This window comes from Scomber scombrus, chromosome 7, assembly GCF_963691925.1.
Source record: "Scomber scombrus chromosome 7, fScoSco1.1, whole genome shotgun sequence".
Classification (NCBI taxonomy): Eukaryota; Metazoa; Chordata; class Actinopteri; order Scombriformes; family Scombridae; genus Scomber; species Scomber scombrus.
The window spans coordinates 28,565,346-28,628,767 of NC_084976.1; the positions used below are offsets into that span (position 1 = coordinate 28,565,346).

General features: G+C 40.0%; 1 protein-coding gene across 1 annotated transcript; it reads right to left on the minus strand.

Moving 5' to 3' along the window:
- Positions 1-18,527: 18,527 nt before the first annotated feature.
- si:ch211-113g11.6 (uncharacterized protein LOC559008 homolog) lies at positions 18,528-58,033 on the minus strand. Its single transcript, XM_062423351.1, has 14 exons — positions 57,955-58,033; positions 51,534-51,673; positions 48,171-48,233; positions 42,521-42,616; positions 42,081-42,186; positions 39,568-39,675; positions 39,106-39,245; positions 38,319-38,497; positions 35,912-36,020; positions 35,493-35,700; positions 23,246-23,361; positions 22,359-22,531; positions 21,688-21,743; positions 18,528-18,874 (listed from the first exon to the last, which is right to left on the minus strand). Exons 1-14 carry the CDS (start codon positions 58,031-58,033, stop codon positions 18,528-18,530), a joined length of 1,920 nt encoding a protein of 639 aa, XP_062279335.1.
- Positions 58,034-63,422: the final 5,389 nt, after the last annotated feature.

Sequence of the window (63,422 nt, forward strand, 5' to 3'; positions counted from 1 at the left end):
ATGTAGCCACGCCCTAATGCATACCCTGCTTTATCGTCAAATATAAAATCAGGGAGGCCAAAATGTCCCAAATGAACATCATACTGCATTGAAGAAGGCTTTAAACTAGCGATTGAAACCATAAACACATTTTGAAAACGTTTACTGAGGTTATAAATCAAATGAGAAGTTGGTGAATTCTCCATTGACTTGTATAGAGACGGAAGTCCTTTTGACACCAAAACGGCCGCCCCCTGGTGGCCTTTTGATAGAATGCAGTTTTAAATTACTTCCTCGTTGGCCTCATTTCAGAGGACCGGAACTCCCCGCTTGGTCCAAACCTAACCAGACCATAACCATAGGGTTGTCATAAAACTTAATTATTTTAACAATGATTTTAAACACTTTTGGAAAGCATGGACAAATGATGTTGTTCTGCTGATAAGGGCACCAGATTATAAAATGCTATGCGTTGTTGCAGATGTGCACATGGTCAAACAGCATGTTTGACTGTTTAATTTGGAGGACTTATTGAATCTAAGGCCACTGTTTTAAAACTTGTCAACTTTGATCTGGGACAGTCCAAATATGTACTTTAGTCAAATCACGTCCGAGTCTACAGTTTGATTGATTTTTTTTATCATGTCTGTATAAACATAATCTTTCCAAAAAGCCAACTTTCAGTCATAGATGAGTGCATCAAGTTCTGAACACTACAGGTCAGATGAAGTCCACCCATTCCTTGTAGACTTTCCTCTGTTTACAAAGCATCTGGCCAAGACTCAAGTGAAAAAAATAAAGGCGGCCTCAGTCGAATTCTTCCATTTTACGAGGCGTGGGAGGTCAACGAAACATATCACCTTCTACAGTAACCTACAAATGTTTAGAAAGAGTTTATGACCTCCAGCTGGTTTTGACATTAACCACGCTTGCAGGAAATTCCTTTTCAGGATCTGAGTCATTTTTGTGCAGTTTCCAGTAAAAACCTTCCTGCTGGGAAAGGTAAGTGGACTTATCTATGAGAGGAATCAGAACAAATATGCTGACAATGCTGCAGGCTGTTCTCTGTGTCATTCTTGACTATTATTCTCCAAAGCCTCAGAGATGATAGATAAGGCATGTTGCAATCACTTCAATGTCAACACACCTCTGAAATTGTTAAGATTTCGAGGTCATACAAACTAAAACACCTGCATGTGTGTCTCAGTGTGTAAACATGTGAAAGATATGGCCTTTTTCTTTGTCAATATTGTTCGCATGCAGGTGGGCTCACTGCCAGGTTTGTAGTATAGTATGAGTTGGAAAAACAACTGGGAAACCCCCCTCCAATAGCATATGAAGAGGAAAAATATTTGTGTATTCTGCAACCGAGAGATAGCTTTCACAAATGTATAGACTGACACTTCCTGGCAACAGTGACATTATAGACACAATACATCAGTCATAATGCCTGGTGAGAACACACACAACCTGTATCTGTGCTATACCTTAGCAGAGGAAGGTTTTTTTGGACCCAGTTGAACAAGGTTTGCAATGACAGGATGCTAAGTGACATTTTATCTTGCAGAGCCAGTCGTGTAGTAAGAGAGTAAACAACGTAACTGGAAATGTTTCAGTATGCCAGCAGAAGTCTCTCTGTTTGAAAGGTACACTCCATTTCATCTGAAATAAAATTGGTGACACACAAAACAAGAAAAAGTGACAAATTATTATCATTATTGTTATTTTGTAGTAGCAGGAAGTCCTCGTCTTTGTAGCTAGGTGGAACTATCTTAAATCTCTCAATGGAAATCATTAACAAGCCAGATCCTATAACACACAGACAACTGTATTTGGTTATGGTAATGTGCAAATGTAATGCACCAGTAGCTCAGAAGCAATGCTGTTAGAAGTTAAACTTCCCCTTAACCTTCATGTCGTCCTCTCGGGTCAAATTGACCCTGTCTGTCTTCTTTCCTCCCTTCTTTCCTTCCTTCCTCCCTTCCTTCCCTCCTTCTTTCCTCCCTTCCTTCCTTCCGTCTGTCCTTCCTCCCTCCCTCCTTCTCTCTTTCTTTCCTTCCTCTCTCTTTCCTCCCTTCCTTCTTTCCTTCCTCCATCCCCCTTTCTTCCTTCCTTCCTTTCCTTCCTCCCTTCCTCTTTTCCTTCCTCCCTTCTTTCCTCCGTCCTTCCTTCCTTCCTCCCTCCTTTCCTTCCTTCTTCCTTCCTTCCTCCCTCCCTCCTTTTCGTCCTTCTTCCTTCCTTCCTCCCTCCTTTCCTCCTTCCCTCCCTCCCTTCCTTCTTTTACTCGAGGACAACAGGAGGGTTAAAAACCCAAAGACATTTGAATAATCCAGTTCAGCCTTGACATACTGTCAAAACTTGTCTGACAAGATGAGACAACATTTAGTCAGTCTAACCTATCGTGGATATTTTTACACTCCTTCGTTTGCTAATTAGTTGCCACAGTAGTGTTGCTGCACAGTCACTACTTGGGGGTGATGGACTGATGACCTGAATGACTCAGAAACCTCATATTATTTCTGGGCTGAACTAAAATGTTTTTTGGGGTTTTTCAAAGAATGAAGACTGTGGAGTTTTCCCCCCCCCCATCTCATCCATTGTTAGTGCATTAGGAGGAGACTTTCAATGGCCAGTGGAGAAGAGGAAGAGGATTATAATGACCAAATACTCATGGGCAAAGAAATAGCTCATAATGTCCGTCACCTAAAAATGACATCACATATAGTTGTATTTGAGAGACAGATGCCATCTAGCAGCTGCAGTAATTATGACCTGGAGCAGTGGTGCAGGTGTATATTTGTATTATATTTATGTATGAATTTCCAAAGGCATACGAGGCAATAATCCAACAGTGGACTTTACCCCAAGAGACCTCTGTTTGTTTTAAATCATAACTACAATCCTTCTCTAACCTTAACCCTGTGGTTATTACTGCTGCCATGACAACGAAGGTGTTTCTTATAACATTGATCATTTTAACCCAAACCATGATGTTTCCCTGAACATAACCAAGTGTTCTTTGTGCCTAAAGCTAAGCAGACTTTAACCACACAACTTGGTTATTATTATTTATTTTGGGGCTTAGAGGTAAACAGGAAACAGGAAGAGATAGAGGGGAATGACCTGCAAACGAACCAGGGACACTGCCTTTATGGGGCATACACCTTAACCACTCAGCTACCAAGGCTTTCCACAGCATCATTTGCAATGGATTTGCACATTGTCAAACAACATTATTAGTAGTTTAATTTGGAGGTATGGTTGAAATATTGTTACGAGACAAACATGAAAAAATGTGAACCTGTCCTTTTTAAATTGCTTTCTAACTAAAAGTCTCCCAGGGTTATTATCTGTTCACCAGATTTAAGAAAAACTGACAAACAGACCAATAATAGAAATGATAATAATCTCTGGTCTAGTTACATTTCTATAAGTGTTAATGTATGAAGGTAGATTTGTGTCTTTATTATTCAATCAAAAAATATATTTTCAATAAAAAAAACCTCCACTTCAATCAAAAAAAAAGTGATCAAATGCATTTTTTTGGGTCTCAAATATTTGTTTTGCATTCAAACACTTTTTTCTTTAATTGAAAAAAGTTTGTTTTGATTGAAGTGGAGTTTTCTTTTATTGAAAATATATTTTGTTGATTGAAGAAACCTTTTTTTGATTGAATAATAAAGACACAAATCTACCTTCATATTAATGGAGAATACAGGTGTTTGATCAGGATGTACTGCTGGTATCCATAGCAACTCAATGTATGCTGCATGTAAGGTGGTAGCAACCAGGTTATGATAGAAATGATGCATGGCTCTTATCATTGATTAAACTATGGTATCTCTCTAATATACCATGATTGGCGTCATCCGGTCAGCTCAAAGCTCTATTTACTGTGTATGATATTTACCCAACAGTCAATAGTTAGTGGCAAACAGCTCATTCAATGACATGTGTTGGCAGTGGTGAGCCCGCTGCCCATGTGACACATTCATTTGGCAGCAGACTCGCTGATGAGTGTTTTTTTTACTTTGGTCTAATGATGCTTCATGTTTACACATTACGCACAAACACAGCAGGTCGGCTCCGAGGACAACATGTTCATCTTCTGCAATGACAAATACTCACATGTACTTGTTTTTCATATCATACATCAAGTTGTTTTTCTCTTTCAAAGCAGCGATGTCTTGTGAAGGCAAAGAGGAGCAGTGTGACAAATGTTTTTTGTATTTTTTTGAAAGTAGTTCAGATGAAAATTGTCCAGAGTAATATATCTCAAAAATCTTGTAGTTTGGTTGAACAGACCCTTTAAAGATGCATCTTGCAGTTTCCTAGTCAAAAAATGTCATTAACCCTCCTGTTGTCCTAGAGTCAAGGAAGGAAGGGAGGAAGAAGTAAGGGAGGAAGGACGGAGGAAAGAAGGAAGGAAGGAAGGAAGGTAGGAGGGAGGGGGGAAAGAAGGAAGGAGGGAGGGAGGGAGAAAGGAAAAGAGGAGGGAGGAAAGAGAGAGAAGGAGGGAGGGAGGAAGGAAGGACAGACAGAAGGAAGGAAGGGAGGAAAGAAGGAACAGTCAAAAAAGACGGGGTCAATTTGACCCAGGAGGACGACACGAAGGTTAAATTACAAATTGTCGTTACAATAGAACATCCAGTCCATTTTTATCAAGACCACATGTGTTGCACTTCCTCTTGAGAAAGCTGTCAAAATCTTTTACCCATAAACTGAATGAAGACATTTAAGTATGGGTAACCTTTTTTACACAGGCAATATTTTGTTTGTCACTTGAAGTTTAACTAATGACATTAACGAGGGCTTTGTCAGTATTTATTTAAAGCACTGAAGTAAAAATAAGTAAATGTTTTTTTGTTTTTTTTTAAAAGGTTAAAGGTGTCTGTCTCATTGTTCAAATTGTCTTTGTTTCACAATAATGTCAACTTTGTTCTTTCTGGCCTCTGACAGTGAACAATCAACTGCACATAACAATGTGTACTGTGTGTGAGTGTGATATGACTCCACCTGAATGCCATTGTCTTGTTCTTTTGGCTGTGCAGCGAATGTACGAGTAATCATTGGATAAATAATCAATGAATGTACAATACCAGGATGAGTGGAACAAAGGGTCTGGTATTTCCTTTGGTTTAATGTGTGTCAGTAAACTCACTATAATGAGATGAGTTTGGCAGTTTGATACTTTAGGTGAATGTTCAGAAGAGGAGGGATTGTTACTGATACTGAAGTAGTATCTTGCTCGCACACAGTTCAGTGTTCAAGTTCAATTTGACAGGTACATTGGAACAGCCCATAGCTTGTCTGTGATGAAATGTGTCTGCACTTGTTCTACAACAATTGCAGAATATTTGTGCAAGCCTCCTGACGTGTGAACATTCATGTTTTGATGTTGGCGTGATGAGGAACTTCAGTGAAAGTGAAAAACAGACCTTTTGCACAGGTTGAATCGGTCCTGCACTGCTTGACTGAACAGGGGCAATATTATACATTATTTATTATTTTCAGGATTTTAACCCTTTAAATACCAGTTTGTTTACATATAACGCCTGTTTGTTTTTTTAATGAAAAAAACACAAAAAATTAATTATTTTTTATATACTAAATGCAAAGTGAATTATTTTGGGGGGGATTATCACAGTCTGGGATATGTCAATGATTAGCAACAACATTGATTCTGGTGCATTATTATTTTTTGTGCAGTGTCAGATTTAAAAAAAAAAACAACATTATAACTACATTTTTTTACCCATTATGTCAAGAAGTCAAACTGAACAGGACGCAGTAAAAAGGAAGAAAATGAAACAACAATGAAAACAAAGCTTATTTTATCTGCAATTCAGTTTAGAGTCAGTTAATTTTGCATCGTTCATAGTAGATTTATTTTGCTTTTGTTTTTAAACTGTTAACATCTTTTATTTTTATTCCAGTTAACTAAATGATTTATTTCACTACTAGGCTTAATTTGAGTTAACTATAATAATAACCCTGACTCTGAGAGGACTCCATGAAGAATAAATCTGCTGCATGAAGTGAGAATGTCAGCAAAAAGACTTCTCTAGAAACTAAAAAGCGGAGGTTGAAAAGCTCAAATAACCGTCAGCCTTTTACTGTAATGGAGCAGGAAGGGGTTAACAGAAATCACACTGTGCATAACGAAACTGTTTGTAAAAAGACCGAAGAGGGCAAAACAGCAGCAGAGATCCAGTGACTCCAGTTTACAAACAAATCCTCAAGAAACCACAAGAGCCTTGGCCCATAACCTCTGCCTGTTTCCAATAACACCTGCAGCTTGTAGCCTCGGCTTTAGCTTATTAGCACATGTGCAGTACATGGACAGTATGGCAGTGTGGTAAAGAGTAATGCACAGACATTATCAGCCAGGCATGCAGTGTTAACACCAACAGCTGCTCAGAACAGCCTGAAATCAGCTTGTTTACCATTGGAGCTTCAAAGGAGCCAATAATTGAGCAGCCTGATAGCCTGAGGAGACGGCTATCGTTCAAGATAAGCCTTAGTTCATATTTTCATAAGACCAACATGAATGAAACCTGCCACCTGCCACCTAATGTTATGACTGTTTTGCCAATTTGAAATAGCCAAGTTATTGCACAGCAAAGCTTCTTCTCATGACATCTAGTCTTGAGCAATATCGAGCTTCGGAAACACAGCAATGCTTGATAGTGGGAGTTTAAGTGTTGTTTATGGCTAATTTTAGGAATTAGTTGTTAAAACAAGATTAATAGTCGTTACAGTCATACTAGCAGGTCAGTGATGCATGCACACACACATACACACGCACACGCACGCACACACACACACACACACACACACACACACACACACTAATGGTTTGTACCAGTCAGGTCGGATCTTGGAAATTTCCTAATTCTAAGCTTGAAATGTTCCATGACTAATTTGGTGCCTAATAAAAACAGTCGACACGGCTTCTTACGGCAGGAAGCACGTGAATATATTACTAATGTTTACAAATAAAATGATAAGACTTTACAGTTTAAATTTAAGGTTACTGATTATATTTAATGTTTTTTTTTTTTTTTTAAAGCAGGGGGGAAATGATTACAGTGTACAATGCTGAAACTTCCTCACATACTGAAGGACGGGAAACTATACTCAGAGGGTTATTTTGGCTAGAATATAATTTAGTGTGTAACAACTACAGTCATCAAGAAGGTACGTACTTGCTTTAACGAGGGATTTCAGGTCCTGTGTTTGGTAATTACTGTTCAGTCACTTCCACTATTGCATTTGTACTATTTTCATCGTCAACCATTAAATAAACCAGTGTGGTCTGTGGCTTATAGACTGCTTTTGAGAAATATATGTCTCAATAAAACTCCAAATGTTACTGAGTCCAAAACACTAAATAATAATAATAAAAGATAAATAATGTAGCTCTGCTTGATTGCTTTGCTCTGTTATCATAGCCTTCAGTTCTTAGTATAGACTGTATGTGACAGATTTTTGGCCGTTCATGACTCAGCTATCAATCAGAGCTATCATATCTGTTTACATAGAGCCCATGTTTATACCATAGCCTTATCAAAAAAACTTCTAAATCCTTCACTTTAGGTATGAAATGCAAAGAGTTCGTGTGATAATCCAGTTACAGCCAAATAATCCAAAAATATATGAAAATAACACATTTTCATCAACAACCTCAATAAGACAGAACGAGTTCGAAACAAACATGAGAAAAGAAAAATAAACCTTTGAACCTACCTCAACAGAAAGGCGGTCAGACTCTCTACTCCTCTTCCTCAGTTTAACTTTTAACACAACATTTGAACCTGCTGCTGTGTTGTTGGACGCTCGGTGAGAAGTGAGTCAACACTGAGCTTAGCCTGTGGCAACTCTGTCAGCTTGATTATTTTCCCTCTCTCTGTCTCTCTCCCTCCCTCTCACTCTCTCTTCAGTGTGTGTGTGTGTGTGTGTGTGTGTGTGTGTGTGTGTGTGTGTGTGTGTGTGTGTGTGTGTGTGTGTGTGTATGTGTGTGTGTGTGTGTGTGCTATTGCTCAGGAATGTGTGAGAAGGAGATTGTTACCTCAGAAGCCCCACATTTTTTCTTTTTTCTGTATCGGACTTTGTTGCTGTGATAGAAAAAACAACATCAGGGAAAGCATAAGAACAAAACTGTATTACACATTACCATTCAGAAATAATTTAGCACATTATTTTAACCATACATACAGTTTTGGATTGATTTATTCTGGGTTTAAGATACAGATTTCAGCCTTGCAGCCAATTAGAATAGATAGCAAGCAAGCATAAATACCAATATTCAATACTAATATTACTATTGTGCTGTCAATAATGTAAATAATGTCACAATTATTATTATTTTATTATATATTTCTACTGTTATTGTTGTTTTTCGTACTTATTTATTGTTCTTTATTCTTTCTTATTGATGCTCTTCTATTTTTACTGTCCACTTGCTGCTGTAATACTGCACATTTCCCCATTGTGGGACTAATAAAAGGAATATCTTATCTTATCTTAAATCAATGCAAATGTTTGTCCTTTTGCAATAAGCTTGATTTTTTAAATTAAATCTTTTAATCTTCCTGTTTCAGTCTGTTTGATGAGGCAACAGACCCATTGTCGGGTCACTGGTGTTGTACTGATGGGCTGGGTTGGATCCTTTTTGTGTCAATGTTTGTTTTCACCATTCATTTGTGTTTCCCCTTAACTTAACCCTCCTGTTGTCCTCGAGTCAAGGAAGGAAGGGAGGAAGAAGGAAGGAAAGGATGGAGGAAGGAAGGGAAGGAAGAAGGAAGGAAAGGATGGAGGAAGGAAGGAAAGGAAGGAAGGGAAGAAGAAGGAAGGAAAGGATGGAGGAAGGAAGGAAAGGAAGGAAGGGAAGAAGAAGGAAGGGAGGAAGGAAGGAAGGAAAGAGGGAGGAAAGGAAAGAAGGAAGGAAAGGAGAGAGGGAGGAAGGAAGGAAGGTAGGAGGGAGGGACAAAGGAAGGGAGGAAGGAAGGAAGGAAGGAAGGACAGAGGAAAGAAGGAAGGAAGAAAGGAATGAAGGAGGGAGGGAAGGAAAGAAGGAGGGAGGAAGGAAGGAAGGAAGGAGGAAGGAAGGAAGGAAGAAAGGAAGGAAAGAAGGAAAGAAGGAGGGAGGGAGGGAGGAAGGAAGGAAGGACAGAAGGAAGGAAGAAAGGTGGATGGAGGAAGGAAAGAGAGGAAGGAAAGAAAGAGAGAAGGAGGGAGGGAGGAAAGAAGGAACAGACGTGGTCAATTTGACCCGTGAGGACGACACAAAGGTTAAACGGGAAAAAAGTCAGGCTTTTTGTGATTTTATGTTATTTTTATACCGTCATGATGTTGGATGTTTATGTTAAATACGGTCAAAGTTCCAAAATATGAGGTAAAAATGCTTCCCGAAAGTCAAAAGCCAGTTCTGAACACTCTGTTTCTAATGTTACTCATACTTCCTCCTTGTGAACATCAGATTGTTCGTGCATGCCCATAAATGGCCCATAATTGTCCTTTAGCATTTGATATTTCATGGGTTGGTCACATTGTCCATTTGCATATTTCAGATCAGATTCAGGCTCCAACATGTAACAATGAATTTGAGTAAGTTCCCATTTTGAGTAAAGAATGAGAAAAAGAAGAGAAATCCTACTATTATTTTTTTTATTTACGCAGCCTCCAGAGCTGCCAGATGTTTGCCGAGGGGAAAGCAAGTCTTTAAAATTGAGCCCAAACTTATCTCTAACCTCATCTGGTATTCCTGGATTTCCCTTCAAATAAGGAAAACATTGTTGTAAGTTAACAACATCATTCTAGGTGGAAACAAACTTCGAGCATAAAACAGGACCTAACAGCAGGTAGCCGGTCTCTGCAGTGAAAATCACATTGAGGCTGCAGGTGTCCTTCTCAGCCACTGGAGTTATCAACAGGGCTATTGTACTGTAGCAGCAGCTGAGGCTCAATAACTTCAAGCTGAGTAATGTTGCAGTCAGAGTCGTCTTTTGTCACTCTGAATCCATTTCAACAAGGACATTTTTGAGAATGATGCTTGCAGTAAGAAGAAATCATATGGAGGAAAAAAATGAGAAAAACTGTCCAGGAAACATAACAAATCCTGAGCAAGTAAAAGCTTCTCTGTGGCTGCGTTTGTTTCCAGGACAACCACAGAGATGACTGACATGAGAACTTCTCCTCCGGATGTATTTTTGTCTGTGCATGAAACTCCTTGTTTGAATATGTGTTCTCTCGGTAACCATGAAGAAGAATGGGTGTGCAAAACTAATTTAAGAAAAAGTGAGGATTTATATGAAATGGTTCATTGTGATAGTTTTGTGCCCAATTTCAGCCTGAAAACGAGAATGGAGTTAGTAGGCAGAGAATTGGTGGGAAACAGTGAGCTGGCAGAGTGAGACACACTCATGGCCCGGGATAAAAGCACCTCTTTTTTCTTGAGTAGAAGGTTCAGAAATTGATTGACTTGTGCAACAGCCTGCTTTCGCCTCTGAAAGCCCTCGAGGGATTATTTATGAATAAATAAAAAACGGCTCAGTTTTGTAAAAGGCCTCTGATGATGTTGCAATTTGGAGATTTTGGCCAAGTTTGTCTTGAGGGTTGCGTTAGAGATAAAAACCAATCTAGGGAATGTGTTGATTTCACTGAAAGCAAGAGAAGGGGTTATCAAAAAATATTACGATGAATTTCCATTGCAAATTAATTGGAAATCCAGCCAAAGATCGTGTTTTTTTCTTCTGCTTCCAAACTTCTTAATGCTTCTTACAGTTGGACAATATTAACATGCAGATTTTTAGCAGTCATAATGTTTTCCATAGTCACTATCTTAGGCACTCAACACAAAGTTATGGGGTCATCAAACCTCATGATAACGATAAAGAACAAGCCAGGCGTCATCCTCCATGGGACTATGAAGGTCTGTACAAAATTCAATGAAAATCCATCTAATAGTGATTTTTTTGACACAAGCACAGCTAAAATGTAGACTGAAAATGATAGCTTGACATAATTGTATCCAGTATTAACCATCATGGACAGGTAGCTGCAAAAATGATCAAAATAAAATCTATTTTATCAAACTTTCTCTAATTGTTTTTTTTTTTTTTTTGCATGGTCATTGCTGTAGACTGACTCATTCGGTTTATTTCACTGTCATATCTCCAGTTATGACTCATGTGATTGCACATGTTTTTCCTCCAATATACTCTCATTTATTTGTCATTCAGGCTCGTGGAGTTACCTCTGATTCAGCTCTGTTTTCAGCTCTGGAGTGAACACTGCCAGCTGTACGTCTGCTTGTTGTGCTCCGAGTCTGTGTTGAGTCAGAGGTTTTCCTCTGCTATTTTTTTTTTTTCTTTCTTCAGTCATGAAGTCAGGAAGTCTGACATCATGTTTTTTAAGGGCCGAGTATATCGGGTCTGTTCCTTTTGGGAATGTTGGTGTTTTTTTCCACTGGTCTAAAACATTTGTTCATTGGAAATGAATCAAGTGATTTCCTGAATGAATGAATTCAGAACTTATTTTATGGCTTGTTTTGTTATTGCAGGGCCTTGTAATGGGAGGAGTTGGAGTTGTTGTTTTTTAGTCATTCTAGTGGCAATGTCGGTAAAATCATTGGTCAGTCTGTTAGTCCACCACTTCAGGCTAGACTCAAATATTTCAACAAATACTGAATGGTTGCCATGACATTTTGTACAGCCATTCATTGTCCTCAGAGGATGAATCATTCTGACTTTGGTGATCCACTGACTTTTTTTGTTTTGGCTTTTTGTGGAAAAAATCTGAGCAACTACTAGTTAAATTGGCCCCAGATTTGGTTCTTTCATGATTCTCAGAGGATCAGCCCCTTCAGACTTTGCTCATCCTCTCATTAGATCTTCTTTAGTGCCACCATGAGGTTCAAATTTGTGGTTTTGAATTAAATGTCTCAACAACTATTGGATGAAAGTTGGTATGCAACTTTTTGTCACCAACAAGATTAATTGTAGTAACTCTGGTGATCCCATTTAACGATTTTCTTAAAATGTTCAACATCCTTTCTGTCCACTTCAGCAGTAAAAACAAAGGTGAGATGCAGAAACATACTGAACATAAATCTTTTGTGTCTTATAAAATGTGTTCAGTATAGCCATTAGGGAAGCCTTTAAGTGATGGTAAGGCAAGGCAAGTCTAGGCAGCTTTATTTATACAGTGCATTTCATACAAAGGGGCAACTCCATGTGCTTTATCAGGGAATGATTAAACCCAATTATATATACATATTTTTAAATGAAACTGGTAATGAAACTTTTGACTGTTCAAGACAAATTAAATCAGTGTGAATTCGTCCTCCTTGATGAGCTCATTCAGTATTCATGCATTTGGTGAGCTACTTAAACATCATCATTTACTTTGGTCCTCATATTTCAAAAGCAGCAGTCTCACTAAAGACTCTTCACAAATATAAATAGATATTTGATCTGCTGTATAAAACATGAATCTATCTGGGAGAGCTATTTTTCATTTTGAAGCTCTATCACGAAGCCTGCTGGCAAGTGTCATTATCATCTCTGATTACTGTGACATCTGTGTTACCTCGGTGCTGATTCGTGGAGTAGATCGTTGGCTCGTGACTCATTAAATGCTGCCAATCAAGCAGGAGGAGGTTACTGCAGAGTAGCTGCAACAACAAGGACAAAAAAAAAATCTAACTGATATCAGGCAGGGTTATTAGAAACCACTAGAGACTGCTTTGATGACTCATGTCAGCGAACTTTAAATAGTGAAGAGTCTTTATGTTCTTTGCTTTTTTTCTTGCCAATACACCAAATATTGGCCAGCAGATGGTGGTGAAACCTCCTCGTCTTGACTGGCAGCTCCGACTGAGCTTCAACCATTTTGTGATCTAATCTGTGCAGATATTCACATTATTCAGCATATGGTAAAATCTACACACTCCTCTAGTCTTTGTTATACACTATTTTCTTTTATTATTGACACAAACTTAAATATGCACTGTAATCTCCATCTTAAACTCAGTAATTCTTTTTTTTTTATTATATGTGAAACAAAGGTTAAATTATGAAATAAATGTCACACATCTCTCTCTCCCATCACTATACAACACATACCTTAACCCTCCTGTTGTCCTCGAGTCAAGGAAGGAAGGGAGTAAGAAGGAAGGAAAGGAGGAAGGGAAGAAGGAAATGAGGGAGGAAGGAAGGAAAGGAAGGAGGGAGGGAGGGAGGAAGGAAGGAAGGAGGGAAGGAAGGAAGGAAGGGAGGAAGAAGGAAGGAAAGGAGGGAGGGAGGAAGGAAGGAAGGAAGGAAGGGAGGAAGAAGGAAGGAAAGGAGGGAGGGAGGGAGGGAGGGATGGGGGAAGGAGGGGAGGAAGGAAGGGAAGAAGGAAGGAAGGAGGGAGGGAGGAAAGGACAGAGGAAAAAAGAGAGAGGGAGGGAGGAAAGAAGGAAGGAAAGGAGGAAGGAACGGAGGAAGAAGGAAGGAAAGGAGGGAGGAAGGAAGGAGGGAAGGAAAGAAGGAAGGGAGAAAGAAGGAACAGTCAAAACAGACGGGGTCAACTTGACCCGGGAGGACGACACGAAGGTTAAGTAATAAAGCCTCAATTAGTGCTTGATTTACCTCTGAAAACAGAACAAACTAAAAACCTTCATTCATGACATGATTCCTGCCTCATTCATGAGTTCCTTTCCCATTTTCCACAGCTACCTGCTCACTCACCTGTTGCCTCTCCATAAGTGTCCACACCTGCTGCACATTTCCTCATCAGCTCCTCAGCACATATACCTGCTTCTAAACCAGTTAAAACCTTAATTTCAAGAGCCCTTAGTTCAAATTAAGGATTTTAAGGGGTATTTTCCCACATAGTTTATACATTTATTTGAAAAATTCAACAAATCCATTAAATATGAATTTGTTTATGATGTTTTACATTCGGAACCTGCAATATTTTCACATGCATTTTCCCCAGTATTTAATTATTTAATAGGTTTATCCCATATTTGGATATATATGGATAAAATGAACCCCTTATTTCCTCTTTATTTAGATTATTTTTGGGGGGGAGGGGTTACTCAAACATCCTTGCCTGTAAAGTAAAGGCAGTAAAAAATACCTTAATACACAATGTGTTGATCTATCCATTAATAAATAATTAAATAAATACTGTTATCACATCATTTTTAGGAGTACATTTTAAGATTAAATATCATTACTATCAAATAAAGACAATACGTTGTTTCTTTATACTTATATTTTATTAATTTTCACCGCACATGTTCAGGGAAACACATGTCAATATGGATTTGTTACATGAATATCTATTGCACTATAGATATCTGTTATTTAAAAATACATGTTATGAGATGGCATTAGACTGGCATGGCACCAATATAAATCTCTTTTATTATTTTTTTAATAATAGAGTTTGGCATGTTACTTTTAAAATTAGATATATCAAGACACAGAATTGTGGGCACACATCATGTACAGTACTTGACACTCAAAAACCCCAGAGCAAACAAAACAGCTTCACTCGATGTCGATTCGTTTACAGCAGACAAAATGATCCGCCGAAACGGTTTCCTGAAGGCAAATCAAGAGCTTGCTTTGAAGGAGATTAGCCTTTTATCAGACTGGCTGACGGGCGGCCGATGTAAGTGCATGAGCGATAATTCAATTTTTCGATATAGCAACCATGTGAATATCCATATCAAAGCAAGGACTTGAGCAAAGTGGAGATGTGGTGTTGATAACAGCAATTGTTGGTAAATGCTTTAAATCTTAGCCAGAAAAAGAGCGGATATTAAAGCAAAGCCCTGTCGAGGAGATGATGGTGATTGGGTAAAGTGCTGAATGATGGAGTCTTGTTTCCACCTGCCTGAGGATCAGTGCTGCTCCTCATGAAGGCGTGAAATGCAATCAGCTCTGCACAGCGACAGTCTCAATAACCATGTTAAACACTCTGTGAGACACGGTCATCTCCCCCTGTGTCCCAAATTCACACTACAACATTGACCTATTATGTGTTTTATATGTACAGCAACAGCATTGAATAAATAACAACTGTGGATGATGGTGAATGCCTCCAGTGATTCAAGTGATTCAATAATCAAGTGGAATTTATTCTCAAATACTGTAGCTTTTCTATGATTTACTGTGGCTTGGCTCATACCTCTTTGTTCATTGTGACGTCTAAACAAGTACATGTAAATATATTTGGGGGGGGAAGATTTAAAGTTCAACATTGACCATAGCTTGTGAACTTTCTTAACTAACAAAAATGCTAGTGAATGCTCTTGCTCTCACTTTCCGGTTCATTAGGTGCACCTGGACATAAAACGAACGCACCCCTGCTTTAAATCTTACCTTCACGAAGGTGATGTTCAGTTTTTATTGACTCTATTTTGAGAGAGGTGTGTTTATTTTATGGTAATTTTTGAGGTGGTTTTGCAGTGTTGTTGAGCTGCATCGCGTGATTTACCGGGAGATGTTGTCTCTTCCATTTATATGAATTATATGGTCGACTGAAACGACTCTCGACCACTTTTCTGATTATGTTGTGGGAAGGATCGTGGTCACTGTTAAAAGGAGTGAGTCATGGTCTCCCATTTAAGGATGAAACATCTACCTCTACTAACCCTAAACCTTTTCTACTTAGAGAAAGCAGTTATTATTTTCACAGCAATGAGGTCAATCTGAAAACAGACAGTCTCTATTAGTATATAGTGTGGACTTGGGACACAGTATAGAAGCTATTAGTAACAATATTAAAGCGAATAGTCACACTGGCGTCTGCAGTTTTATTTGCCTTATTAGCACTGGATGGCAGTCGCAGCTCAAAGCGGCTTGTGATCACAGCTTTCTGAGTAAAATCACAACAGTTACACAGCAGTTGTAGCTATACAGGAGGTTATACAAGAAAAATGCCTCTGAGCACGCCTTTGTACTGCATGTTAAGTTAGCTTCCTGCCAAAATGTCTGGCAGCATCCACTTTGTTAACAGCCTCTATTAAACGCATGGCTGGTGGCTGGTGTTAATTTCCCACACTGGTGGCGACACAGAGACACAAAGACGATTAATATTCATGTTAGACCTGCAGTAGGTTTTCGGTTTTGTGAGTCTGGTTGTGGGAAGACTGATGCTGTCTACATGCTCAGGGTTTGTCTGGTTACAAAATATAATGCGAGGTAAAGAGCAAATGAGTATAAGAAGAAGCATTTTAAAATGCCGGGCAGATGAGGTGGCTCAACATAGCTTTTGTTTTTGTAAGGTTTTTTTTTCTTTTTTTTCCCTTTTTTTGGCACAGTCAGTAGTCCGCGTCAGTGCAATGCAGCAAGCAAGCAGATCCCAGAGCAGCAACACACAACCAAGCTAAGTGAGATATATAAAACACTACTTTGAGATTTCTTACAGCTGAGAACACGCTCGCTGCTCGTATCCCTGACGGTGTAAAATAAATTCTTTAATAGAGTGCATGACGAGCTAGCTCCATTGTCTAATTAGCTATTAATGACATTTTTTTTGCCACTGTGGAAGTCTCGGCACGGCCAGATTTATGTAACTTTACTGAATGATGATTATCAAAGCTCTGGAGAACATGCTAATCCGCTGAATAATTCATCACCACACAAGCTTTCTTCTTCAGTTAATCAGTAGTCATGAGGATCGGCATGGTTCTGGCATTTCAATACTTTCTTTTTTACATTTAGTTAGCTTAATGGTATGAGTATTAATCAATTGTGTGTTATCAGGGCTAAATCTAAAAGGTCATTGCGTGCAGATGTGTTTCGTAGCGGGATGTTGTTAAATCCTAGAGCCACTGTTCTCGCCTCTGGTGGTTGTGGTTGCTGCTGTACACCAGTGAAGCATCTTGTCGGAATCTGTCAAGCCTTTTTGTTTCACAGCATAAAGATACAAAGATTGACAAATAACCATTTTTTCTTGTCTATTTTTGCACTGATGTCCCTGGGGAAAGAGGCAAAGCAGTCAATGGTTACCTATCACATTCTTAACAATGACATAAAAACCCAAAACCATCAAGACAACTTGTCACATACATAGGCAGCAATGGTAGAAATCAGCATCAGCAGAGCAATAAAATACAGAACATACTTCACAGATCTAAGTACAAGCCTTTTTTCTTTTTTTTTTTTTCTCTTGGCAAACTATGAAATGTAACTCTACTATGCAGTTCCATTTAGCTCCATCTGCCCTTTATGATACTGTAATGAAAGTATGTGTTTACTGAAATTGCTATAGCGTAACACCTTGTTCACATCTTTATGTATTATCAGGTTGACAGAAATTAGATTGGTCAATTGCAGACAATTAGTTCCTCTTTGTCTCTGTTGGCTCTGTTTCCAAACAACAACAACAACACCTGATGGACACTTGCACTAATAAATCCAGATAACTTACAACCACCATTTTTCCACAGTAGATTACTTCATAAAAAACATCCAGAATTAAACATTTCCACAGTGGTTTGATACAGAGGAAGTTAATTATTTCATGATTTTTGCTGCTGAAAGATTCTGAGGGCTGTTTTAATACATACCACTAACTTTAAGTAATTTTTTTTTTCACCTCCTATAAGAGCAAATGTTTCGCTCTGATTCTCCGGAGAGGACGAAAGAGGATGGCATGTAAAAAAACCCCCAAAAAAACCAATAGACAAAGCTGTGAACAAGGTGTAATAATGATGTCTGATACCATCTGATAAAAAGATGCAAGAAACTGCCTCGTCTGAGGAGCTGAGACACAGTGATGTTCGAGAATGAGCTCTTGCCCACCCACCTACTTCCTGTCAAAAAGCTGACACTTCCTCCCAGTGATGTTGTTAGACTCAGCCGCACTAATTATAGCGCCAAGTCCAACCGAGTCGGCAGTATTCTGCCTCGACTGCAAAATTGTGCTTAGGAGTTTATGTCCCAGAAGTGTTAAGGCTTTTTAAATCTCAATACCAGACATTTTTTTTCTAAGTACTAATGAGCTATACCAATGAAGTTTAACAAGATGAATAAGATGTAAGAGCGGTATTAAAGGTTTACATATTCACAAATAAGCACAATCAAGTCAATTTCAAAATAAGTAAATAAATGGTAAAAAGAATTGGCCTGGTATTGGTGTTTTTTTTGCCCAACTCATAGGATATGTATATCATTTTGAGTCAGAGAAGAAAGGTTTGCAAAGCACCTCATCATGGTTGAATCTGGTTTGAACTCGCATGACATGTCAAGAGTTACTCCTAGTCACTTTAGTTTAAATGTTAATGTATGTATTTTCCAGTTCTGTTCTCATTAAGAAAGCTGCAGCTGCATATGTGTCGGTTAATGCTAAAAAAAACAATGAATTGAATCACTCATTCTGACAATTTCTGGAGTTTTTAACAAAAAATCTTGAAAGGTGAGGTGAATTGTCACCTTTCAATCCAACCATGTACTTCAATGCTTTGCAAACCTAACCTCCTAACAGCCGCTCCTTGTCATTGGGAGCCAGTAAGGATGAGGGGTTAGCATTAGCGTTAGCTGCAGTTAATGGAGCCACAGAGTAGCCACAGCGAGCAGGAGCGACGGCCCCAAGGTGGAGGCAAGGGACGCGGCCAAGAGCCTGCCATCGTTCACCAGCCTGAAAGAGATAACCTCAACCTTGAATCCGTCCTCGGTGGCCATGCAGCGGAAGACACCTTCCTTGAGCGGTGAGTCGAGGACTGGCCCCAGGACGCAGAAGTCACCGGAGAAGAGGCACGGGTAGTTCTTGATGCAGTTGTCTTTCTCCCAGCGGTAGGTGGCGTGGAAGGAGCGCACCGGGCAGGGGAGAAAGACGGAGGTGTTGGACTGCACCATCACCTCCCTGGGGGAAGTTCGACGCAGCTTCAGAGCTGTTGAGGCAAAAAGAAAGAGTTTTATACCAAAATTAAACCTTTTAATTGCAATTATAGAGACTGTTTGTTGTGTTAATATTATTAATAGGACTTTATAATCAGTGTTGGGGAGTAACTAGTTAGTTTTCCTACTTTTTTAAATATTTAACATGTTACTGAATACATATATTGCTGTTTTTAATTCTTTGAAATCAATATTTTTTTAATATTTTGTGAATAAATCATGACGTGGGATTATTTGGAGCACACATGGGCTTAAATGGAGTCACAGTACCAATTAAACCCACTTTATTCATCAAATATCTTTATTTTATATTCCAAAATCTACATGAACTAATGAATACATTTTCAAATGAGAGATAAATGTTGCTTTATGAGAAATGATCTCCCTTATAAATCATGTCAGTATCCATGAAAAACAGCTGGACTTAGATTTTGGTGCTTAATGGGAACATTTATCCTAAAAGCTGGACTTAGATCTTAGTAAGGAAGGAAGGAGGGAAGGAAGGAGGGAAGGAAGGAAGGAGGAAAGGAAGGAGGGAAGGAGGGAAGGAAGGAAGGAGGGAAGGACAGAAGGAAGGAGGGAAAGAAGGAAGGAATGAAGGAAAGAGGGAAGTAAGGTAGGAAGGAAGGAGGGAAGGAAGGTAGGAAGGAGGGAAGGACAGAAGGAAGGAGGGAAAGAAGGAAGGAAGGAAGGAAAGAGGGAAGGAAGGTAGGAAGGAAGGAAGGTATGAAGGAAAGAAGGAAGGAAAGAAGGAAGGAAAGAAGGAGGGAAGGAAGGAAGGAAGGTAGGAGGGAAGGAGGGAAGGAAGGAAGGAGGGAAGGAAGGTAGGAAGGAGGGAAGGACAGAAGGAAGGAGGGAAAGAAGGAAGGAAGGAAGGAAGGTAGGAAGGAAGGAGGGAAGGAAGGTAGGAAGGAGGGAGGGAAGGACAGAATGAAGGAGGGAAAGAAGGAAAGAAGGAAGGAAAGAGGGAAGGAAGGTAGGAAGGAGGGAAGGACAGAAGGAAGGAGGGAAAGAAGGAAGGAAGAAGGGAAAGAGGAAGGAAGGAAGGTAGGAAGGAAGGAAGGTAGGAAGGAAAGAAGGAAGGAAAGAAGGAGGGAAGGAAGGTAGGAGGGAAGGAAGGTAGGAAGGAGGGAAGGACGGAAGGAAGGAAGGAAGGAAGGAAGGAAGGAAGGAAGGAAGGAAGGAAGGAAGGAAGGAAGGAAGGACAGATGAAGGGAACATTTACCCTAACAGCTGAAAACATTGGTTAGTAAATTAGAAAAATCATCAAATGTAAAAAAGTTACATTACTTTGATAAAGTAATTGAAATACTTACATTATTTATTACATTTTAAGTAAGGTAACTAGTAATCTGTAACCTATTACATTTCCAAAGTAACCTTTCCAACCCTGTTACTAGTACACAATAAAGATTTAGCCCATATTCAGATCTTTTTTTATATTTGCTGCTGTAAACATCTGTTGTTTTGTAGGAAGTGCCTCATGGCTCCCGACCTACAGGGATCCGAAGTCTCCATATTCATTATGTGTCATTTGGTTTGTGGTTATTTGATTAATTACAAATTAGTTTTGGGAATGCAGTATGCACCACTGAATCATGTTATCAACTGAAATGATAAGCGCCTTGCATTATTACCCGTCATTGTATCAAGGGGGGGGGGGGGGGTCACATATCATTTTAACCTCAGGGTCTTGTTACAGGTTCATCCAAGCATGATCTTTACAAGAAGCGATGTCATACTGAGGAGATATATTTTAAGTTTCTAGATGAATTGGACCAAACAGTGGAATAACTCGTTAGAGGAGGTCGTTAGAATTTAAAATGAGGACCGCTGCATACAGAATTTTTTACCTTCATCATCAGTAAAGTCTAAAATGTCAGAGTCTTGCTCACAGTGTGTGACTGACAAATAATCACCTAATGAGATCTTACGGTAGCAGCATAACATCATGGGAAACATAATTTAAAAATGTTTTTTTCTGCTGATTGCAAAAAAACATTTATCATGTGGTCTTTTGTCATTATTTTGCCCTTTTCTTATAACTAATTGTTGCTCATCAATGTCTGCACAACGAGCTGTTAAGTCTGCGTTTCGATGACTACAATATAATTGGTTTGACAACTCTGAATGTGGTTGACATCACACAATAAAAATACATTTCCGCATGCTCCCCCCCCCCCCCCCCTCCCCCCCCCCCCCCCGCCCCCTTACTTCACCAAAAATGGCAGAGAAAAATACAAGATGTCACGCACCATATATTGATGTCTATCTAGAGCTCGATACAATAGTGCAATTGCAGAATATTGGGGTAATTAACTGAGGATGAAACAGAAAAGCTGTTTGTTTGTTTTTAAACTTTACAGTGTTTTGTCTAATTGCTGTACTGGAATTCCTCTGCTCCAAGATATCAATGAAATTATTAAAACACATCACTTCTCGTCATTTTAATTATTATTTTCTGGGTAGTGGGACTGAAATGTGTAACTGTATATCCACAGGCAGGATATGTGGCACCTCTGAGACAACTGGAAATAAATGCAATGTTAAAACTCTGATTGCTTAAGGAGATAGCCTTCCCTTCAGAGGGGAGTAATTGCCATGATTAGTCGATGTTATAACTGGGTTTTTTTAAGCTTTGAAGTGTATATATGTATGTATATATAGAGAGATGGAGGCTGGATCCTGGGTTTCGGACCCTGCTCAATTATATGATAATCATCTTTTTTAATGTAGCTGCTCAGAAAGGTTTTTATTTTGGTTTAATTAAGATACAGAGAGTGGGAGAGAGCAGATAAGGGCTCACCAGCAGCTTCCCCGCAAACTGAGGAGTTCGAATGGTCCAGATTCTGAATGAGTGTCCTGTTGGAAAATAATGGAGAGGACAAATTAGCTTAGGTTTCACAAATGGCTTACGTGCCTCCACATCAACCTACTGTTGCTCGTAAATTAAAACATGCAGAGACAAATCATTCAACAATGTCAGTGAGGGGAAAAAAGGGGAGAAAAGTGAGCCAGAGGCTAATTACAGAACATGATTGATTTTCATGTTTTCTTAAAATTGGAAGTGCATGAAATCCATTAATGAAAATCATTTTAATAAGTGAAACACAATTGAAATACATATTAAAACAAGACTTTGGTTCAACATGGATTTTAGGTGCTTTTGGTGATGTTTTTCTTAGAACTGCAGTTTCTTCATAGTCAAAGCACGTTTCATCATCTGAAGGCCAATGATTGTCAGAACATGAGGCTTTTTCTCTCAGCAGCACAAAGACTGTGCTCTTAAAATGTCTAATGAGTGCCCTCTCATCTCTTGTTGGCTTGTGTAAAAAAAACAGACAATAGCTCTTCAGCAGTGACGTCAATACTAATACTGTGTTCTTAGAAACCTCTAATGAGTGTCCTCTCATCTCTTGTTGGCTTATGTAAAAACAGCCAATAGCTCTTAGGCAGCGACGTCATATCTAATCATACCCAGTCGTGACGTTGTATCCAGGCGGGATGGGAATGCACTTCCTCCTGGCCCTGTCCCAGCCGCAGTACGGATCCCGGGAAAGGATGCAGTCCCTGCATGTGTCTCCATAGCGACCACAGTCAGCCAGCGGCAGTCGCTGGACCTCCATCGCTGTAGCAACATACAGGTGTCCCTAAGGAGGAAAAGATAAAAGAGAATAGCCTATGTGTCTTATATGAGTCAATGAAAACATGTTGAATAATTGAGCAAATGCAGTAGCAAAAGATAATGATATTCAGGCATGGTAACATAGTACATGAAAAGCTAAACTAAAACCAAGGCTGAGGAGTTTCTATCATGTGGACAACAAACACATGACTAAAAGCTATTTGATATTCTATAAAAATGGAGGATTAAACAGTCTTATCCATCCATATAAGCAAACTAATTCATGTATTAATCCCCTCGTTCTTTTATTAGGCAACTAAGCCTAAAAAGCCAGTAGCCAAGTGTCTTCTACGTTGAAATTCTGCCAAAAATTATGAAATTTGTAGAGATTTCATTAGAGAGAGCAGGTAATTTTTGTAAATATTATCTGCCTATTTCCTTTGACAATAGTTCCTTGCCATAAATGAAACTCAACATAATTTAGTGTCTGTGGGAGCATTTTTTCTCTGATGGTGCTGCCCTGAATGATTTAACTCTAACAGTAAACAAACGCTATCTCTTCTTTCCTGCTCCTCTTTCCCCACCTTGATGGATCCTAGTCACCTTATTGTTACATTATGCAGCACCCATTAATCTTCCTGACTTTGCAGCCTCTCTCAGCATGACTTATTTATGGATGCAAGCACCAAATGCAACAGAAAACACCTTCTACCATACAGTTTAACATCGTACATCATACCTTTTGGGAGTCAATGGCCATGTTTAGAACTGGACCCTCATTGTGGAACAGAGAGTACTGCGATATGATGAAGACTCCCTCGCTGGTGTGAAGAACTTTGAGAATTTTTCCTTGTTCTGTTGAAATAAGGAAAAAAAGAGGTTATATAACAGATCTGCAGTCTCACAAACTCAACAAAAAGACACAAAAATCCTGCGATTTGTCAAAATGTGTGCATCCTGGTGCTTGTTTTATCTGTGCTGTGGCCTCTGTTGTGCTGTCCAAAGTGTTTTCAATTGGACAGCTTCCACTCGTAAGGCAGGCTTTGAGGGCCGAAGGCAAAAAGGCTGACTGGAGTTTTATTGTTTGTTTTTTTGAACAATCATTATGTAGGAAGAGCTGCTCTGAAAAGACAAATAGTGTAACCAGCAAGGTTTAACCTCAATGAAAGGAGCCAAAAAACCACAGTGGCTACAATAATACAACAGAGGAAGAGGAGAGAGAGGTTCTACTGGTTTAATTAAAACTATGTTGCACCATTGTAGCTTATTGTTATGGCTCTTAAGGTCCTGCTTTACTTGGGCTCTGTGCCAAATTCTATTCCAAGAGACATTTGTATTCTTTTAAAAAACATTCCGGAATCTATTTCAAGAGACCATTATTACATTTGTATTCTTTTAAAAAAAATTCCGGAATCTATTTCAATTATAAATAAACACACAGGAAATCAGGTAATATTCAAGTACATGAAACTACCAGCACAGGAAGTTCAAATGGCCCAATTCTTTGCAGTGTATAGTGTAATATCATGACATAATCCACACGACTCATGAGTTAAGTAACAAATGATCATTGAAATTGTTTTTTCTTTCCATTATGATTACTTCTGTTCTCCTGTACGGTCCATACTTACAATGTAAGTGATGGAGGACAAAATCCGCAGTCCTCCTTCTGTGCAAAAATGGATTTAAAAGTTGATCTGAAGCTAATATGAAGCTTCAGCTTTGTCCAAATGAGCCAAATCAAGTCTTCTATGTTTCAACGTTACAGTGTTTTTAGTGCCAAAGTCTTTTTGTTACTATACTTCCACCACAGCTCAACAGGGAAACACTAAGAGGGAATTTGATGCTAAAAGGACTGTAAATGTGGCAGATATCCACTTGATATGACTAACTCACACTGCTCACATAAGTTGTGGGTAACCTTTTAAAATGCATTTTTACACCAAATGACTGTGTGTGGACACACTGTGGATTTTGGCCCACATCACTTCCATTGAAAGCATATTTGAAGGATCTCTTAATAGCCGGCATGAACAGGAGGAATGATTACAGCAAGAAAAACATTGCTCAGTTCTCACATGAATACCTAGCTGTTGTTTGACAGACTTGAACACTTGTAAACTTGTCTCTTAAGGTGTAAAAGATGTGTCTTGAAACAGCTCTGAGACACTCTGACAGCTTCTTTACTCATGGACTCTTTTCACAGCTGACATTTTGAACAGATGTAAATATTAACATTAACAATGGCTCCACATCATTCTTTCATTGTTTCAGTAAACCATCTCAGTGTGTGACGAAGTACAACACCAGAGCCTAAAACTGGCTCACCGGAATGGAATAAAGCCATCATTAATGTCATTAATTCCACCTTTACTTTTCCTACTTTGACAACTCAAAGTTTCTGCCATGAAACGAGTCTATTCACATGAAACACAGTATTGGGCAAGTTACTGAAAATTAGTAATTAGTTATGATTACTGACTGAGAGTAAGTTTTCATGCAAAGTGCAACTCATCCCACAATCTCAGAGTTCAACCCACTCAGTAAAGGGTTGGTTTTGTTTTCCCCAAAACCCCAAAATATTGGAATTTCAATCCAGTTCCACAAACAAGTAAAAACTCCACTCCAGGTTTTACTGCCGATCCTCAACTCAAACCAGGAAATCAAAGTTGGAACTGCACCAAGAGTTCACTAACAGGTATTATTTACAATATATAATGTTATAACTCTATAGACAAGGCTTATGTTTTACTATGAGTTGGCTGCAATGACGTGGACTTCACAATGCAGAGACACAGTAAGGTAAAAATCATGCTGTATCTGTGTGTGTATGTGTGTCTTTGTCCTCTATTTTCAAGATAGACAAGTCAATTTCAGTAATTGTAGCCATTTTTTAATTAGAAAAAAGTCATTAGTTGCATTACTAGTTATGGCAAAAAAAGTAGTATTGGATTATTTTCAACACTGATGACAGACACAATGTTCCTGCAATCACTGTGGATTGCATTTTAACAGCTCAGTTAGCAATTATCACAGTCAGCTTCTGCAAAACAGAAGCTAAATAGTTTGTCAATTGCATCAACTCTATCATAACCAAGAGGTGAAACAGAAGGCCCGCAGCATAACTTCTGTTCGCTTCAACAAAAGTCTGCATTATGAATTCAAGAATGTGCTTTTCATGAACAAAGGCGCACCGAGCTCGAGCGGGCCTGCTGGGATTTGATACACTTTTGTTCACTTTTGCACAGTCAAGGTTGCTGTCTTGCATGGAGCTTGATTTTGTAAATTGACTCATTATTCTAACTGTTTTTCCCACAACAGGCTATTACAATATCAGGCAGCTAAGTGAAGCATCACTCTCATACATGTTTACGGTCCGCTGCTCTGCTCAGTTTATTAAGAATTACCTTTTTAGTTGCTGAGTGTGGTCCATTTTTATTGGCAGAAAGCCAGCGAAAACACTCCTCTACCATTTCTATTTGTGCTCCCTTGCTGCAATCCTTTTCTGCCTCCACTCCTTGCTTTCTAAAGAATGACATTACAGCTTTGTTTTGTCTTTTGTCCCATCTAAGATCGTTATACCTTCCCCCACTGTGAAAATGTGATTACAGTGATACCTTTTTATCTCACATCTGCATTTTCCTGAACGCTTCCCCCCGTCAGGCACTTTCTCATTTTCATAATTAGGCGCACACCACAAGTTCTTGCTGTCACTTAGACTTCTTTTGTCCTCAAACTGCATTGTGTCTTTTTCATAAACTTCAAACCTTTTTGCTCTGTATTCAAAGATAACATTCATTATTTTATCCAGTTTATTCTCATATGACTGTTTAATCCCGTCTACAGCTATTTTTAGCTCTTTTATGAAAGGTTGCAGCAAGACATCGTGAGAGGAAAAAGGGCGATGATGCTGCTGCTGAGTGACTGTTTTTTTTAAAGATGGGTTTGCTGAGCGTACATATCCTTTTACAGTAAAGACTTTCCCTTTACCTTTTTACATCCGTGGCATTAATTTCCTTTAAAGGACAAAGTGCTTCTTAAAATCGCCTCTCGACACATTTTTCCAGGCTAAAAATTCAAACTCACCATCTTTGTTTTTCTCCATTCTCTTTAAAAGGGCAACCTCTACAAATTAACTCTGAATTACAGTCATTCACTTACCTAACTCCTATTTTTCCCAGCTGGGTGCCTTCCCTGCCTTCCCCTAACCTTTTAAGCTACTGCCACCTCGAATGTCACTCTCTGTGTGACAAGAAATAGCTTCTGATGTCAACTTGAAACAAGTGTTTCACTCTGACATTTCTTGAATCCCTCAGGGAAGCTTTCTGCTGTATCGCCTCCATGACTGAAATGGTCCAAGCAGATTTACTTCTCCTGGTGGTCAATCTGTCAGCGAGTCACTGAAGGCATAGAAATCTTTCCCATTTGTTCTTTTGTTCCATTTCTAGCAGCCCCCCTGCTGCCGAGACTAACTGCTCCACTTTCTCCTCCGGCTCTCACAGGTTTACAACCTTTCATAGCTCCTTTGCTGGTTTTTTTCCCTCAGTGACTCTTCAGGGTCTTGACATAACATGCTCACATTCTGTCTCGGGGTGTGTTCAGTGCTAGACTGTAGATTAAGCAATTTATCCGGTATTGTCGGGTCTAGCAGGCACTACTCAGCAGATGTTTTGGTCAGCTGAGCATTTTGAAAGGCAGGTGGTAAAAGTGAATGGACTGACTTGAAGTTTAGTTTAGTAAATCAGTGATTTCTCCTAAGTTTTCACCTCTGCTTTTTCTTTTCTTTCTCTATACAAGCCAAAGAAAATAAACTAAGATAGGGCTGGGCGATATGGACAAAATCAAATATCACGATATTTTAGACCAAATACCTCGATATCGATATCACAACAATATTATAGAGATGACTGTCGATGCTTTCATAAAATATTTACACTATGAAATCTTTGATAAACAATCATCAGTAATGTTGATATAATGAAAAAGTGGGTAAAAGGTAAATAACAGAACAGCTAGAACAGTCTGGTAAGTTCAGAAAATTACATATTTTACTGTAATGCAGCATTTAAAACCAGGAAAAGACAACTCTGATGACATATCGCGATATTACGATATCCAAAATCTAAGGCGATATCTTGTCTCATATCACGATATCGATATAATTTCAATATATTGCCCAGCCCTAGACTAAGGCTGCGTTCAGACTGCAGGCAAATCTGATTCAAATCTGATTCAAATCTGATTCCTTCTCAAATCCGATTTTTAGGCCTGACTGTCCACACTGTCTTTAGCAAGCGTCCAAATCGGATTTGGCTCTGTTCAGACTGGGCCACATTAATGACCAATCTGACAGGTTGCTGTGGCAACGTTGTCGGAGCGGAGGCGTCATCTAGCGTGTATTGTGTGATGTCATGTAATTGCGACAGCGACAGCACCAACAAACCCTCGAGCTTCGCTTGAACGGAGCTATCTCCCCAAAGATTAAGAATTTGGTTTGGTCCTCTGTCCAAGGACTGATGTTTTCGACGTCCTCCATTGCCTCCATTGATATCAGCTAGCAACAACAACTGGAATAAGCCTCCATTGATATCAGCTAGCAACAACAACTGGAATAAGCGGGTCTGGTGTCGCATAGAGTGGCGTAGCGTAGAGACGTAGAGAGACGTCAAGGACAGTCAAATCTGATTTGAGTGTTTGGAGCTGTTCAGACTCAGACACATCTGTCCAAATGTGATTTGAAACTACCTCCCAAAGGTGGTTTCCATCTGGTTTGCAAAAATCGGATTTCATGTGATTTATGACTGTTCAGACTTCATAAAAGCCATCTTGTTCCAATCTAGATTGGCTAAAAATCGGATTTGGACTCAGAGACTTAGATATCATACATATTGCACATATTGTTGAATTGTATTTTGAGCATTTATCTATCCTTGTTGTGAGCCATCAGCAATGGTCTATGTAGTGGGTTCAAGAGCAACTTTTAACAGATGCTGTAAGACAACATGAGTCGGTAAAATGTGTGTTTGATCAGTCGTGTCAGTTGGTTCTGTACAAAACAATAAATCCATTAGTACAGCGGTAGACTCTTTCTGTGTAAAACATATAGTGACCAAAAGCTCTACAACAATCTTTTGACAGGAAACATTTCTTCTATTTCTTTAACCCTCCTGTTGTTCTCGAGTCAAGGAAGGGAGGAAGAAGGAAGGAAGGGAGGGAGGAAGGAAGGATGGGAGGGAGGATGGAAGGGAGGAAGAAGGAAGGAAAGGAGGGAGGAAGGAAAGGAGGGAGGAAGAAGGGAGGGAGGGAGGGAGGAAGGAAGGATGGAAGGGAGGATGGAAGGGAGGAACGAAGGAAAGGAGGGAGGTAGGAAGGAAGGGAGGAAGAAGGAAGGAAAGAGGGAGGAAGGAAGGAAGGGAGGAAGAAGGGAGGGAGGGAGGAAGGAAGGATGGAAGGGAGGAAGAATGAAGGAAGGAAGGAAGGGAGGAAGAAGGAAGGAAAGGAGGGAGGAAGGAAGGAAAAGAGGAATGGAGGAAGAAGGAAGGGAAGGAGGGAGGAAGGAAGGAAAAGAGGAAAGGGGGGAAGTAAGGAAAGAAGGACAGAGGAAAGAAAGAGAGAAGGAGGGAAGGAAAGAAGGAGGGAGGGAGGAAGGAAAGGAACGAAAGAAGGAGGGAGGAAGGAAAGAAGGAGGGAGGAAGGACAGACGGACCAAACCTGATAGATTACTGTATATCTCACAATCTTTGAGACAGGGAATAATCTTTTCAAATCTAATAGTCTGTCTCATAGAATTAGAAGCTCCTGTGCCGTGCTCTGACATCTGATTAACCGTAACACTCCTGGGTATATTACTCGAACACACACAGCCTCCCCTGGATCATATTTGACATATGTCACAGACACAATAAACAACACAGCAGCTCAAGGCCAGAACATTTATTAATGCAGAGCTTTGATTGTCAGGATGAATCAAGTCAAACCAATCATTTAACCTTCGTGTCGTCCTCCCTGGTCAAATTTACCCCGTCTGTTTTGACTGTTCCTTCTTTCCTCCCTTCCTTCCTTCCGTCTGTCCTTCCTCCCTTACTCCCTCCTTCTTTCCTTCCTCTCTCTGTCCTTTCTTCCTTCCTTCTGTCCTTCCTCCCTCCCTCCCTCCTTCTTTCCTTCCTTCCTTCATTCCTTTGTTCCTTCCTTCCTCCCTTCCTTCTTCCCTCCCTCTCTCTCTCTTTCTTTCCTCCCCATTACCTTCCTTCTTTCCTCTGTCCTTCTTTCCTTCCTTCTTCCTTCCTCCCTTCCTTCCTCCCTCCCTCCTTTCCTTCCTTCCTCCCTTCCTTTCCTTCCTTCTTCCTCCCTTCCTTCCTTCCCCCCTCCTTTCCTTCCTCCCTCCTTTCCTTCCTTCCTTCCTTCTTCCACCCTTCCATCCTTCCTTTCCTTCCTTCTTCCTCCCTCCTTTCCTTCCTTCTTCCTCCCTCCCTCCCTCATTTCCTTCCTTTCCTTCCTTCTTCCACCCTTCCATCCTTCCTTCCTTTCCTTCCTTCTTCCTCCCTCCTTTCCTTCCTTCTTCCTCCCTTCCTCCCTCCTTTCCTTCCTTCTTCCTCCCTTCCTCCCTCCTTTCCTTCCTTTCCTTCCTTCTTCCACCCTTCCATCCTTCCTTCCTTCCTTTCCTTCCTTCTTCCTCCCTTCCTTCCTTGACTCGAGGACAACAGGAGGGTTAACTACGCTTTTAAAGCAGTTTGATTGTAAATGAACTACTGTAAATATGTTTTCAGTATGTATGAAAGTAGTTTTGTGACCGATTGCAGTGAATATCCTTTTGCATTCCATCTTTTCAGGATGACAGATATTGAAGTCGCTCTTTATTAGATGCATAAATTCTGCTGCATTATCTTTCTGGCTTGTGATCAAAAGACAGGATATTTATTTTTGCCAAATCCTGCACCGTTCCATTAGCTCTGTATCTCTAAATCCCACCGAGACTAGTTAGACAGGTTTTAAACTGTTCTACGTCTGTGCAGTCGGCTATTTAGCTAATTAGGACTCTGCACGCTGCATGGCACCTCCCTGTCACTTTGTTCTGGGTCAACATTTTATATGAATTCTTTCGGCCTACAAATACATCACTTTGCCAGACGACTGTGACCAGAATAAATAAGAAGTGTGCCTTTTCGCTGGTGGAGAAATTAGATGAGAGGAAATTAGGTGAGTAATGCTCTCTACTTTCATAACAGCCGCCAACAAGGTGCCCTCGAGCATGGCACCTACAGTCTAGTCACTCGACATGCAATTATCGGTGTCGAGCTGCAAGAGAGTGTGTGCTGAAATACAGAAAAATAGGGAGAAACATTGATGCATACACAAGGAGACACAGAAGGTAAGAGGCTGGAGGTAAGTGTGTGATGAGGGTCTCTTACCTAAACATCAGACTAAAATATTGTTATATTTTGTTATTGTTGTTTAAAAATACATCATGCAAATATATGTCTGGAAACAAGGCTGTTAATGGTGGTGGTGGGTGTGCATTCATATATCTGCAAATTACAGACCGAGGCTCTAACCCTCATGTCCTCTAATCAAGGAAGGAAGAAGGAGGAAGGGAGGAAGGGAGGAAGAAGGAAGGAAGGGAGGAAGGGAGGAAGAAGATAGGAAGGGAGGGAGGAAGGAAGGATGGAAGGGAGGAAGAAGGAAGGAAATGAAGGGAGGATGGAAGAAGGAAGGATGGAAAGGAGGGAGGAAGGAGGGAGGAAGGAAGGAAGGAAAGGAAATAAGGAAGGGAGGAAGGAAGGAAGGAAAAAGGAAAGGATGGAAGGGAGGATGGAAGAAGGAAGGAAGGAAAGGAGGAGGGAAGGAAGGAAAGGAAAGAAGGAAGGGAGGAAGGTAGGAGGGAAGGAGGAAAGAAGGAAGGAGGGAGAAAGGAAAAGAGGAAGGGAGGAAGGTAGGAAGGGAGGAAAGAAGGAACAGTCAAAACAGACGGGGTAAATTTGACCCGAGAGGACGACACAAAGGTTAATCTCATACTAGAAGATAATGTCTTTGTTCTAGTTCAGCTTGTTCAGTCCAAGCCAAAAAATAATAATGTAAAAAAAAAAAATCAATTGTTGCTTTTTAGATCCGCCCCATTAAGGATTCAAGGTGATTTTCTTTTTTTTTAAATAGGGGAACCAGGATTTGACTGGAAGGTAAGTTTTGTATGAAAATGGGAGGAAAAGTGTTTAATGATCACTAATAGGCAGTTTGGTACATTTAATAAATCTCTTATGAATGGATTCTTTTCATGTCTATTTTATAACCTCAAAGTGGAATAATTATTAAACATGTTCCATTTTTTTTCTATTTACCGATGATTGAAGCTTTATTTCAAAAAGCTGACATTAATATCTTATTAGTTTTAAATTTTAAAAACATAATTAAGCATTCTGAAAGCTGCTTGTAATTGTTTGGTTAAACATGCCTTTAACCTGTTACCTGTAACGAACATTCGTCCGTACAGATTTACCTTTGTGTCGTCCTCCCGGGTCAAATTGACCCCGTCTGTTCCTTCTTTCCTCCCTTCCTTCCTTCCGTCTGTCCTTCCTCCCTCCTTCTTTCCTCCCTTCCTTCCTTCCATCTGTCCTTCCTCCCTCCTTCTTTCCTTCCTTTCCTTCCTCCCTCCCTCCCTCTTTTCCTTTCTCACTCCCTTCCTCTCTCCTACCTTCCTTCCTTTCCTTCCTCCCTTCTTTCCTTTTCTCCTTCCCTCCTTCCTTCCTTCTTCCCTCATTTCCTTCTTTCTTCCTCCCTTCCATCCTTCCTTCCTCCCTCCCTCCCTTCCTCCTTTCCTACCTTCCTTCCTTCCATCCGTCCTTCCTTCTTCCTTCCTTCCTCCCTTCCATCCTTCCTTCCTCCCCCCTCCCTTCCTTCTTTCCTTTCCTCCTCTCCTACCTTCCTTCCTTCCTTCCTCCTTTCATTCCTTCTTCCTTCCTTCTTCCTCCCTTCCTTCCCTGACTCGGGGACAACAGCAGGGTTAAGAACAGATTTGTGCGTATATGAACTGTTTGTGAATGAGGCCCAGTGTGGCTGCAGAGAGGGATGGAGGAACAGATTGTGAAATGATTTTATTACCACAAACAAACAAACTGCATCTTGCATCGGAAGCTGATAGCGATCGCACTAAAGTAGTCACAGTGTGTGGTACAAGTTATACAAATGAGTACAAATGACAGGATAATGGCATTTCAAACAGGACTAATGCACCCAGAGTTCATTTAAACTGCACTCCATAGATTAGGTTTGAATGCAGACTTTAACTACCACACTAAAATCAAGCATTGCTTTCTCTTCCACAAAGATTAACGGCGCAGTTTGCATTCGTGAGCTCATCTTTGCGAAGGATATTTATTGGAATTTCCTTCACCAGGGGAAGACTGATGTCCCCCGGCTACCCACAATGCATCTGCTTCGATTTCACTGTCACTAGTCCCGAGGTGAAGCCTTGCTCGCCACATCTACTCATCTGATTGGTTTAGACTGCTCTAATGCAGCTATCCATCAGAAAGAGCTGACCCGTCCGTCTGCTTCACTCACTAAAGATTGGATTATTTCAAGAAAAAGGAAATTCTCTTCATCATTTGTAGGGGGTGTACAGTTTGAAATTAATTATGCAGATTGAAGAGCTTGACTTGTTACAAGCCTGTGAATATTTATAGCGGGAGCCCTGAAGTGAACGTGATGCAATATTCAACAGGAGGAAGAAGGAGTGCGATCAAACCAGCCTTGTATGTTTCTTTTCACACATTAAAAGAGGAGAACATTTCAAGAGTGGTGGCCAACACATGTTCTTTCACACCTGCTGTTGAGTATCTCCATTACAACCTGTTCCTCTGGCCTCAGACACCAACGCCACTCAATCTGCTCTAGTTTCTTTTTAGGCCACCACAGAGACCAGTGGCTGTTCATAGCTCTCCATCCTTTAACTCTTAACACTGACACAGTTAGTAAAGCCCACAGCGAGAGGCCATCATTATGTCTTTTTCAACAGCACATTGTTTTCCTTGCGTTATTATTAGAACCAACCCAGAAACGCTTGATGACTGACAAGCATGTATCGACTGTATCCGTAGCAGCCAGACGTTGCGCTTGGAAAGATGACACTGTGTTATCTTGCAATGAACCACAGAGTGGTGAGACACTCACACTGACAGGAGCATATGACTTGTGATTGTTGCCATAGTAATCTCCCCGAGGCGCAAGGCAATTTTTGGAGAAACTGCTATGGGCAACAGCAGCGTCTCAGCATTGCTGCTTTGATCAAATAAAAAAAGAGTCTTGCCAAGCACCGGAAACATCTGAATAGATTTTGAGCAGAACAGATTTTGACCTTGTGTCAATTTCCCACACTTTCTACTATTCAGCGCTTCAGTTATGAGTATTAATTAGATGCCAGGCACGTTTTTATTATTTCTTTTTAATCCTGCTTGCTCTAGTGTTGCACTTATAAACTTACAACCTTGAGTTTTATTGCTTTCTGGGTCTAGACATTGTTGAGTATCTTTATTATTTCCACCTACATGAGCAAGATGAATGTATAGAACAATTATAACAATTATAACTATTACTTTCAACAGGCTGTAAACAGGGGCTCTCTTTTAAAGCAGGATTAATCAATATGTCTTTATCTTAAAAATGAGTCAGATGAATATATGTATTGGGAAAATGGTTGCTCACAGTGGCAAACCCATAATTACAACCATTTTTGCAGCTCTACAGAGTGTTTAACTGAATTTAGTTCATCTTTTTGTGGTTTCATGGCATATTTGCTGTTTGGTCCAGTCTCAGTGTTCTCATCAAGTGTTTCTAACAGCAAAACGCAGCTCTGATAAATCCAGTGTATCTCAAACAGCAGACACACAAAGTCACCGACTACTATAGATGACAATAAAGCATCCAGCAGCTAAAGGTCAAATATTTTTGTCAACACAAGTTCTAGGACACTATTTTTTTTTGTGGAGATCAAACCAAAGGAGACAAAAGAAATTGCACTTAAAATCATTAAGTGAAAACTTTAGCTTGAACTTTGTAAGGAGCTATAATGTCATGGCTATGCATCTGTCAGCTTGTTGTGAGTTTTCTCTGCCTTCTGATGACCAAATAAATTTATGAATGCAGCTTTAATATGGACCGTTCATCATCTGACTTGAGCAGTGTTGGGCCAGTTACCTGAAATATATGATTGCACTTTACACATTGTCAAAATAATTATATTTCTTTACTTATTACTCAGCAACAAAAGTAACATGTTACATCACCCGTTACTTTTGTTACTCAGCGTCAGCTCAGTCAAAGTTTCCTTTTACACATCTCAAAATCCTCCTGACCATCCGACTGCTAGCATTAGCATACCTAAGTGACACCACATCGTACTCCAGAAGTCCCAAACTTGACACTCCCTCCAATTCAGAATGTACTCAAAGCACGGCTAACGTTAGCAAGCTAGGACAGAACACAAAACACGTGAATAAGACGACTTTGAAATTACTGCAAAGTTGCATTTCTCTTCTTCAGGAGCCGTCAGAGACCATACTGATATCAACCCTCCAATAATAATATAACCCTCCATCAGTAAAGCAGCAAGCATGCCGAGTAAAAGTAAGCCTGAGATAGGGAACCAATCACAGAATGGAGAGGCGGGCTCAAGACGATGACGACTGTAGAGCGACTCTGTTTACATCCAGCATGGCGGCCACGGAGGTGCAGCAACCGTTCCAAGCAGGAGTAGAAAGTTATTATATTTCCATAAGCTGTTATTGCCCAACACTGGACCCTAACCCTAACCCTAACCCTAGTGCTAGCATTAAATTAAAGATCAGAATGTGTGATACATACAGTAAATCCACCCGATAGATTCACAACCACAAAATCAAGTTAAGGTGAAATCCGTCTAATTGATAGCGGGGACAGTTGCTTTGCAGCTAGCAGCTAAACCTTTAACATACAAACATATATGCGCACACACACACCTGTTCCGAGGTACAGGACGCTGTAGTGCTCGTCGTTGACGGCCAGGACGATGTCTGCCACAGCGTGTGAGATTTGGTCATCAGTGGGGAGGTCGAGCGGAGCTACGCCGACAGGCCGGATAACATCCTCAATTTCTGGGTGGTATCTGATCACCCCCAAGTTCTTGATGTCATTGTGGCCACCCACCGTTGAGTTTTTGCGGACACACTGCGAAGAGAGAGAGGAAAAGCACTTAAATAAACTAAAACGCCTTTGGACACAAGAACTCAAAATTGCTTCTCTTTTATTATCTTTCAAATAGAGCATTTCCATTGTTTGGCTGATTCATGCAATGGCACATTTATTTCATAGCAGTGTTTTTTTTTTAAAAGATTGGTTTGAGTAAAAAGAACAAATAAAACTGGTTGGGTTTTCTTACCATCCCGGGGCGACTGCCAATGAATGGACTGCTGTAGCCCTTTAGTTTAGATGTGGAGAAGGCCTGGTCAATATCTTCGATGGAGTAGGCACAGATAACAGTTCTGCCCCTGAACAAAGACATACAGAAGAGTAATTACTCCCATAGAGGATTGTCTTTTTGAGATGGTCTGTCCTGTCCCTCAGTGGTTAAGGGCCACTGCCCCCATTATTTTGGAGTGACACTGGCAGACCATCCATTCATTTTTTAACATTTTTTCTACGTTATTGTGTGAATGTTTTAATTGTGACATGACAAGGGGCAGCAGATGAAATGCCTTGTATAGTAACATCGTATGGTAATATTTATACATGGTCGCCCATAAAGTTGGAATAAAATATATTTTACCTCTTCCCATGAAATGATTGTGAAAAAATGATTTATTCTTGATAGATAAAATGTAAATATTCTCAAAATTGTATTGATCAATCTCATTGCACCTGGTCAAAGGTGATTACTGATGTGTATAAATAGAAAATAAAAAGAGGAATGTGTCTGAAAACTAAATTATTCCAACTTTATGGGCGACCGTGTATTTAGAATTGTACTTTTTGCACTTACAAACATATTAGAAGTTATAAATGTCTGCAGGGATATTAATGTTAGTCTTTCTGGATTCGTTATCTGCTTTACAACTCACAACTGCATAAGTAAAATTGCAGGAACAGTGCAGAGTTACACCTGTATGACAGATGTGAGGGTGCATCATGACCTGCAAACTTATATTATAAACACAATACATGCAATATAATACTTGATGGCACTTGATGTAGCTGAAAACTAAATTGCATCTGTGTGTGTTGCAGTTTGAAAACGTCTATTTTGTAATTAAAAATGCTTTTCAGGACAAGTTGTAATTAGTATGTCTTCTGCTAGACAATAAGACACTAACGCAGTAAATTTGGCAACATCCTCCTGTAGAAAATAACATCACAATCTGTTCTGTACTCTGTATCATCGGATGTGTAATCAGACGGCTGATGTTGTTGGAGCATGACTTGGAAACTTTGTGAACTTCTCACTTTTACTTTGAGATTCTTATACCCACAGAAAAAGAAACTGCTGTCATGGTTTAATGTAATAGGAACTAATACGGCAACACTTTCTGTTTCTATTCAAATAAGGAACTTTGACTGTGTGTGTGTGTCTGTGTGTGTGTGTCTGTGTGTGTGTGTGTGTGTGTGTGTGTGTGTGTGTGTGTGTGTGTGTGTGTGTGTGTGTGTGTGTGTGTCCTGTGTGTCTGTGTGTGTGTGTGTGTGTGTGTGTGTGTGTCTGTGTGTGTCAGAAGCAGCGGCTGATATGTGGTGTGTACTCTTTCGTGGGTGGATGAGTGTCAGTTACTGTTTTATTCTTGACTTTTTTCCTCATTTATTGTGTTGCCTGTTTGTTCCACTGGCGTATTTGCATGTTTCTGTTTTACTGAACCTTGAAGACAGAGCAGATGTTCTGAATTGTTCTCAAGTCAATATTAAATGTGACTATGAAATCAATATTGAACCTTGGATTATCTTTGTTCTCTTCCATAGCATGAATTATGGTTGCAAACTGCTCCATGCTATTGTCTCAATTTATTCACAGTTATGTCATCTTTCAGACAAATTCACAACAAGAACTCTGCATGAAAATGAATTTCATATAATTTACATAATATAATGAGCTCCAAAAATATGATATGATACTGTGCATCTTTGACACATTGTAAACTCCGAACAGGTGTCTGCACAGTTTTTAATATTATCCTATGTCTATAGCCTTCTAATCTAAAGCTGTGTGATAAAATTAATGTTGTATATAATATGCACAGTCAGTGGGTGTGCTCTGTCTGGGTGACATTAGCTTACCACATTAATATTGTAATGACACTGTGTGATGGCCGCTATTACGCTATATGTGATGACACACACAATTGTTATGGTCCCAATCATCAGTAGTCACGTATTAATTGATTAGTTTTGTAGCTCCCAAACTACTTTTGACACTAACTCCTACATCAACCATTCTCTATATAATAATAATTATTATTGTACAAGTATTTCAATAAATGTGTTTTTTTTCCAACACATATAAACAAAAATGTTCATATACTGTGATTGTTGCATCATCCCGAACCCATAATTAGACTGCTTTGAACAACTGCAGTTCAAAAGAAAAAGCGAAGTGAGATAAAAAATCTGAAGGACCTCATTACCCACAAATCATGTTAAGTCTATGTTAATAAATTACTTTGCATCAAACAGAAACATGAAACAAAGCATGCAACACAACAAAGCGTCCTTGTTCTGTTATATTCAGAAATCCAAAAAAAAAAAAATGTTAAAGAACAATAACTTTAAAGCGACATTTCTATTTCTGATGTATTCTAGCTCACCATGCGTTGGAGAACAGGCCATACATGACCCCAGCTCTCTTGTCCTGAGCTGTCAGCACCACCGCCTGCTTCATGTTGTTGTACTGCTGCTGAGTGTTGCCCGCGCCGCACATCACCCGAGCCTTCATGAAGGTGGTCCATGAGTCCGCAAGCAGGGCTTTAATGCCCCCTTCATCCACCTGGAAATAACAGATGACATTTTTAAATAAGGGCTTTGGCAACAACATCATGATGAGGCTGCTAATTTAAATGTTTTTGTGCGTGTCTTCCTGCTTTCTCATGGAGAAAATCAATATCACTCTCATGTTTTTGAGCATCAATCTTTTCATCTATCTCTCAGTCAGAAAGCGTATAAGTCCCTTAATGCAGAGATACAAAAATATATATATAATTTTCTCATTTATAAGAGAGAAAATAAACACAATAATCAGCAAACTAAGAAATTCCACACAAATGCATTGGAGAGATAATCCATCACAAGTCATGAATCACACATGAATCTTTGATAGCTGACTGAGAAACACCTGCTTTATCATTACTGGGATCTTTTAAGAGCACTGAAGCAGCAGATCAAAGCATTTACTCCTTTAGTCTGAATATTAGCAATTCACCTTAAAATGAAAATGTCCAGGCCTCAAAACTAAATTAGAGAATTCGATTGGATCTCTTGCATCTCATGGATACTGTATATACAATGTGATGAGCTTTTGCAGGAGTAGTAACAGGTTGGAAACAGGACTTTAAACCCATGCAAGGAACTGGATTTATCCACACTGGATTTTTTTACCGTGCAGATTCGACCAATGCGGGCTCTGTAAGGCTCCTCGTCCACTCTGGCTGTCTTGTTGAGCTCGCTGAAGAAGAAGTAAATCTCCTCCTTGTATTTGATCGAAGATGGTATTATGGCTGCACCGGCAAACTGTGGATCTATGTGATGAAATTTAAAACAATGAGACATCGTTACTTTGTTTCCAATTTATCTTCAAGACATGTCTTGGGTCAAACAATAGAGCAAGTCTTATTGCATCTGATTGCATCACCTTTCTTGTGGTGCGTATCCAATTCTCTACTCAATACAATATGGAGCTGCTAATGCTGTTAATAACATGAACCGAAGCCATAACACAATGACTGCCTACATGCAATTATTCCCATGGGAATGATAGTAGATAATTTACACTACCCACTACCTATAGTCTCCATATTCATTTGTCTAAACCTGTTTGTGCATGACATTCCTCCTACTCACTCAGCAGCCAAATGTTCTCCGTCTTCAGGAGTTTCTGGGAGCCAAACGTACGGCGGATCGAGCCAGCCTGACCTCCCACCGACGACATAGCTGAATACAGACTCCCATCTGAGACAGCGAGGGAGAAAAAAAAGATGGAGAGGAGAACAGAGGGTGAACAGTGGGTAAAAAAAGAAAAGGCAGGCAGTGAGCGTGATGGATGGGTACAAGGTTCAGAGAGAGAGGAAGAGAGATTGGAGTGACACGGAGGGGGGATTGACTGAAGCGGGAGGGGAGGGAAAATACAGAAAGCGAAACATTAAACACAGACGAAGAGTGAAGACAGAAAAAAAGGAGGCCCGGGAGGCCACAGACAGAATAAAAAACAGGGGAGCAGAAGAGAAAAAGGATGGCAAGAGGCAAAGAAGACATCAAGGCGGAATAGCTGCCTGCACCAATGAGCACTCACCAAATTCTTACACCCCATTTAGAGCTCTTGAAATCATGGCAGTAACGTCTTAATTAGGACTGATCGTTGTTCAAATTCTGCTCAACTCAAGCTAGCTCGTTGTGTCGACGACCGATCCACTTCTGAACGAGCATTCCTGCAGCACAAACTCTTCTCTCACTGTTCTGAGTGTCTCAACAAACAATCCATCTGCATCTAATTCAGATGGATCGTCAATTAGTCCATCCCTCATTGTGCACTGTGACTATACCGAAAAGGTCGTTTTAATTCGGAACGTCTCTATTTAGTTCATTTAACTCGGCGCTGCTAAATAATCACATAATTAGAAGAGACATTCCCTTGCAGAGAGGAGCAAGAAGGCATGGAAATTCTCTGTGGCGACCTCATGAAATGGATCAATTACACCCCCGACATTTACCTTTGGTTGAATCTAACAGAGCTGCATTTGCAACACATAACATTTTAGTTTAAGGGTATTTTCAGAAAAATACAAGGGGTATCACTTCTTTATGAGATTACACTTTCCTCGCCACTATGGCTTTGAAAGAGGAGATTTGTTGTTGTACATTGAGGATAAAACAATGAGTATCTTGATGGCCATCGGTACTAACGATGCACCATGGGATATAGGAGACAGTCAGTGCACTGTGGATTTTAAAATGTGGCCATATATTCAGTTTACATTTATATGGTTGAGTAAACCTTGAGACTGAAGAGTAATGGAAGTAAAGAAAGCCTGAAGGCATCGCCGGTTCGTAAAAATTGCTTGATTTTATTACATGTTTTTTTTCAGAAAACAGTTTTCCTGAGTATAAAAACCCTTCATAAAGTATCGCTTCTCTTCAGCCTCCAACAGCTACAAACACATCAGCCTGGAAACTTTCTGAATCTGTTTAGTGCATTCGGTTGTGCAACAGCTCAATGACAGATGGTTGAGGGCTGCATGTTTGGCACTCAGGGGAGTTTGTTGGTTCCTTTTTTTTTTTAGAGAGAGAGTTTTTTTCCGTATTTGAATTGAGGGTCTAAGGCCATATTCAGACAAACATTAGCTTTGCCCTTAAAATAAACGCAGTCCTCTCATTCATTTTGAGTGAGAAAGTACAAAATCTACCACAACGTGACATCATGGTACTGCATTGGCCAATTTCCGTGCTAGCAAGTGGACATTCCTGGTGGATTACTTTGTAACATGAACTCTGAATTTCGACAGTTTACACTAGGATCGTCTGTACTGTAAATAGCTGCCACTGTAATTACTTTCCAGAGATGTAAAATCCTGTCTGTGAGTCTTATAAATCACTGTGCGGTGTTTTGGTATCTGATCAGACTTTAACCTTCGTGTCGTCCTCCCGGGTCAAATTGACCCCGTCTGTTTTGACTGTTCCTTCTTTCTTTCCTTCCTTCCTTCCTTCCATCTGTCCTTTCTGCCTCCCTCCTTCTCTCTTTCTTTCTTTCCTCTCTCTTTCCTCCCTTCCTTCTTTCCTTCCTCCATCCCCCTTTCTTCCTTTCTTCTGTCCTTTCTGCCTCCCTCCTTCTCTCTTTCTTTCCTTCCTCTCTCTTTCCTCCCTTCCTTCTTTCCTTCCTCCATCCCCCTTTCTTCCTTTCTTCTGTCCTTCCTTCCTCCCTCCCTCCTTCTCTCTTTCTTTCCTCCCCCCTACCTTCCTTCCTTCTTTCCTCCGTCCTTCCTTCCTTCTTTCCTTTCCTCCCTTCCTTCCTCCCTCATTTCCTTCCCTCCTTTCTTTCCTTCTTCCTTCCTCCCTCCTTTCCTTCATTCTTCCTTCCTATCTTCCTTCCTTCCTCCCTCCTTTCCTTCCTTCTTCCTTCCTTCCTTCTTCCTCCCTTCCTTCCTTCCTCCCTCCTTTCCTTCCTTCTTCCTCCCTTCCTTCCTTGACTCGAGGACAACAGGAGGGTTAAACACATTCCTCAGCTAGTCCAACTAGAGTTCCTGGATTGTATATATCATTGCCTCATTGGTATTAAATCATGAAGCATCTGTGATTTATGTTTTTGTAAGTTTCTCCTTCGCTGTACTTTCTCTTTGTAGGGTTTTGTTATCTCTTGTTACCTGTAGGCAAGCTGATGGACTTCTGGGAAGGGTATGGTGGTGAGATGTCAGAGGCTGATGCGATCTGCCCATTTCCCTGGACATCAGTCAGCACAGTGTCATTTACCTGTCAGGAGAGGAAGCAGACATTTGAACTGCGCTTTATGCACTTTATTACAGGCCTGCAGCATTTTTTATTAGCAGAGAGAATTTTTTATCTGCTACCTGTTTGGCATCACTGATTCATTACTGAGTGAAAATATCTTCCATGTCAATGCATAACATCCAGCTCTCATCAAAAGAGCATTAGAAGTTTGTGAGCAAATGAATAAAATGCTAATTTCAATTGATGTTGAGATTGCTCATCTCAAGGAGCAGCAGCCACAGCAGCACATGATAAAAAATGTGACATTTGCCGTGGCTGCAGAGGAATATATGACAACATTTCAACGGATTCTTACCAGCATCCAGCATCTGGGGCTTCCAGCGTTGGTCCCACATACTATGAATGTGTCATTTACTTTCTGAATGACTGTGATGAAATTATCACATTCCAGCTGTGAGAGAAAGAGAGCATGAGTAAGACAAGAAAACAGAAATGAGGCAGCTGCATAAGGGGGGGGGGGGGGGGGGGGGATTATAAATGCACAGAGACAAGAGGCATAATGTGGGAAAAGTGGGCCAAAGAGACAGAGGATATGTGAAGAAGAGATTTTTCCACATATCGGCAGAGAAAGAGCACAAATGAAGAAGGAAAACAAGAGTACGACTAAGAGATTGAGAAAAACAAACAGGAGGAAGAGAGGGAGGTGGAACAGAGGAATAGAGAAATAAAGCAGGAGTACGGCAAAAAAAACAGATTACGAGACGAAAAGAGAGAATTGCTCAGAGAGAGATTTAAGAAAAATTGGAAGCGCTCCATGCTCTGAACATTTTTGGCAGATGGCTCACAGGAGGCTTAGCCCTGCAGTACAGCACTGCAACACTCTATATGCATCACTTATTTATTAAGTAGAGAAAAAGTGTTCCCAAAGACAATTATGGATGTATGAAAATTAACACTTAGTGCAACATTCAGGGTTAAATTCTGGTTTTGGGTTGTCGCAGTGTTCATATTTAATCAAGTTTATTGTAGTGCACCTTTAACTTAAAATATAAGTGCATCGTGGAAAACAAACAACACAAAATCTGATAGAAATGTTAGGTAAAAGAGGAGTTAGAGGAAGTACATTGCTACGTCCAAAAAACCGAGGGCCACAGCTTGTTTAAGTGTGTGTGGGTGGATATGTAGGTGGATGGGTAGGCGGCATGTAGGTTGGCTGAGATCTCTCTGCTTATTTTTATTTTACATGTTTTATGCAAGATTCTATGCAAGTTACTTTCCTTTAATTCTGTTCTTATGAAAAAGTTTTGACATGACCGCAAAGGAGTTTTTAGGCTGTCCACACTTCTATAAAGGCCGTTCAGTTGAGTTAGATTTAAAGGACAGGTTCACAATACTTTAAGTCTGTCTTAAAACAAGAAGTGTCCTTATGAAGAGTGAAAGTTCCTCGCTGTAATCATTCTTCCTGTTCAAACTGGCTATTAAAAGAACCTCCTTCAAATGTGCCTTTAATCTAAGTGACGGGGGCCGAAATCCACCATCGTTTTGTGCAAAAATGCATATAAAGATTTATCTGAAGCTTATATGAGGCTTCAGCAGCCTGACTTAGTCATATCATATCAAGTTGATATCTGCAGCACTTACAGTCTTTACAGCATTGAATTCTCTCTTTGTGTTTCCTCAGACAGTATTACCCTGTTGAGCTGTGGTGGAAGTATAGTAACAAAAAGAGGGACTTGGGAACTAAAAAGACTGTAACGTTGAAAGATATCTACTTGATTTGACTCATTTGAGCTGAAGCTTCATATTAGCTTCAGATCAATGTTTAACCCTCCTGTTGTCCTCGAAGGAAGGAAGGAAGGATGGAAGAAGGAAGGATGGAAGGATGGAAGAAGAAAGGGAGGTAAGGAGGAAGGAAGGAAAAGAGGGAGGGAGGAAGGAAGGGAGCGAGAAGGAAGGGAGGGAGGGAGAAAGGAAGGAAGAGAGGAAGAAGGAAGGAAGGGAGGGAGGAAGGGAGGGAGGAAGAAGGAAGGAAAGGAAGGAGGGAGAGAGGGAGGAAGGAAGGAAGAAGGAAGGAAAGGAGGGAGGGAGGTACGGAGGGAGGAAGGAAGGAAAGGAAGAAGGAACGAAGGGAGGAAGGAAGAAATAAAGAAGGGAGGAAAGAAAGAGAGAAGGAGGGAGGGATAGAGAAAGGAAAAGAGGAAGGGAGGAAGGAAGGAAGGAAGCTAGGGGGGGAAAGAAAGAGAGAAGGAGGGAGGGAGGAAAGAAGGAAGAGAGGAAGGAAAGGAAGGAAGGAAGGAAAGAAAGAGGGAGAGAGGAAGGAAGGACAGGAAGCTAGGGGGGGAGGAAAGAAAGAGAGAATGAGGGAGGGAGGAAAGAAGGAAGAGAGGAAGGAAAGGAAGGAAGGGAGGAAAGAAGGAACAGTCAAAACAGACGGGGTCAATTTGACCCGGGAGGACGACACGAAGGTTAAATACATTTTTCTGCACTTTTAATTTGTCAAGAATAATAAAATCATAAAACATTGCCGGCCATATCCCTTAAAGGTTAGGCTTAAAGACAGAGACAAAAGATGACAGCAACTGATCAAAACAATGTCTTCTTCAGTCATTTTAATTTGACTGGACAGAGAGGAGTCTCCAGTTTTTCAGATGCGTTATGCTGCAGTGTTTTACTGCACTGGTATGCAAGAAAACGTTTGATGCTGCTAATGAACAGCACTCATTAAAACACCGGCCCGGTAACCCTGGGGATAACCTGACAGCCCCCTGCTGAGAATTGATAATTGGGTCATTTAGGATGAGGACCTAGCGGGTTTAAGTAAGATTTAGGATTGGCTTTAAGTAAAGTTAACACTGTGTTCTTATTATGTTCAAGCTTGACTTTATTTGCAGTTATTTACTTGTCGGGCAAAGCTTTAAATTATTAAACTATATGTGCTCTGGACAAACTTAGTCAAATTGACCCCGTCTGTTTTGACTGTTCCTTCTTTCCTTCCTTCCTTCCTTCCTTCCTTCCTTCCTTCCTTCCTTCCTTCTTTCCTCCCTTCCTTCCTTCCATCTGTCCTTCTTCCCTCCCTCCTTCTCTCTTTCTTTCCTTCCTCTCTCTTTCCTCCCTTTTGTCCTTCCTTCCTCCTTTCCTTCTTTACTTCCTTCCTTCCTTCCTTTCCTTCCTCTCTTCCCTCCCTCCTTCTCTCTTTCTTTCCTCCCCCCTAGCTTCCTTCCTTCCTTCCTCCCTTCCTTTCTCCCTCCCTCCCTCATTCTCTCTTTCTTTCCTCCCTCCTTCCTTCCTTCGTCTCTCCATTCCTTCCTTTTCCTTCCTCCTTCCTTCCTTCCTTCCTCCCTCTTTTCCTTCCTTCCTTCTTCCTCCCTTCCTTCCTTCCTTCCTCCCTCCTTTCCTTCCTTTTCCTTCCTTCTTTTCCTTCCTTCCTTCCTCCCTCTTTTCCTTCCTTCCTTCTTCCTCCCTCCTTTCCTTCCTTTTCCTTCCTCCTTTCCTTCCTTCCTTCCTTCTTCCCCCCTTCCTTCTTCCTCCCTTCCTTCCTCCCTCCTTTCCTTCCTTCTTCCTCCCTCCCTTCCTTCCTTCTTTCCTCCCTCCCTTCCTTCCTTCTTCCCCCCTTCCTTCTTCCTCCCTTCCTTCCTTCTTTCCTCCCTCCCCCCTTCCTTCTTCCTCCCTTCCTTCCTTGACTCGAGGACAACAGGAGGGTAAAGCTTAGGTACAATCCTAAATCATTCTGGTCATTGAGTTAGTCGGATAAACAGAAGTCGTTCTATCTAATTTTAACCTCCTTTCAACATTTCACTCCAGGGGTTAATTTCGTCCACCAACCCAGCGCCTGTCTGTCACTGAAAGATGTTGCCGCCCGTCCTTGATTCTCCTTCCCAGTGCTACTGGCTTTATTGCAGAAGATTTACTGTGTCACTCAGGACATTCTCATTTTCCACCATCTGTCACTGCCAGACTCTCTGGAAGATTTAGCTCTGCTTGTTTGGGGAAAAAAAGTCCCCTCTTTGTTTTGTGCCATAACACCTTCTCATGTGTACATACAGCTGTGGTGGGTTTTAGCTTAGATGTGTGTGGCAGTACTATGATAATAATAATAATAATAATAATAATGCATTATATTTAAAGGCGCCTTTCAAAGCACATAAAACACAACAACAGTACATCAAACAATAAAAATCTGGTAACATTTAGTGCAAAGATAAAGAATAAATATGAATGTGCATTAGTAGAATAAATAAACAAGAACGTGATTGCATAGTTAGTGTGAGGCAGAGTATGCCACTCTGAATAGGAGCGTTTTCAGGCGGGATTTAAAGGTGGAAACAGAGTCAGAAGTGCGAATGTCTGGTGGGAGAGAGTTCCTGAGGCGGGGGGCAGATCGGCTGAAGGCTCTTGACCCCATGATGGTAGTTAAGTTGGCAGATGGGGCAAAGAGCTGGTTGGCGGAGGAGGATCGGAGAGTTCGGGAAGGTGTGTAGATGTGAATCAGTTCCGAGAGATATGATGGTGCCAGGTTGTGAAGGATCTTGTAAGTGATGATGGTAAAATGCTAAACCAGTCTAAGAAAGGAGTGTTTTTGTCAATGAAGTCTTGGTGATAAAATGCTCATAGTTACCACAAAAGACTCCAGCTGACATTTTGTCTTTACAGAACCTTACAACACATCATTAAAATAGGAATAAACTTCATTTTTGAACATGACTACAGTCTCTAGGCCTGTGGCATGGGGCAGCTGCAGTAAATCTAGTTTTCACAGCTAATAATATAAACAAATGGATCGGCTTTGGTTGTCAGCACTCAGACTCTAAACCCAATGGTGGTGTTCTGTAAAACAACATCCTGTTTTATATTCCAGTATCATCTACCAAACATTTCAACCAGTTATCTCCGGATGTGTCCCATTCATTCCCGACCATTTTATTCTGTAATGATTTTGTATTTTTGGGCAGTTTGCATCACTTGCCAGTTATGTTCCTGTTGGTTTTTTTTTAATGTAATCTAAAACAGTACATCAGGATGGTAAAATGTGGACAGCGCTTGGTTTTTTTTATGTGGTCACTACATTTTCGGCAGATATTCACATAGACACTTGCAGACATGAGCAATAGCAACATTTAAGCCATGGGTCCACATACATATAGATGATGTCATTAAGTGTTAAGGGAGTGAGGATAATAATATGTCAAGCTGAGAACTAAATGTGGCTAAGTAGATTGAAATCCACTTGAAAATTAATTATCTTTTTTTTGCTATAGAACAAATGCAGATTTTGGTCGTGAGTGTTAATGGAGAATTAATTTCAATAATCGTTCCTGTAATGCCGGTAATTATAGAACAGCATGAAAATGAAGGTTGAAATAGTTTAATCGTGTAAAATAGTAGAAAAATGGTCATGATACTTAAAGTACAACCATTAAATACCAAGACATCCAATTATGTTGTCAGACTGTCATTTGGATTTCTTTATTTTTTATGATCTGGGAACTTTATCCTTTACTTATTAAGATTATTCATCAGCATTCAAACACTTGGTTTTATTCTTTGACTCATTTCAGTTTAAATGTATTACATTACAGTCCCGATAATCTCTCCGTCTCTCTGTGGAATCTGGTTAAACACTGCAATTATAAACAACTCACTCATCTGTGTATTATTTGTTTGTAAGCTTTGAGGTGTGTGTCCTCTGTGTAATTTTATATTCTCTGCATTAATTAGCATTTTCATATCTTATTTGTTTTTGTCATCATATGTTTTACAGTGTTTATTTAATCTGTTTGGTCTCTTTGGTCCTATCAATTTGGAAGAGATTACCCTGAATCTAATCTAAATAACTGAATTAAAACCGAATATTGGAGCACTAACCTCATTGTAGTATAACTGTCGACGAAGATGATGATGATGATGATGATGGCTGTCGTGATGAGACACAGGGTGATAGCGATGATAATACACTGATGGAGAAGAATGCTGTGCAGAAGGTACAGACTATAAGAATGAGTTTCTACCTCGAGTGGTGCAGCCTTTGCCTTGCAGGTATCAATTGCAGTCTGATCAGATGCCGCTGGGATCTGTGGGAGGAAGGACTGTTTAGTTTGTGCCAAGTTCTTTCACACAGCTCTTTTTTTCAGCAGGAGAACTGTGACCCTGCTGCAGCTGCTAAAACACAGTCCACACAGAAAACTTCCATCTCATTAGCTATCACTACTGTGTGATATTCACTACATTCCTGGCTTAATTTTGTCTTTCAAATATGCGATTTACCTTTTTGTTGTACCCCTGCTTTCAATTAATCTACCTTCTGTACTTCACATGTCCATGAAATCCTTTTCTACAACCCCCACAAGATTGGCATGAACTTCTGGCTCTGAGTATACACGTAGGTGGAGAGAGCAATAGAAAGAGTGGTGCAGAGAGGCAGAGTGAATTTATCCTGCTGAGAAAAAAAAGCTGAGATTTGTGACCTTTAGTCAGAAGGTAACCAGCTTTGTTTCGCTACTGCAAAGTGTAAGATTGTGTTAACTCAACCTTAGAGGCAATTTCACCAATTTTAAGTTGATTCCTATGGTTCTCATGTGGGAAGTGCCTGTATATGAATGACATTAAACATTATTTTGTCTTCTCCTTCGTCATCGACTTGGACTGTCTTGGATTAAATACTACCCTTCCTCAATTATTATAGTGCTGCCTTAATATCGTTATATTTGGGGGAAATAGTCTAATGATATAATATTGGAATCAGACATGTGGCACAACTGTTAGGAGGCCAAATATCATGCTGTGGAATAAGACACAACAAAGTATTGAGGAGGAAGTGACCACCAGAGCAGCGTTATAAAACAGCCAAAAAATCTGGCAGCATTCTGGCATTTGTACAACTCTCAGTACATTTGCAATGATCCACATAACTAACTCCAGTATGCTCAGTTTGCTCTCTAATCATAGACACCAGTTTTATAAAGACATTCTTAAGTTTCTATTACACACAGAAGATGACAGCTTTAAAGAAATCATCCTATTTACAGCGGTGAAATTCCTGTTTAATAAATGTTTCATCCACAATTGATGAATCTCAGAAAAAGAAACCCACTCACTTTGTAATGCTATGTGACTGGCTTCAAGAGTTGCTGTTCACTTTTTGTTGTTTTTGAGGATTTTATACATTGTTCTGCTGTTAGGCTTAGTGTTGCTTTCGTCAACGAAAATTATGACTAAATATCGTCGTCAACGAACCTTTATCACGTGAAGAAAATGAGACGAGACGCAACTTAAATGCTGGTCATGTGACGATAACTATAATTAAATATATAATGCAATATTATTGACGAATAAAAACGAGACTAGATGTGGTTTACAAAATAAAAACTCTGCTAAAATGTCTCTTCATTTTCGTTGACTAAAACGAGACGAGACGAAATGTTATAACGTTATTTCATCTCATTTAGTCGCGTTGTTCATTTATTTTTATTATTTTGCAGTATTTCTGTTTCCTGTCTCACTTCGACGTCACTTCCTCAAATCCCCACTCGCTGCATTATTTAGAAGATGCAGCTGCGGTAGGTTAGCGTTAACGACAGACAACTGACACAGAGAAACGGGACCGATGGCCGGCCAGCCGCGGTTATTCTTGAGTCTATAAGGTAACAATAATATAATAATAAGACAACCTTGTTTGAATTGTGAAATGGGTTTGGCTAAAAGAAAATTTTGGTTTTGTCTATACTACTAAGTACTTATACTATATTGACTGGGTTAAATAGAATTGCATTACTTAAAAGAGACTAAAATACAATTTTCATTGACTAAAACTAGACTAAAATAGTCACAGATAATTTTGACTAAAATGAGACTAAAATGCTCAGACTTTTAGTCGACTGAAACTTGACTAGACTAAAAAGTATGAACGTGACTAAAACTAATAAAAACTAAAATGACAGCTTGACACAAAGACTAGACTAAGACTAAAATTAAACCGCCAAAAACAACACTATTAGGCTCCACTAAATTAACCTGCACATGAAACAACTCAACCTGAAAACATGTCAGTTACCAACCTCAATGCCAAACACACCACTAATCACTGGTCTCCACTGAGGATGACCCAACATTAAGCCTATAATGATTCCAAAAAAACAGGACATAGTCATTTTGGGAGCTCACAGTCTCTTCAATTTGTTAGGCTAGTCATTGTTGACACTTTAGCCCACGCACTGTGCAATCTTGAGCCTATGTTGACATTATTAGCCTAGTGAATTATGTTTTTCTCTCCTCACACAAAGAGAAAAGTGTAGCTTAATTAATGCATTCATGACACCAACATTTTCGTCAATGCAAATGAGCAGCTGAACTGGGTCAGCGGCAGGCCGTCCGTCTCGTCTCTCTGCTCCTTTTGGCTGACTGTGGCGCCCCTCCGCAGCAGGAGGGGGAACTATATTTAATGTTAACCAGCAGAGTCTGTCAAACAGCGTTGGGGGGTAAAATATATTATAGATAAGTTGTTCATTTAATTTCATGTTAGTCTTTAATCTGAGCAAGTCGTTCTGTTTTCTTTTCCAAGTAGCAGCAAGTTGACTTAATGAATTGCAGTAGTTGGATATTTGTATTTGCTTTCTTTAAGAGAATTAAATAAGTCTCTCATGACATGACATAATGCAACATTAAGTGACCGTTAGCGTAGCTTTGTATAAAGACTGGAAACAGGGGAATGAGAGTGTGTGCATGTCAATTATATGAGAGTTTGCAGCCCTGTGAACAGACATGACTATTGGTATCAATCGACTAATTTAACTCTCTGCAAGAAGCTTTGCTGATCAAGAAGAAGGTTTGGTGGTTTGGTCTCACACAGTTCTGCACATCCACACCTGATAGCTGTGCAGTTAAACCAAAATTGCCTTTCCTCAATGGGACATTTCATTCACTTTCCCAACAAGAAAAACAGAAATGTGACTTTCAGAGGAAAATTTGTAATTCTTAGCTGTTGAAATTGACTTGACATGACTTAACTCTGGTCAACAGCCCGCTGCTTTAACCTTAAAGTCTCTACTGTCCATTTTTACCAGCCGGCCTGAGTTCAATAGAAGAACTAACAGCACCTCCGAACACTGGCCGGCTGCCAAAGTGGCTTTTGAAGTGGACTGACTTAAAGACTTGGCAGAATTTAAACTGGTGGTTGGTGAGTGATCTTTTACATTGAATCTTTACTTCGCTCTTCGTGGCAGCAGAGTGGTTCTCCTTTTAAAATAAGAGTGTCAGGAGTTGAACAATTCAATCCCCCAAATGTCCTTTTACAACAACAACAACTTTTCCTGCTAATATTATATAATGTTTCTGTAATTCAAGGCATCAGCTACAAGTCAAGAGTACACCTGTACCTGCACGTCGCGGACCCCTTTGTTGGTGAATGTCAATATGTAGACCATCGCCTGGCCGCCCACATACAGTGTGTTACTCCCTTCCTGGTGGTACATGCTCACGTAGTTCTCCGGCTTGCTGAAGTGGAACCTGGAGGGTTCTGTGGGTAAGAGCAAATTATATTATTAGAGGGATGAGCTGCCATTATTGTTCAAATGTTTGTTTTTATTTGTGCAATGAAAATATGACCTGTGGTAATAAAGTTTAATTAATTCAAATGAGCTGGACTGGATTAAAAACAAGACAGACAATAACAACAGCAACTATCTATTCTTTTACGGACATGAAGGTGCTTCTTACTTTTACAACTCAGATAGTAATTAAGAATGAGAAGAAAGAACATATACAGTGCAATATTTTTAAGATTAGTACAAAACGAAATTTCCAAACATTAAAAAAAATCAAAGTACTGTAATAAAAAAGGATTCATAAAGTAAAGGTCAAGCGCAATAACAAAAAAAGTAAAATGATGTGTTAGGAAGTTATCTAAAAAGATGATCCAGATTTAGCCAGCCTAAGCTTCTCATGCTGTGGTCAAATCAAAGTCTAGAAGCTGTGATGGCAAAGAGCCAAACCTTTACTTTTCAATCTACATTTAATCTGCCGTCAATAAAGGAGGCGGCATGAGGATTGGTTTCAATTACCAAAACACTCGCTCTGACGTTACTGCTCTGTATGGTTTTAGATTACACAAGGAGCCTTTACGGAAACCTGGCTCGGTCGGGTGTGCTGCGAGGAAAGGGAATTTGGTGGGTGCATAAATATCACTAAAACAATCATGTGGGCAAATCCCATCACAGATGCTTGGTTGAATTACACTCCGGACATTTCCAGAAGGCTCAACGGTATATTTTGGCATCTCTGAATCACCCATCCAATCAGACTCACGCTTACCTACACTGCAACTGCGCCTGCATTTGTAAAATAGATTAAAATCCCCACAATGATTTAAAAGATGCAGCTGATGCAGAACATGATATAAATTGCTTTGTCTTATAATGAATGTCACCATATGCATTTATTTTGTACAGAGACATTTCAGGAAATTCTTCAAAGAACAGTTTAAAACCAAAAAAATAATTGAAATCCAAACTAATGATGCATTTTGCTCATTATGTTTTGATCATAATAGATATAAAAACTAATAAGTGATTATACAGTCAGGGTTGCATGGCATTTCTGATGATTTGAATGATTTTCCTCTCATCCCTGATAGAAAACAGACACCCAGTCTGACAGCATAGCCAGGATGAAGTGGTGCTGATCACTGATACACGTTGCTAGCCAACCAACTAAGTTTCTATGGAAACAGTGGCCTCTCTGATTGGAGGGATTCTAATTGATGAGGCTATCGTTCCTACATTAGCTTTTCCTCGTGGAAGGCCAATGTGGTTGATGGCTTTGGTAAGAGCATTTATTGATTTCCCTGTGTGGTGGTCTTTAGAAGGAACACCAACAGATTAATATGAATATTTGTTTTGTAAATTGACAAGCAGACTTTTAGAGCTTCCAAGTATATTTCTATTGATTCTGTCTGGCTTCAACAACACAGAATATGTTCATTTTCTATTTTTTGTCTGACAGGCCTATATTAACCTCACAGAGGTCTAGAAAGAGTAAAAACAATAGAAAATACTAGCAGGTGTTCACCTTTAAAATGCCCAATCAGCAGCTACTTGGGCTAAAAAACTGTATAAAAATCAATTGAATACACGACTACAGAAAGTTGTTGAGGTTTGATCTTTTTGCCGGTTGGTTAAAGGATAGGTTTACATATTTTTTGGTGTCTATATGAACACTGAAAAGGGTTTTCCTCGTACTCATTCCTCGTGTTCATACTGACTATTAAAAGATACTATTCAACTGTGCTTTCAATATAAGTGCCAAAATTCGCAGTGTGTCTGCACAGTAATTTTGTGCAAAATTCATTTAATGGTTTATTTGAAGCTTATATGAGGCTTCAGCAGTCTGAGTTAGTCATATCAAGAGGATATCTGGCACATGAACAGTCTTTTTAGCATCAAATTCCCTCTTTGTGTTTCCCCATTGACGTGCAGTAGAAGTATAGTAACAAAAAGGCAGCAATTTCAACTTAATGGGAGTACTGGGAGCCTAGCTGGAACTACCTGTGGGCAATATTTGTTTGCAGCAGTGGAAGCAGTCAAAGCACACAAGAAGGTGTCCATTGTGCCAAAAGTTCATAGTGGTGCAATGAGGATATTGGCAGGTTGTTTGGTAGTCATGTCTGGTATTTTACTAACCTCGGTTGCTTTCGGTTGGTCAGATGGGACATTGCGTGCGAACGTTTTGCTCTTCAGAACAAACCATTGAGCATCAGTATTTTGGGGATAGCCAGAAGCCTGCTACCTTTGCCCAGATGCTTAAAGTGCTTGAAGTCAATCAATGGCTTGAATTGGTTAAAGTGGTTGTTTTTAGAAATGGTAAACATCAGGTTAGAGACTAGTATGTGTGATGTTAATGACCAGGGAAAGTGAGACTGTATCACTTCTCTTCATCAAATAAAACATTCAAGTTTATCATTATGACCATTTTTATACCTTAATAGGGCAACGCATCCTGGGAGAGACAACTTATACAAACTGGGTTCAATGGTAATCAGAGCACAGCCAGCAGAGCATCCCATTAAAGGTACCCTATGTTTTTTTTCTTTCTTTTACCTCTAAGACCAATAATATGGACCAATGGTTTTTTAATTGAATTGTTTATTTTCTGTCTCTTGCAAACTCATAAGGTAATCCATGCATGTAAATTCCTGCCACTGGTTTCATATTAATACACCAATCAAAGAAGTCTGCTAACAAGTGAAAACCGATGTAAATAATATACGTTTCAAAGAGTTTAGTTTTTATTTGATGCAGGGAAATGCATTTAACACATTTGTTCACCAAAGGTTGCAGAGTTTTCTTTACGTTCAGTGGATCTTAAATGAAGTTCAATGAACTCACTTATTTTTAAATAAAAGGGAGTCTGTTAAAAAAACCTACCAAATTCTTCATTGCACTAGAAATTGTTCATTTTTTACAGCAGTAACTAAGTTAACAGATGTTATTTTTGGCAATAGCTTCAACAAACAAAGTGTTTTAGAGAACAAACAGCAAAGTCAAATGGTTTTTGATCTAGAGTCTCTTGGCTAATTATATGACAGCTGCTATTTTCATTAATTAAGAACATTTCACTGCAGAGTTGATTTGTTGTTGGACCTCAAGGTTTCCCATTATGAACATGACAAGAAAATCTATCAGACTCATGGTTCAATAGGGTTTGTTATTGATGTGTTTAGGCCAAGGACTGAGAGAGAAGGTTAACTCAAACAATGGCTGAACTTTGGCAAAATGTTCTGATGTTTGGGATGCACCTGTGCACTTCAAATCAGCCTTGAGATGAGCTGTTGCCTCTCTTTCAGTCATACTCTCACTCTCTCTTTCTCTTCATTTGCATTTCTCTCCTCTTCCTTTCTCTTTATTTGCATTTCTCTCCTCTTCCTTTCTCTTTATTTGCATTTCTCTCCTCTCTCTTTCTCCTTACGTCTGTGATCAAGGTCCTCTCTCTTTGTGTGCGAGTGTCCTACTTTGCCTCTTTCTGCCTTTTTGGATTTCCGTTTTCTCGAGCAGTCAAATTGAAAAGAAGGTGTGTGAACATATTATTCTGTAAAGCAATGAAGAATTTTCTCAAACGTCATTCAGTACCTAATCCAAATCCTGATGCAATCCCTTGAAGAGGTGAGGAAAAGGACAAAATGTCCCACTTTTACCGATCAGTCTCATATTTTCATTCCCGAACACACACCTGCACATATATGTTAATGTATATTATCATTATTATTGTTTTATTATTGTTATTATTGTTATTAAATCTGTACCAATCAATACTTTAATACAAAATTGGTCTATGTGTAATGTGAAAGTGTCTCTCATAGTGACTTCCTGAGTTATACTGGTCTTTTTTAGCACTTTACTGTTTTGGCTCAGTCTCACCACTTGGTTCTGTTTCCACCATCAGTGCGTAGCAGTATTTACTTTATGTGGCAACTACCTGGTAAACATTGTAACCCAGTTATATTTCTCTGTAACTGGTGAAGGTTAAAACTAAAAGGAGAATAAATATTGGACTTATATCCATCAGTTGTCCAGAAAAATACATGTTAATGCTGCTCTTTGTCTGCTGGATTATAAATATACAACCATTTGCTAACATGTTACTCATATCATCTTGTTAAGGTAACAATATGGCACACTTATTGTTTGGGTGGTGTGTGACTAATTGTGATTTTTAAATACATTATTTTATTGCATTATACCCAAAGATGTTTCTTAAATTGTATCCACCTCAATTATATCTTCTTAACACTCAACAAAAACAGGAACACTGAACCTTGATGAAGGTAGACTTCAGAGTATGCTGTAGTTTTTTGTTTGGGAAGAATACACTTACAATCCTTGACGACATCTAGCTCTTCCACGGAGGTTGAGTGCACTTATTGAAATAGCTTTGAACAAAATTGTCTGCCAGAAGAATGTAATAAAATGCCTAATGCAGTCCCTAGCCTCAACAATAACATTAAGCTGACATAACCATATGCCTGACGTTACTGCTTAAGTCCAATTTTACACTCAAATCTCCTAAAACTATGATTATAGTCTTCAAACAGTTGTTAGAAGAAGAAAGAACCTGCCAAATGTCCTCATTTGGAGAGGGAAAAAACCGTGCACGGTGAGGATATTTTAACATGTGAGGACCTCGGCGCTGTCCACGGTGCTGAAACGGCGCCAGCTTCTTGTGGACGCTCAAACTGCGCCTCTGATGGATTACCTTTCACACTTGATCGAGCTTTCTCTCTCTCTCTCTCTCTCTCTCTCTCTCTCTCTCTCTCTCTCTCTCTCTCTCTCTCTCTCTCTCTCTCTCTCTCTCTCTCTCTCTCTCTTTGTGTGTGTGTGTGTGTCTGTGTGTGTGCGTGCGCGTGACAACCCTGCACCCTGCAATTGCATAACAACAACAAGAAGTATGATTGATATGACATGCACGTCCGGGGCCGTCATCTTGTGCGTTTTGTACTGTGCTCATCTACGGGGAGGGGATGGGTACAGATACAGATAGCTTGACACAGCCACATCTTTATTGATTGCTGAATACATTAAAGGGCTGTGTGAGGTGTAAAAGGCGTGAGTGGAATAGATAACTACAGCACGAGCCGGCTTGGAATTTTCCATCCATTGCTTCCCCCCCCCCCTCCCATTTCTCACTCACCCCCTTTCTGTGTATATAACGTATGGCTATATACACACACACACACACACACACACACACACACACACACACACACACACACACACACACACACACACACATATATACGTGTATTTATTGCGGCTGCTATACCCTAAAGCTACTCTCTCTTTCCCGGTGCCGGATTCCTCTGCTGCAGTGTGAAGCAGCTGCCATGTCCCGCATTGCAGCTCTGCAAGGACGCGGGAGCTACAGTGACTGTGTCAACCTCCAAAGAGCCATATTTCACTGTAATGATGTTTTTCGGCAGTGGCAGGCGGGTCTTAAGAAGGTTCAACCTCGCAACGTGTTTTGGCCGAATAGGCGCCATGTTCCTCTAAAAGGCAAAGGGGGGATTTTTTTTAAGCGCTTCTTGTTTTATTCTGCTTGGTGCGCCTGGAGGTGAGCAGACAGAGTGACGGTCACCAGTTAGAGCTTTGGTGTCCTAATTGGTTGACATCCAGCGACGGTGCTTTGCAGAAATGAGCGATCTTATTGTGCACGGATATACACCGAACACATAAGATGTCAAAAAAAGACTTAAAGAAAAAGCCACGAGTTGCACAAATCAGATCCAGATGATTACCATGCGCCCTTTTTGGTAGACTGTGTACACATATCAACATGGACATGTAAAAAAACAAAACAATGAACAAGTTTGCTAAAAAAATAAAAAAAATCAAAGTATGTCTTGTTCACATTGAGATAGTACAGAACAATTGGTTTTCCTCCAGATGCTCATCCTGTAAGAGCATGTGTGCGGGCCTTGAATAGTGAAGCGCGTAATTTACTACTCGGTCTGTGGAGGGAGAAGGAGGGGGGAGGGGTGGAGGGGGGGTGTTAGGAGATTAATCCAGAGGTAGCTCCGTCAATGTGATTTTATTGGTATTGTTTGTGCGGATTTCGCCGAGGATAAGACCAAAAGAACTGGAAAATAACAGGCTACATCACCTCATGTCTTAAGTCTTCAATCATTCACCCATCCAGCCTTTCACTCATCCATTCATCCGTTTGCCATATATACATAGATGGATAAAAACAAGGTTTCCATTGTGAACAAATTTGCCCAAAACACCCAGAGAATACAACTCTGCCTACCGTGCACGAGGAATTTCAGCCGAGGTGACTTTCCGGCGACAACCGTGGCAAAAAGCGACAAGAGGATGAAAGAATTCATCTTGTTTGAGGATCTGTCGCGTGCGTGGCCGCTTTGTAAAAATGAATCAGCCGAGCGAAACACTCCCCAAAAATCCTTCTTCTTCCCTGCAGCCGCCTGTATCGTCCCTCCACGATCTATACTGCGTCCCAAGATCTGTGCCACCGACTGCTGATCCCAGTCCTATATCTTCTCTCCGTCTGCTTCACCGGCAGTTCACTTTGGAGAAGTCGGGGTATCAGGCTCCACCTCGGAAACAAAAGGCGAAGGGGGAGTGTAGCCTTTTCAGCAGGGGCGCGGGAATGAAAAGTGGCAATGCAAAAAAAATTGGCTGCAAATACATCACTTTTGGTTCACATAAAAAATAGGGGTGCAGGATTACGCATCATACCTGTTGCTGATGAAGAAAGATGATTTTCATATATTTCGCAACCTTAAAAATGAATATAACCAACTAATTTATTTATTTATACTCTGCTTTCATTTTACACCCATTTATTGGCCTACAATCAGGATCAACCAACTTAATCAAGTTCAGGTTCCAGGGTTTTGAAAATATTTCATATGTGTCTTTTTAACACTGTTATTGGAGTAAGATTTAAAAAGATAACTTTCTAAGCAATTAAGCGTCATTGTACATTTGCAGGTTCACACAAAATTCAGATTTCACTGTAAATTTAAGATGATATAAGAGCCTGTAGGACATATAGGGCAATTTTCTGTTTATGCACACGGCTTTCACACCAACAGCCAATAATGATATTGCCTCAGCAACTGCTGCTACTGTAATGTCTAATCAATATGTGTCAATAGTGTCTGAGTGCCTGAATAGGAATGAATCAGCAGTTTGGCTCTGCTGTGCTTTGTGAAGTTAATTGACTCAAATTTGAAAAATGGGACCACTCTAAATGGTGAATGTCTTTTAGTGGAAGCAGCTAAACTGAGGCTTACATTTTCAGGAAATTGTTTTCTGTTAGTCACACTCTAAAGCACCATCAGGGGTTTCTATGTGAAATTTGGGAAGAGTAAGCTTCTAGCGGGGCAAAATTAGCATGAGGCAATTCTGGAAAATGGAGGAGAGGTATTTCTGTGTTTCCCACGTTCAGAAAACAGCACACAACCTACACAGGTGGGGCCTTCGTAGGCACAGATATAGTAAATGTCAACCACTTTTGAAACACCTTAATTGTCCGTCTATTAAGGATGCCCCTTAAGTGAACTCCTATGAATTCAGACAGGGATTAAACCCTTCAATCACATCTGTAAAAGCATTCAAATTGAGTCATTTTACTCATTAAACCCACTAATTCCACTGCACATATTTAACCTGAATCATGAACGTTATAAAGGTTTTTAAAAGAGATTAAGTTCCTTTGTTTTCTGGGTCAATTTTTGTCCTCAAAGGCCTATAACCACATGTGTGACACAGGGGCTTAAATCAGTGGTTGGCAGCCAGCTAAGTGTTTTATCATGAGAGATAAATACTTGTAAGGCTAATTTGAATGAAGAGGGTCAGTTAGATGATATTTAACCCATATAGCTGAGTATTTTTTTTTTAATGTTTTTGCATAGTGTGCATGGTCTCTTCCTCTGTTTCTACTTGCTACTATTACTGGGTTCACATCAGTTTTAATCCTAAATGCTGATGATAGAGCTGAACTATATCTGACCTCTGTTGGTTTATAGTTTCAAGTCTGCTTTGTACTGTTTTGTATTATGCAGTAAATTGGTTGTCACATTTTCCACCACTAGATGGCAGCAAAAGCAGTATTTTCAATCTCAGTTTCACCACTCAAAGATAATGATTTTGCCTCTTAAATCACTGCGACAGGGTTTCTCCTGTCTCCTCCAGCAGCTTACAGCTCTGATTAGCTGTCTGTGGTAGAAGGTTTATTTATTTAAAGGAACTCGCCTGGTGTGTTTTTGCCTTTTAATGTTATATCAGGAGAAGGAGAAGGAGATGACTTCATTAAATAAGATAGCACAGCATTCAATCATTGTGTTTTCCATCCAGAGCTGACAAGAAAATAAGCCTGAAAAGTGGATTGCATGGATGACACAACAGCATGACAAGCTCCATTATCACAAAATGGATGAGTTTGCTTATTTTATGCGTCAGACCAATTTTCTCTTAAATCCCGAGGATGCACGACAAAAAACTGATAACACCTATTTTCTGGTCATATATTTGGTTATACTTCTTAAAGGTCCAGTCTGTGGGATAAATAAGCAATAAAGCTAAACTTAAGTGATATAATAATAAAGTATGATAGAGTGATAAACACATCTGTTTGTGCTCCTTAACCTAGAAAAGAAAGTTGAGGCAGATAATAATCATCTCATAACTGACACAATTTAATTAGTTAGTTAATTATAGCTGCAAAAACACAAATAGGACAAAAACAACTTAAGATAGAAATCAAATTAAAAAACATAATGTAGCATCATGGAAAACTGTTGAACTTGTGTGCATGTGTATTTAGAGTGTGTGTATGTGTGTGTGTGTGTGTGTGTGTGTGTGTGTGTGTGTGTGTGTGTGTGTGTGTGTGTGTGTGTGTGTGTGTGTGTGTGTGTGTGTGTGTGTGTGTGTGTGTGTGTGTGTGTGTGTGTGTGTGCGGAGATAAAGGCAGCCACTTTTTCTAATTGTAACCAATCACACACACTTTTGCCTTTTTGTCCAAACCCAATCAAGCGAAGGCATCACAAGATGATAATTACTGACTGCAATCTGGTTAGAAAACACTTAGAGATAATTGATGCAAATTGGTATGTGCTTCGTACATGTGATGAATCCCACAAAGAAAAAGCAGCGTTAATTTGTGGTTTTGAAACTAACGTAAGTATGCAGACCGCAGGGTTACACTAGAAATATGCAATTATTCCAACTTGTTTTAAGTTTAGTTTATCTTATCTTCAGACTGTAGCTATAACCAAAACCTTATTTTAGATACACTCAGTCCATCCAACACTTTAGTCCCTGTTTAATTATCTCTAATATATAATAAACTCCACTCGATGGATTGGAAGGATGAATTAAATATACAGTCCTTAGTTTTCCCCACAGGATGAATAATATTGCTTTTCATTAATGTTCATTCTTCGTCTTTGGGAACAGAGTAAACTGAAGAGGCTCTTAAGCTTAAATGTCCATTAACTAATTTTCGTAAAGTCTCCATTAGGTAGATTTTCCCAGGTAATAGACAGAGACAGAGAGGCACAGATAGAGTCATCTTCACCTGTTACTAAGAACCAGTTGTTGGAGCAGAGGCACAAATAGTGACGGAGCAAATCAGCTGTTTTATTGTCTTTGTCCTTTAACCCTCCTGTTGTCCTCGAGTCAAGGAAGGAAAGGAGGGAGGAGGGAAGGAAGGAGGGAAGGAAGGAAGGAGGGAAGGAAGGAAGGAATGAAAGGAGGGAGGAAGGAAGGAAGGTAGAAGGGAGGGAGGAAGGAAGGAAAGAAGGACAGAGGAAAGAAGGAAGGGAGGAAGGTAGGGGGAGGAAAGAAAGAGAGAAGGAGGGAGGAAGGGAGGAAGGAAGGAGGGAAGGAAAGAAGAAGGGAGGGAGGAAGTACGGACAGAAGGAAGGAAGGAAGAAAGGGGGAGGGAGGAAGTACGGACAGAAGGGAGGAAAGGAAAGAAGGAAGGAAGGAAGGAAGGAGGGAGGGAGGAAGGAAGGAAAGAAGGACAGAGGAAAGAAGGAAGGGAGGAAGGTAGGGGGGAGGAAAAGAAAGAGAGAAGAAGGGAGGAAGGAAGGAAGAAGGAAGGAAGGAGAGAACGAAAGAAGGAGGGAGGGAGGAAGTACGGACAGTAGGAAGGAAGGAAGGAAGAAAGGGGGATGTAGGGAGGAAAGAGGGAGGAAGGAAAGAAAGAGAGAAGGAGGGAGGAAGGACAGACGGAAGGAAAGAAGGGAGGAAAGAAGGAACAGTCAAAACAGACAGGGTCAATTTGACCTGGGAGGACGACACGAAGGTTAAGGCAGAAACAAACTTCAGAGTGAGCATTGCCAAATCAATAACCAGAAATAAACCTCTCTATTTGTACAAGCTGGAATATTTGTTAGAAATCACCCCCCAAATATTACGAGTTTCTTGAACATATGTTAATGATATAGCTTCATGCCTTTACATTTGTTGCAGTAATTCAACTTGAAAACTCTCCTCTCATCTTTTGAAGGGTCTCTCATCAGTGCTCTTATCCTCAGTGAAGAGCTGAACCGACCGCCTACGTCCAGTCTGGGTTAACTCCAGCTGAGCCAGAACAAGGTAACACTGTGGTTGAGACACTGAAGGTTGCTTTCAGAGTTCATTGAGTAATTTTAAAGAGCAAAATAGTAGAAATCTAAAGCTTGTGTACTTCAATGTCATTGTGAAAATAATGATAACGGTGATTTCTTGAGGATGGATTGAGATCTAGATACATGATGGCAGCTTCGCATTACTGTTGATATTTTATAACTGTGACATATTTTTAACCTTTGTGTCGTCCTCCGGGTCAAATTGACTGTTCCTTCTTTCCTCCCTTCCTTCCTTCCTTCCTTCCTTCCTTCCTTCCTTCCTTCCTTCCTTCCTTCCTTCCTTCCTTCCTTCCTTCCTTTCTTTCTTCCCTTCCTTCTTTCCTCCCTCTTTCTCTCTTTCTTTCCTCCCCCTACCTTCCTCCCTTCCTTCTTTCCTTCCTTCCACCCTTCCTCTTTTCATTTCTCCCTCCCTCCCTCCTTCCTTCCTTTCTTTCCTCCCTTCTTTCTTTCCTCCTACCTTCCTCCCTTCCTTCTTTCCTTCCTTCCATCCTTCCATCTTTCCTTCCTTCCTTCCTTCCTTCCTTCCTTCCTTCCTTCCTTCCTTCCTTCCTTCCTTCCTTCCTTCCATCCTTCCTCACTTCCTTCTTTCCTTTACTCCCTTTCTTCCCTCCTTCCTCCTTTTCTTCCTTCCTCCCTTCCTTCCTTCTACTAAACTACTATATAGCGTTTTTTACATAGACAATTAACTTGTTGATTCTTATTAATTATGTGTTATCAGTCCATTTATAATTTAGTCATTCTGTTTTTGATGCTGTTTTTCAATCATTTTGTTATCTTAATCTCTTCTGCACACGTCTATCTGTCCTGAAAGAGGAATCCCTTCGCTGTTGCTCATCCCGAGCTTTCCTCCATCATTTTCCTGTTAGAGTATTTTTGGGCGTTTTTTATTATACAAAATGGGGGTCTAAGGATAGAGGATTTTGTGCGCTTTACAGATTGAAAAGTCCCCTAAGGAAATGTGATTTGTGATACTGTATTATACAAATTAAATCGACTTGACTCGACCTGTTTCAAAACGATACACCAAGACTGAGAGGTCCAGTCGCTCTAGAAGAAAAATGCAATCATGCGCTTTAGTTATTACTCTTTTATTCCAGCACTCTTAAGCAGCTACGGG

Coding starts and splice junctions, on each gene's coding strand:
- si:ch211-113g11.6 (XM_062423351.1), bottom strand. CDS start 58,033: ATGAATTCTTTCATCCTCTTGTCGCTTTTTGCCACGGTTGTCGCCGGA. Junction 42,187..42,520: donor GCCCCAGATGCTGGATGCTG/GTAAGAATCCGT, acceptor CTCTCCTGACAG/GTAAATGACACTGTGCTGAC. Junction 35,701..35,911: donor TTGGCAGTCGCCCCGGGATG/GTAAGAAAACCC, acceptor CTCTCTTCGCAG/TGTGTCCGCAAAAACTCAAC.